Raw genomic sequence first — 72,089 nt, 5'->3', positions numbered from 1 at the left:
GCTACAAGATTACCCGCAGGGACACCCCAACAGAGTCGGAGGCAGAATCACAAGAACCCCATCAGGGTCACGACCTGCACCGAGGACACCCTCAACACCGCCGAACACCTGCACTTCCATATCCACGCCAACCCTAACACCACCCTCAGAGGAACTCTCATCTACAGACCCTCCCAGACCACAGCCTTAGTTCTGCGACTCCATGGCCGACTTCGTCAGCAGGCACGCCCTGGCCTCCTCAGACTACATCCTCCTCGGAGACCTAAACTTTTACCTTAGAACAACTACAACACTAACTCCACCACCCTGATCGACAACCTCCCCACCCTTGGACTCAGACAGCTCATCACAACACCAGTTCACTCTGCCGGCCACACACTGGACCCCGTCTTCTCCGCAAGCTCCCATGTCACCTTCAGCCACTCCACCGAACTCCCCTGGAGCAACCACCTCTGTCTCCACTTCACCTTCAGAAACGCACCTCGCACCACTGCACCCAACAGATCCCCCGCCGCAGCTGGAGCGAAGTCAGCGAAGACCAGCTGAACACGGGCCTTGCTCGATACCCACCCGCTGAACCCACCGACCACAACCTTGCAACCTGCAACCTCAGGCGCTGGATCGACGACTGCGGCAACATCCTCGCCCCCCTCAGGAAACCCTCCAACAGAGGTGCCGGCAAGAGAGCCAGCTGGTTCACCCCGGACCTCCAAGCTTCCCAGCAAACCTGCCAGAAGCTGGAGAAGAAATGGCTTCGTGAACAGACACCGGACAACCATGCAGCAAGGAGCTCTTCAACATCGTGAAGGAACTCTCCAAACCCAGCTCCAACACCAACGAAATCCCACCATCGCAAGACCTGTGTGACTCCCTCGCCACCTTCTTCCACCACAAGATCACTGACATCCATGACACTTCAACAACCAGACCTCCCATACAACCACCGACACCTCAGACTCTCCACCCACCATCGACCACGACCCCCTGGTGGTCTGGGCCAATGTAAACATAGACAACACCATCAAAACCATGAGCATTATCCACTCTGGCTCTCTGTCAGACCCATGCCCACACCACATCTTCAACAAAGCCAGCACCACCATAGCACCCCACCTCCGCAACATCATCAACATCTCCTTTGAGACCGCGACCTTCCCTGAGAGCTGGAAGCACGCCGAGAACAACGCTCTACTCAAGAAACCCAAGGCGGACCCGAGAGACCTCAAGAATTTTCATCCCATCTCCCTGCTCCCTTTCCCGGCTATTGTCATCGAGAAGATCATCAACTGACAACTGACCCACTACCTCGAAGAGAACAACATCCTGGACCCATCCCAGTCAGGGTTCCGCTGCAACAACAGTACCGAAACTGCCCTCATTGCTGCCAACGATGACATCAATGGTGAAACCGCGTCCCTCATCCTCCTGGACCTCTCTGCCGCCTTGAACACCGTCTGCCACCACACCCCACGCGCATGCCTCCACAATGCAGGGATCTGGGATAAAGCTCTGGATTGGACCACCTCCTTCCTCCCCGGCAGAACCCAGAGTGTCCGCCTCTCCCCATTCCGATCCGAAGCCTCCAAGATCATCTGCGGCGTACCCCAAGGACCGCCCCTCACCCAAACCCATTCAATGACTACATCACCCCACTAGCCCAAGTCGCCCGGCTGCACGACCTCAACATCATCTCCTACTCCGACGACACCCAACTGATCCTCTCTCTCACCAAGGACCCCTCACCGCCAAATCCAACCTCCACAAAGGAATGAAGGCCGATGCCGAATGGATGAAGAACAGCAGACTGAAGCTGAACTCAGATAAGATGGAGGTCCTCATCCTCGGTGCCAACCCCTCAGCCTGGGATGACTCCTGGTGGCCGACTGCACTGGGAGCAGCCCCGACACCCACCGACCACACATGAAACCTGGGCATCATCCTCGACTCAACACTCTTCATGACCAAGCAAGTCAACGCCATTTCCTCATCCTGCTTCAACATCCTCTGCTTGCTCAGCAAGATCTACAGGTGAATCCCCACAGAAACAAGAAGAACAGTCATCCAGGCCCTTGTCAGCAGCAGACTTGACTATGGAATCACCCTCCACACAGGAGCCCCGGCCAAACTCCTCAAACAACTGCAACGTATACAAAACACCTCTGCATGCCTGATCCTCGACGTACCCCGGCCACAGCCACATCACTCCCCACCTGAGAGACCTACACTGGCTCCCCGTCAACAAAAGGATAACCTTGAAGCTCCTCACAAACGCACACAAGGCACTCCACAACACCGGCCCAGCCTACCTCAACAGGCTTTCACATCCCAGACCGCCAGCTCTGCTCAGCCGACCTCACCCTCGCCTCCATCCCTCGCATCCGAAGAGAGACCACCGGAGTCAGATTCTTCTCCCACCTTGCCGCCAAGACCTGGAACACACTCCCATTGCGGGACCAAGAAAACATTAACCTGGATTATGTCAGGAGTCTGCAGGAGTGAAGCTGTAACCACAAATCCCTCTAAAGGCTGCCACCATGTACACAGCACAATACACTGTGCACAGGAAGCAGCCCAAAAGGCAAAGGGGGTTAGGAATAGAGAGAGGGAAGAGAGCCATCTGACTTCCTCTTTGAGTCAGGGGGAAGCATTGTCAGATGCCCTTAGTTGCCAATCTCCAAAGTCACACCATCAGGTTAACAGATGGTCCTACCTGCCAGAAAGATTGGATGAAAGGTTATGCCCCCCCCCAACTACTAACACCTAACCCACTGCCTTTCACCTGACCCCTGTGCCCACTTTGTATACCTCATCTCGGTGAGGGGTGAAGTGTTTTTGGGGCTTTAATGATTTCTTCTGTAAGTGGTGTGTCTGTAAGCATCGTGATTGTTAATGTACATGCAGGCCTGTAGTGTTCAGTTCCCTCTTTGTGGGGATTCTCCAAGTAATTTATCAACTGTTCAGAGGTAGCTTTGGGCCATATGTATGAACACATTTTCCCATTGACATAGAATGGGTAAAACCCTTTGATACATCTAGCCCTTTGTCTTTAGGGTCCTCTTAGATTCTCTTCCTGACTTTTTCTCTTTTAATTTGTGTGTTTTTTTTTTTCTTTCAGGAACAGGCTTAGCTGTTGCTAAACCAAATATCTAAAAACTAACCAAGTAACATTGTCTATAAAGTTGTTGCAGCACAGTTTTTTTCTGGCCTTTGCACGAGCGTGCAGTAATGCACCTTATAGAACGTGGAAAAACAGTCTTGTGTTCGCTTTTGTTTTGCAGGTGCTCCACAGGAGGCTGCCAAGAAGCAGAAGCATCAACTCCGGATTTTCTTACGGAAGAAGCATGTTTCCGGTTTTGTAGGAAATCAGGTAAATGGAGTCGAACCTCTTGAAAACAGGCCATGAGATCTGCAACTCTTTTCTTGGGAAGTCTGAAAGCCAAACGGTTGGCAAATACACGGACGCAGCTTTTATGCAAGACTGTGCGCCTTACTATAACCACTTCCCAAGGCCATAAGATTGGGTTGGGTTCCCCAGGAGCAGCAGGAAGGAGGAAAATTTAAAAGAGCGATGGCAATGAAAGGAGTTGGGCCACAGAAGGTTTGTGCAGAAGTATGGGAGGTGGGAGGATTAAGATAATGAGGGAAAAAGTGGATTAGGTGTGGGAGGTGACAGGGAATGTAACCAGGCAGCCCAGAAAGTGCAGGCTGAGTGAGGCATGGCGTTGAGGGCCTGATCCTCAACGGTAAATTTGCAAATTTCTGTCATTTTAGTCTTTTTCCAGTATTCATAAAAGTACAATTCAGTAGTAAGGTTAAAAGTGTGGAGACTCCGCAGTCATTGCAGCGAACTCTCCATAGGTCAGTCTTCACACACGTTTTGTGAATATCGGAAAACAGTAAACCTACACTAATGTGTACGTTTACCTTTGTGAATCAGGCCATGTGTATTTTGCCCAAAATCTTGATTTAGTGTTGGTGTGCTTTGAGGAGCATATGTTGCATTATATTATGAAAATGAAATATGGCCCTCTTTAACATGAATGTACTCATTCGGAAACTTATGGTACAGAACCTGATTATCTCTTCTATTACAAACCAAGGGCCTGATTTATGAAAAGCTTACGGCGACTTTGCCTCATTTCTTTTTGCAAAAGCGGTGCACACACACAAAAAACAATGGTTCATATTTATACTTTTTGACGCACAACTGCGCCAACGCAGTTGTGTGTCAAAAATTTTAACGCCGGCTAACGCCATTCCAAAGCGCCATGCGGGCGCCTTATTTATTGAATGACGTTAGCTGACTGGTGTGCGTAAAAAAAAAATGACTCACACCAGGCAGCGCCGGCGTGGGGGAAAATGGAGCTTGGGCGTCAAAAAATGGGGCAAGTCAGGTCTGAGGCAAAATTTTGGCCTCAACCCGATTTGCGCCATTGTTTTTTGCTCCCAACCCCCATTGAAATGACTCCTGTCTTAGCACAGACAGGAGTCATGCCCCCTTGCCCAATGGCCATGCCCAGGGGACTTATGTCCCCTGGGCATGGTCATTGGGCATAGTGGCATGTAGGGGGGCACAAATCAGGCCCCCCTATGCCACAAAAATAAAATAAAAAATACTTACCTGAACTTACCTTAAGTTCCCTGGGATGGGTCCCTCCATCCTTGGGCATCCTCCTGGGGTGGGCAAGGGTGGCAGGGGGTGTCCCTGGGGGCATGGGACGGCACCTCTGGGCTCCTTCCGAGTCCACAGGTCCCTTAACGCCTGCCCTGACCAGGCGTTAAAAAATTACGCAAAAGCGGCTGGACGTCATTTTTTAAGGCCCGCCCACTCCTGTGCGTCATTTTTGCACGGGAGTTTAAATAAGGCGCACATGCCTTGGAGTCATTTTTTAGAAGGGAACGCCTACCTTGCATATCATTAACGCAAGGTAGGTGTCCACGCTAAAAAATGACGCAAACTCCAAGATCTTTGGCGCTAGACGGGTCTAACGCCAAAGTATAAATATGTAGTTTGCTTCGCGTCGGATTTGCGTAAAAAAAAACGACGCAAATCCGGCGCAAACAGAGTATAAATATGCCCCAATATTACTTGGTATATTTGCGCCGCTTTTGCATCAACAAAGGCGGCACAAACTTTTCATAAATCAGGCCCTAAAAATGCTCTGTCCTTATTGCGGGTACAAACTAAAATCTGCACTGAGCATAGAACAGCCATGGTTTCAAACTGATGCTACATGTTTTTCTGTAGCCTGGATAGCTTTCCAATGTGGGGTGGGACAAGACTATATATAAGTGGGTGTGGTGTACCATTACTCACGATTGGAGAGGTGTTTAGGGATCCATGGGATCACCGTACTCACTCCTAAAATACACCAACAGAGTTGAACAACAACAGTGCTTCACTTCTTAAATGGTCTACAAATTGTCACTGGAAACCGTTTTCCCCTGTTCTTGTGTTAACAACATGGCACTAATCTTTGTGACAACACAGATCCCATTAGCATGTAGCCACATTACATGAAACATAGAGAATGCCTCAACACCACACATACACAACATTTGTATCTGTGTGACAGGTATTTTATAAATAGAGTCTCAAGCATCTGATTTTCTTGCTGCAATATTGAAATGCCCTGGTACACAACAATCAAACTGAATCATAAATCATAACTTCAAATTCAAATTTCTAGTTCATAGTGTAGAATACCAGTGATTGCAGTTAGTCCACGCTAAGGACTTTTGTGAATGTGAAAGTGTCTTCTAAAGACAATTTGGTGCACTTTTGCTTGTCACTATTGATGACGCAGAAAAAGAAGGTCCGACATATATTCATGTATACCGTGTGATTAATACGTGTAATGTAGTGTGATTTTAGTAAAAGAAATAATGTACGAGGGGAATTGTGCCCTCAGGTTAGTTCGCCATCATTATAAACGAGCTTTACTAATCACGAAGTATTAAAATTGTAGTAATCCGTCATAATCGCAAATGTATGCCATGATTTCTTGTTTGAAAAACTGTTTTGCTTAGCTTAAATTTAGTACAGGCTTTGGCCTAGTTGCCTGGCTTCAAATTCTAACTGCGTGATTCTTTTTTCCTTGAACTAATGAAACATATATTCTTGCTTGAAGTTGTATTTTTGCAGTAGAAACTGGCTGGAACACTTATCTCCAAGGTTTCGTGCTAGGCCGGTTACATCCCCTTTGATACAAGGTCAGTCTCTGCAGGTGCGGACAATGAAGGTACAGATACCAAAAATAATTGGCAAACCATGATACAACTTGTGTTCCAAGGCTCCAAGGCTAATGTATGCACAAATAAGTTCTAGTGAAAGACAATTTTCATTGGACAATTTGAAGCCAACCTATGAACCCTCCAATGGAGGACCCTGCAGAATTCGGAATGTTTCTTACTTAAACCCACCGGACAAAGAGAAGTCAGCCATTTTCCTCGATGCCAGTTTGAAGCCTGATGCCAGACTCCATTTTGGGACGACACCCTGACGCCCTTTTCTCTATCCGAGAGAAAGAGACTTTAAGAACTCTCACCCTAGAGACTTTAACTTTGATTTGCCCCCGTCTTGCCCATGCAGTAACTTTGCCCTATTCTCCTTGCCGTTGCAAGGAAGCTTGCCCTTAACTTTGCCCTTTTGAACTTGCCCCATGCTGATCGAACCGGTACCTGAAAGACGAAGACTTTTCTTGAATGCTGATTGTATTTGGTAAATATGAAAGGATAAATGTATTATGCATTGTGTTTTTTTTTCCTTTTAGGTACCAACTGCTATTTTGATAGGGTCCTAGCTAGAACTTTTCCAAATTTGTGTTGACTAAATTCGTTTTGCATGAAGTCCCACATGCCAATGCTAATTAGAGGTTAGTTGAGGTATTCATTCAATGTATCATGAAGAATTGAAATCTTGTTATGCTGACCGAATGTATGCAATTAGTCAAATACAGTTAGTCACATTGGTAATTTGCATTGCTATAACAGAGTGTATCATCATTCAGATTTTGCGTAGATTGCGTTTCTTCCGCCGTTATGGACAGCTAGTAATGTTCATATACATATATCAATTGGTTTTGAGACATATATATATCGTGCTAGCTTTGTTAAAATAGGGAAATAAATTCACTAACTTTTAATAAACTGATGTGGTTATTCATGACTGAAAGGTCATGGTGTGCCGAAATACCAACTGTTATTGATTTCTGATGTGCTATATTGACCTATTAATTGAGTATTGATTACCGATTACAATAGTCATTGATTATTGATCTGAGTGACTCGACTATTGAGGATGAGGAGAGCCCGACTCGGTTAAAAGATTCACCGACCTCCAACGTGTCCAGATACAGGTAATTTTATAAGGGCTGGACGCGTTATCAGTTGATGGTAGCAGAGATTGATGGTTTAGCCCTTTGGGACCCCATCCGAACAATAGACAGAGTCAGGTTAGAATTTTCCTTGAAAAAACAAGTTGGAGAGATGATGATGCCCTAAGTCCCCAATGACTTTCCCGGGATCTCGGAGCTTGCGAATGAGGAATATAGAGGTATGAGAATGGTCTCAGCATTTCTAGTGACGGTATGAGTGAAGTTAGGGTTTCGCGCTTGCACAACTTATCGCCGCAGATTAATTGAGAAGTTTGTGAGGATTTAAGGGGTTAAAAGATATTAGAGGACTGTTCCTCCAAAGGTGTGAGAGTAGGGAAGTCGTCGAACTTCACGTGTGTGTAGCGCTTTGAGCAGGAAAAAATTGTCCACGTGGTTGTTGATGTTGAGACGGGCCCTGCGAGGTTAAGAGATTCCGGAGTATGTTGAAAAGTGTATGTGACACTTGTTTGATGTTGTGATCTGGTCGGTTTAATAGGTTGATCGGGCGTGGTCAACAAATCGGTATAAATGTTGCAGAGTGAAAGAAAATTTCGACTTTGAGATTTGACGAATTCTAAAGTGCACTAGAATAGTTCATTGATCAGTCGAGAGTAAAGTTTGCAGGTCAAATTTTGCTTGCGAAAGTGGGAAACCGAGAAAGATGGAATAACTGCCGAGGCTAGTGAAAAATCCCTAAGGTTTCTGAAGCGATTGTATTACCTTTCCTGTAGTAAACCGACAGATCTGTTTTATTCTTTTGGTTAAGTGCTCGCGTTATATTGCAGAAATTAGTTTATGAGTGAAGCCGAATGAAAAGAGGACAAGCCGCAGGACTTTGTCAGCCGCAGTGTGTGAGTGTGACGTCACTAGGAGCCGCGCTGGGATAGGTCGGTTGGTGAGAAGGGTCGCGCACGGATTGGACGCAGTCCGTGAAGCGCAATTGGAAGGGGAAAGGCAAGCGAAGAGTATTCCGGGAATTAAAGTCACTTATTGATTACATATTTTTTTTGAAAAACAAAAGACGGAAAGATGAAATTTTTCAAAGCATTTAAGAGTGCCATGAGGGGAGATGTTTATATTAAAGCAAATGTAGGAGAAGAAACACCGCCTGAGGGTACACCAGCTTACATCGTCATTGAAGAAAAGGGTGTAGCGCCATGTCTTTGGTTAAAACAATGGTGCAAATTAACAGAGAAACATGGAAGTGTAGCGTTCCCTATCCACGGGTCGTTTAACCTAAGGGTTTTAGAAAATCTGAGGTTTGCGCTATACGACATGAAAGTACCCCCAAGGCCAGCACAGTTTGAGGCATTGGCAATTTGGGAGCTAATAGCTAGAAATCAACAACAAAAGAAATTTGAGACAAGAATAAGAAAAGTAGAAAAGACCCTAGCGGATGCTAGATGGGACAGCACACAAAAGGTTTGGAGATCAGACGTATTGCAGGGAATTAAATTGTTTCCAGCGATTGCTGAGGAAGAGGAGACGGAAGGAAGGAAAGCCACCTGTAAGACAAACAGGAGTCACTCCAGAGAGGGAGAGAGCAATAGAAACTCGAAAAGGGGAGACGAGTCAGATGATGAGGAGTTCATTATACAATTGCTGAATGATCGCCCACCGCCATATGTGGAAAGCGAAAAAGGCTCAAGCATTAGTACTGCCCCTCCAGAACCAATACAGGGTAATGTAACGCCAAATTTGAGAAGATCTCAGAGGCCGAGCAGTTCTGACATGCCTTTCTCACCACGAATACCACGGGTTCAGAGGATGTACCCAGACGTGCCAACATTGAAACCTGCTGATAACTATCAGCCACAGGTTCAAAGGCATTGTTGTGATGAGCATAATGTGGGAATGACTTCCGATTCCATGGCGCAGGGAGGACAAAACTATCAAAGACCGACATTGATTCAAGCAGAATCAACACAGTTCTCGATGCCCCCACAGCAGACACAAGAAGTGCGAGTAGTAGAAAGCCAGTTAGGTATGCCAGCAATGATGAACCACAATGTGGGGATTAACATGCCACAGAATTCGGGGAACAGACAGAATCCAGACGCGATATCTCTACCTATCACTGTAGGTCCACCAGTACCACTGTACATACAGGCAAATTCAAGCACCAGCGATCAAGGGTTAATGATACAGAATGGGACAGGGAGAAGATGCATAGAAACCACTCCAGAGACAACTCCGATAGCGGCACTGCCAAATGGATCTGGGTTCCTGTCGGAATTTAGTCCAATTCCAATTTGTGCTCCGTCAACCGTGGTAAGGTCACATCCACCACTATTAGTACCGTTAACCTCACAGACTGAAACATTACAGAAACCGTCAATGGCAGTTGACGTAACTGCTACATTGATGGGACTGAACGCGCAACAGCTAACACAATGGTTCAACAGCCTGAACTCCCCACAGAGTGTATCTAGCGGGAAGGGAGAAGAATACCTGAATAAAATAAGGTTGGGTATGGAGGCAGATGAACTGGTTGAGGGAACAATGGGTTTGAACAGATTAGAATCATACACGGAGGAAGAACTAAGATACATGTGCCCTAGGATTACAAGAGAAGTGAGCAGCATACATAAGAAATTACAAGAAATTGCAGACAGACACGAGATTGATATAGGTAAGACTAAACACCTGAGTAGAAGTTACAGGTTAGATTTCGACACAAAAGACTTCGAACACATGAGATCCGCAGGGATGAAAACACACCTTAAAGAGATACTGCAGAGTGCACAGGTCTGGAGATGTTTAGACAAGTGGGAAAGCAGGTGGGTCAAGAAAAAGGATAAAAAGAAGGAAAATACTTCAGAACGAAGTGAGAAAAAACAACAGAATGACGATCTGATAACCATGTTACCAATGAGAGAGACAGCAGGGGGAAAACTTGTGCATGTACCATGGCACAGGTGCGATATTCAATCCTTTACGGACGACTTTCCCAAATTGAGAGAAAAACCGATCGAGTGGTATCAACAAACAGATAGATTTGTGAAACTCGCGAAGTGTCTCTGGGAAGACCTGAATACCTTATATGAGATTGTGGTTCCGGCTGATTTGTGGGAAGATTGTAAAAGGGCTGTAGGTTGGCCTACGAGTGAACCAGAGAGAGATAGGGACACAGGTGCGCCATCACCTACGGTAATGAGTTTGTACCACAAGGTGATCGAGCACTTGAAAACCAAGGTTGCGTCGAAAAATGTGGATTGGCAGAGAATTGACAGAACAGCCCAAGAGGTTAAAGAGTCTATACATGCGTACTACGAGAGATTGTTGAAGGCGTTTAAAAATTACAGTGGCACGGAAACGATTGAGCCAAAGGACATGCTTCATTTTGTGTTCAGGTTTGTGGAAGGGCTGAGACCTGAAATTAGCCAGATGATTAAATCGCATTTGATTTGTTGGCAGTCAAAGTCGATCGATGAAGTGTTGAACTATGCAAAATACTGCAGTGATGAGATTGAGACAAAGCAGAAAAGATTGAAGGAAAAGGTGATGGTGATGCAGCTCAGAGCAGCTCAGACAGGTTTACAAGGTTTGCAAGGTTTTCAACAACAGATGCCGCAGCAGCAGCAACAGGGAAATGCTATGTTTCAGCCGCAGATGAGAGGCAGAGGCCGAGGAGGTTTTGTGAATAATGGTCCTGATTTGAATACCGTTATGATTCCAAATGGTATACAGGCAATGAAGAAGGTGATGCCATGTCACACGTGCGGAATTGTCGGGCATTGGAAACGGGAGTGCCCAATGATGGTGCAGGAAGGTGTAGGTCAGCAAAACAATGATGTCAATGCATTTCAAACTATGAGAGGACCGAAACTGAGAGGTCCGAACCCACATTTTCAAAACAATATGAACCAGATGCAGGGTCTACAACCCATGCAACCGCAGCAGGTGCAAATGCCCCGTGTGCAAATGACACAATTGCAGCCAATGCAACAGCAGTTTCCCATGGTACCTAATCAGCAAATGCAAATACCCTTAGCACCAATGAATCAGCAGCAAGCAATGCTTCCTCAACAGGTCACGGGTCAGGGAATGAGTCAAAATGACACAGTACACCAATTCCCACTACACATCGAGAATGGAATAAACGATGTATGGGAGAGTGGAAGTTCAGATGAGGAGGGAAATTGTGTGCTTGCAGCATCTTTGGAAGTTGATCAAAAGGGTCCGTATGTGGAGGGAAGAGTCATGGGTCATCGCGTTTCATTCTTGGTTGACACAGGAGCTACACGTTCAACTGTTAGGAGCATTGAAGTGCCAAATCTGCCACTTTCAGGGAGAACAGTTCAAGTAGTGGGAGTAGCAAACAGGTACCTGACAAACCCAATCACAGATCCAGTACAAGTCAGAATTGGTAACTATCAAGGGTCACATAATTTTGTGGTATGTGACTCAAGCCCGATATCACTGTTAGGGAGAGACCTATTGTGCAAATTGGGATGTTCGATCATGTGTTCGAACAATGGAATTAGAATTCAGACGAGCAGTGATGGGGAAGAAGAGGACAGTGTAGAAGGGGATGAGATGGAGACTGTCGATGAAGAGTATCCTCTGATTACCCTTTTTCCGATGATCACTGAAGTAGATATTCCAGCTGAGTTACAGGAAACGGTCGGAAAAGAAGTGTGGGATATGACAGGAAAAGAGGTGGGACTGGTGAAAGGAGTGGAACCAGTGAAAGTGACTGTAAAACCCAATGTAACCTTTCCTCAGACCCCACAGTACCATATGGCACAAGACACCCTCATGAAAGTCGCCCAACTCATTGATGAGTTTGTAAAGCAGGGAGTACTGAAAGAAGTGTTAAGCAGTCCATGTAATTCACCAATTATGGGACTAATAAAGCCAAGTGGAAAGGTCTGAATTGTGCAGGACTTGAGGAAAATAAATGACATAATAATTAAATGCTGCCCTGTAGTACCAAATCCGGCTGTGATAATGTTTCAAGTCCCTTGCGATGCCGAGTGGTTCTCAGTCATCGACTTGTCACAAGCATTCTTTTCGGTGCCTCTTCATGAGGACAGCCAATTTCTCTTTTGTTTCTAATTCTTAGACAGAGTTTACAGATGGTGTCGAATTCCTCAAGGGTTTTCGGAGTCACCGTCAATTTTCAATCAGATTCTAAAGAAAGATTTGGAAGCGTTGGAATTACCTTTCGAGTCAACCCTAGTACAGTACATCGATGACTTACTGATTGCATCCAAGACAGAAAGTGACTGTACAGCTGACACCATTGCTCTATTGAACCATTTGGGAAGGAATGGACACAAGGTGTCTCCTTCAAAATTACAATTCTGCCAGAAGAAAGTGAAATATTTGGGTCACCAAATAGAGAAAGGGTCACGGAGGATAATGAAGGAAAGAATAACAAGTGTACTTCAAATGAGTCCCCCAAAACGAGGAGGGAAGTGAGGAAGTTTTTGGGAATGGTGAGCTACTGTCGCCAATGGATTCCCAACTTCTCAACTCTAGCAAAACCTTTGCTGAAATTAACCCAGAAAGATGTGTTGGATGAGATTGAGCTGAAAGGAGATGAGATGGATGCTTTTATTGAATTAAAGGAATGCATGTGCAGGGCTCCAGCTTTAGGTATGCCTGACTACATAAAACCTTTCACATTGTTTTGTCATGAACGTGATGCATGTTCCTTGTCTGTCTTGACCCAAGCCCATGGTGGCGTAAACAGACCAGTAGCATATTTTTCAGCTACTTTGGATCCGGTCGCAGCAGCACTGCCAGGGTGCTTGCGCGCCGTAGCCGCAGTTGGTATCAGCCTCACTCAGAGTGAAGGAATAGTGATGGGACACCCTTTAACAGTCATGGTCCCTCACTCAGTCGAGATACTTTTGACACGTTCCCGAACACAGCACATGACTGGTGCTAGACTCACAAGGTACGAAACAATAATTCTGGGATCACCTAATGTGCAGCTGAAAAGGTGCACTACGTTGAATCCAGCAACCTTGTTTCCCAGTGAAAATGCTGAAATTGAGAACGCTGAAGACATCGAGCATGACTGTCTTCAGGTGACTGAATTTTGCACCAAACCAAGGCCTGATATCAAAGATACCAGATTAGAAGAAAATGATCAAATCATTTTTGTTGATGGTTCATGTTTAAGAGATGCACTGGGTGTATTGAAAGCAGGGTACGCTGTATGTACTGTAACAGGTGTTCTGGAAGCCTCTTGGCTTCAAGGGGTTTACTCTGCACAAGTAGCAGAATTGGTAGCCCTTACTAGAGCATGCCAACTTTCTGCACTAATGAAAGTTACCATTTACACTGACAGCCAATACGGGTTTGGAATAGTGCATGATTTTGGACAATTGTGGTCACAGAGAGGCTTCATGACCTCTTCAGGATCACCAGTGAAAAATGGTGAAAGAATAAGAGAATTGTTACATGCCATTCAGTTACCAGGGGAAGTAGCAGTGGTGAAATGCAGTGCACACTCGAAGGGACAAGACTATGGGGGTGATTCTGACCTCGGCGGTCTTTTCGCAAGACCGCCGAGTTACCGCCGCGGTAAAGACCGCCGACCGCGGCGGTATGCCGCGGCGCGTATTCCGACCGCTGGGAGCATTCTGCCGGAAAACCGCCAGCAGCCACACTGGCGGTCGGCGGGAAAGTGGAGACTGGTCAACCTCCACCGCCACGCCAGCAGAACACCGCCCACAGAATTACGACCCACATTTCTGTGTGGCGGTCTTCTGTTGGCGGTCTTCTGTTGGCGGTCACGTCCCTATGGCTCCCGTCGCCTCCCGGAGGACCAACGCAGGGTAAGTTGATCGTCCGTGAGGGGAGGGGGTGGGGGGGGTGTTGTGTGATGTGTGCGTGCATGGGGGTGTGTAGAGGGGGTGTGTGAGTGCGTGCATGCGGGCGGGGGGTGCTGCTGTGCCTATGGGCAATGTGTGTAGTTCGGCGGGTGCGCATGTTGGCATGTATGTGTGCGGGTATGTGCCCCCGTTGTGTATGTGTGTGTGTAGGGGGTGTGCATATGTGTATGTTGGGGGTGCGTGCATGTCGGGGTGCGTGTATGTGCATGTCGGGGTGGGGGGGGCAGGGGGTTTGTAACATCTCTGGGGGGTGGCAGGGGGTGGAGGGTGTGGGGGGGGGACTCGTGGGGGGTAGTGGGGGGTTGGGGGAGACCCCTATCAGTGCCAGGGATGGAATTCCCTGGCCCCGATAGTGCCTACCGCCATGGTTCGCATGGCGGTTCCCGACCGCCAAAAACCTGTGGCGGTAAGCAGGGTCATGATGCGGTTGGCGGTCTTGGGTCGCCGCGGTCAGAATGCCATTTTTTGGACCGCCGGTCTGTTCGCAGTCCGACCGCCGCCTCTCCGCCGACCGCCGGGGTTAGAATCACCCCCTATGTTTCCCTAGGAAATGGATATGCGGATCAAGTCGCAAGGTTTTGCGCATTGAACTGTATATTGCTCAGGGATGAATGGAGTTTGATAAGTGAACCAGAACTTGAACAAAGCGAAATATTTGCTCTAAAAGTTATAGATACAATGGACGAATTGAAATCCCTACATAATGATGTCAGTGAGGATGAAAAACTCTCGTGGACTAAATCACAATGTGTAAAGAGACTAGATGAATTATGGGTCTCAAGTGAAGGGAAATTAGTTCTTCCAAATAGGCTTTTGACACAGATAGCCAGATTTTACCATGGACAAGCTCATCTTGGGAGGGATGCCATGATTAGGTTATTTAAAACTGATTGGTTTAACCCCAAATTCCGTCAAGTTGCTGAAGCAGTTTGCCACCGTTGCGTCATTTGCCAACAGATGAACGCAGGGAAGGGAACCGTAGTAAACTTGAGCCACATTGGAAGAGCAGGGGGTCCATTCAGCAGGATGCAAATGGATTTCATTGAGATGCCTGTGCATGGAGGCTTGAAGTATGTGTTGGTGATTGTGTGCATTTTTAGTCACTGGATTGAAGCATACCCTACACGCAGAAATGACAGTCTCACAGTTGCAAAACTACTCTTGAGAGAGTTAATACCACGTTTCGGATTCCCGATCTCTTTAGAATCAGATAGGGGAAGTCACTTCAATAATGAAGTAATAAAATTGCTTTGTGCAGCACTGAACATTGAGCAAAAGCTGCATTGTAGCTACCGCCCTGAAGCATCAGGTTTAGTGGAGCAAATGAATGGCACATTGAAATCAAGAATGGCGAAAATATGCGCATCAACAAACTTGAAATGGCCCGACGCATTGCCTTTGGTGTTGATGTCAATGAGAAACACCCCTGACCGAAAGACTGGACTGTCTCCACACGAGATTCTCATGGGCAGAGCTATGAGACTTCCAGCAGTTCCTGCAAATGCACTTTTGAATATTACAGATGATATGGTGTTAGACTACTGCAAAGGTCTAGCTGATGTGGTTCGCTCTTTCTCTCACCAGGTGGAGGCAACCACCTTGCCACCGATCCAAGGTCCAGGACACACCCCGAAAGCAGGTGACTGGGTCGTGATAAAGAAGCACGTGAGGAAGTCGTGTTTGGAACCCCGTTGGAAAGGACCTTTCCAAGTGATTCTGACGACTTCCACTGCTGTGAAGTGTGCGGGAGTTCCCAATTGGATTCACGCCAGTCACACAAAGAGGGTATTGTGTCCCACAGACGAGGAAGTTGAAGCGCTGAAATTACCAGTACCTGATAACAAAGTGCCAAGCGCTGAGACAGAGCGAAAAAGGACTAGAAGCGAACAGGCAGAAATAGAGGAGGGAGAAATATTCTCTGAGGACGAAGCAACTGATTCACTTGGGGAAGACCAAGGAGAAGCCTCAGACAGCGACGAAGCAGCTGAAGGTAACAAAGAGCCTGAAGCAGCTGAGAGTGACAAAGAGCCTGAAGAAAGTAACGGTGACAAAGGGCTCGAAACAGGTGAAGAAGCAGGAAAGTCTGATCAGAGGAGGGCTTTCCCAGAAGCAGACGATACAGGAAGGGAACAGAAGAACCTGATTGATTTCCCAGAGGGAGAAGACGAAACCAGACAGAGTGAAACTGTTCAAACTCCTTCGGAAGAGGTTGCAGGTCCGTCAAGTGGACCCAGTGCAAAACGTAGACAAAGCATATCACCAGTAAAACTAAGAACTAGAGAAACGTTGAATGACAGTGAAGGGCCAAGAGTGAAAGAGAAAAGAAAGGAAGTGTCTGTCGTAGTACCAACACCAAGTGAAGAAAAAGACTAGGCCAAAGAGGAAAGTACGAGTGAGAAAGAATCAAAGAGAGATGCAAAATTGAAAAGAAAAAGGATACCGAGCAGAAGGTATTCCGGTCCGGAGTGGGCATACATAGCCAATAACGACTGGTCAGATGAATTTGTATCCCTCAGTCTCGAGAACGAAGAAGCAGAGCTACACTTTGGAAACAAAAGTTCTATGGACTCTGTTGATTGAAAACATTGATAACCTGATTGACTTTTCAACCGGCTAAGACATTGCTAACTTGATTGACTTTGAAACCGATTTTGAGACAACGCTGCTAACCGATAAGAGACTAAGCTACTAAAGAAAACTGTGTGAACATTGAACTCGTTCAGCTTTGTAAATATCTGCAAAACCGCTTTGATAGAGTGCCTTCAACTTTCTGATTCTATACAGATCATGACTAGTTTCACTACACAGGGGCGTAAAATGAAGTATTGTAAATACATGTGTATAGGCTTGATAACCGCATGCGTACTAATAATTGTAGCAATAATTCTTTGAATGCATGGTAAAAGTGAGAGTGAGACGAATGATGCTTCTACTTCTAAACCTATTATCGTTACTGAACTAATAGCTCTCAAGAGACTCGAGCAAGACGAGAGACACTTGCATGATAAGAAGGAACTTTCATCTAACGTTTTCTATCGCTTACTGAGTGAGTATGTTGAGACCATGGATGCGAAAGATTGTTATGTGTATACACAAATACCTACCTCAGTAGTGGAAGGGGTAACGTATCACAGCATGCCTCTTACGTATGGAATCACATGTAGTATAGTAGCTTCCAGATTTTATGCTCAAAAGGACATTCATTATTTCTATACTAATTACGATGTTACATTTGCATATGTCCCCATAATAGGGCATTTAAATAAGATAGCTTGAGATTATTATGCCAAATTAATGAGGGAATTCTTCGAACCAATGTCACCTTTTCACACAGCTCACGCACATAGGGAGAACCTTACATGCTTGCTTTCACCAGTAGAAATAGAATTTTTAGATCGCACTGATGATAGGAAGAATGAAATTAAGGAAAAATTAGAGAGGGAATTACATGAAAGGACGTCTGTGGATAATTATGCTTTTGCTGCAATAAAGACACAAGGGAAAATAGCTTTAGATACATTGCATGTAGGCAGATTTTGTATACATAGGTTTCCATCATATTATGACACAGTTTTTGTGGGAACGAGTGAGTGTAAACATACATATGCATTTCAATCTAAGTGGACGTTCATGCTGAATGGACAAGATCCAGTTATTCCAGGAGTATATTATATTTGTGGACTCAACGCCTATTATCGTCTTCCCAAAGGACGGTATGGGAGGTGTTATTTGGGAATAGTGTTCCCAAAGGTTTACCAACTAGATGACTTAAAGAAATTTCCAAAGCTGTCTGAATCACATCGTGTTCAGAAAAGGGAGACAGCTTCTGGTGTGGTAGGAGACATATTTGGAGCATTGATTCCTTCAGTAGGAGTCATATTGAATTCAATCAAAATACGAAAGTTGTCTACTATTGTGGATAACATGCTGACAAAGTTTTCAGGAGCTATAATCCTGATGGATGCTGAACTTGCTGCAGAAAGAGCTATGACTCTTCAAAATCGGCTTGCCTTAGACATTCTTTTAGCAAAGGATGGCGGCGTTTGCAAAATGCTTGGTACACGTCACTGCTGTACCTATATACCAGATAATAGTGGAAAGATTAGAACAATGCTTACGAATCTAACAAAAGAAAGCGTAGATTTGAAGGAATTGAAAGAGCCCGGAGTTTGGGAGAAGGTTGGAAAGGGATTTGCTTCCGTGGGAAATTGGCTCAGCAACGTTTGGAACGGATTGTTATTAAAGATAATAAAGGGAATATTAATAGTGTTAATTTGTTTATTAGGTCCTTGGGGAATATGGAAAACTATTAAAATAATAAAAGCAAGGAACAAAAGAAAGAGAGAGGAGAAAATAGAAAACAAAATGGTGGAAATATATAGAGAAAAATCAAAAGGGACTAAAAGAAAAAGGGAATTGACTGAAGTGCCAAATTACTATACAGAATTTTAATGGAATAAAATTTGTGGGTGGATTTGATGTGATGACATAATTAGTCATCAGAGGAGGGATTGATGACGCAGAAAAAGAAGGTCCGACATATATTCATGTATACCGTGTGATTAATACGTGTAATGTAGTGTGATTTTAGTAAAAGAAATAATGTACGAGGGGAATTGTGCCCTCAGGTTAGTTCGCCATCATTATAAACGAGCTTTATTAATCACAAAGTATTCAAATTGTAGTAATCCGTCATAATCGCAAATGTATGCCATGATTTCTTGTTTGAAAAACTGTTTTGCTTAGCTTACATTTAGTACAGGCTTTGGCCTAGTTGCCTGGCTTCAAATTCTAACTGCGTGATTCTTTTTTCCTTGAACTAATGAAACATATATTCTTGCTTGAAGTTGTATTTTTCCAGTAGAAACTGGCTGGTACACTTATCTCCAAGGTTTCGTGCTAGGCCGGTTACATCCCCTTTGATACAAGGTCAGTCTCTGCAGGTGCGGACAATGAAGGTACAGATACCAAAAATAATTGGCAAACCATGATACAACTTGTGTTCCAAGGCTCCAAGGCTAATGTATGCACAAATAAGTTCTAGTGAAAGACAATTTTCATTGGACAATTTGAAGCCAACCTATGAACCCTCCAATGGAGGACCCGGCAGAATTCGGAATGTTTCTTACTTAAACCCACCGGACAAAGAGAAGTCAGCCATTTTCCTCGATGCCAGTTTGAAGCCTGATGCCAGACTCCATTTTGGGACGACACCCTGACGCCCTTTTCTCTATCCGAGAGAAAGAGACTTTAAGAACTCTCACCCTAGAGACTTTAACTTTGATTTGCCCCCGTCTTGCCCATGCAGTAACTTTGCCCTATTCTCCTTGCCGTTGCAAGGAAGCTTGCCCTTAACTTTACCCCTTTGAACTTGCCCCATGCTGATCGAACCGGTACCTGAAGGACGAAGACTTTTCTTGAATGCTGATTGTATTTGGTAAATATGAAAGGATAAATGTATTATGCATTGTGTTTTTTTTCCTTTTAGGTACCAACTGCTATTTTGATAGGGTCCTAGCTAGAACTTTTCCAAATTTGAGTTGACTAAATTAGTTTTGCATGAAGTCCCACATGCCAATGCTAATTAGAGGTTAGTTGAGGTATTCATTCAATGTATCATGAAGAATTGAAATCTTGTTATGCTGACCGAATGTATGCAATTAGTCAAATACAGTTAGTCACATTGGTAATTTGCATTGCTATAACAGAGTGTATCATCATTCAGATTTTGCGTTGATTGCGTTTCTTCCGCCGTTATGGACAGCTAGTAATGTTCATATACATATATCAATTGGTTTTGAGACATATATATATCGTGCTAGCTTTGTTAATATAGGGAAATAAATTCACTAACTTTTAATAAACTGGTGTGGTTATTCATGACTGAAAGGTCATGGTGCGCCGAAATACCAACTGTTATTGATTTCTGATGTGCTATATTGACCTATTAATTGAGTATTGATTACCGATTACAATAGTCATTGATTATTGATCTGAGTGACTCGACTATTGAGGATGAGGAGAGCCCAACTCGGTTAAAAGATTCACCGACCTCCAACGTGTCCAGATACAGGTAATTTTATAAGGGCTGGACGCGTTATCACTATGCGACTTTCCTGTCAATTCCATTTGCTACTTCTTATTTAGTTCATCATATTGTGGAAGTAGACTTTTTTTTTGTTTCGTTGTTTTTTTTTGCTTATGGTCTTTGTTATCGCAAAAACTCTTGTTTTTTCTTTTAGTTATGCGGTAGGTACAGCATCAAAAACGAGCAAGATAAAAACAAAAGATCATCTAATACGAATTTGCAAACTTGCGTATAACAGTATAAGTCTCCATAAAAACCATACTGCTGGACATTGACTTTGACTTTTTGTGGATAAAAATGTGACACTCAAACGTATATTACTTAGATGTCGGCATATATAGTTCTAATGGAACAACAAAACTCACTACTTTTAAAATAGTTGCACATAGCTACAGCTTCAATTTTTGAGAACTAACACCCTCAGATTAAAATATGTTTTAAATGTCTAACCACTAAACTAAACCCCAGAAACTGCTTTTCTTTAAGAACTGTGAGTCCTAGCCTCCTTGAGATGGTGAAATAAGGTATTTACAGAATCAAGACAATATTTACTTAATCTTCACACAATTGGAATGCTCTATGCTTGCTGGGGGGACTCTGCCTGCAGCCCCCAGTGTGACCAGGACCTGTTGACATCACTGCCTTGCCTAGAGGTGCTATTAAGGGACGCTCTTCCTCCTGTAGCGCAGGATGCTCTATGCATGTTAGGGGAACTCTAGCTACATCCCCCAGAGTGACTGGCACCTTCTGACATCACCGCTGCACCCGGAGGCACTAAGAGAGAAACTGCATACCCTGACCACAATCTGTGTTAATCTTATCAGAGTTTACATTATAAGGTGGCTGGAGAAGCTGGATAGAGGAGACCTCTGTTACATTATTAAACTAGTATAAGCCTGAGCTGCTGTTGACCCTGAACGTCAATCGATATCTGTGAGCTCAGACAGGACCTCAAAACAATTGGGATGGACAGGAAAGTCTGGGGGCAAAGGCCTTTATGTGGGCCCATAGATCCTGTCATGCGAATCGTTAAAAGCTTGGACCAATTGGGGGGGGGTACAAAAAAAAGCCAATGGGCATGCCTTTATTTTGCCAAGATTAATAGTCTCAATACTCATACGGGATAATAAAAAATGAACACAGTCTGGATCTTTAAAATTTAGAACACCACAGTCCCCCTCCACGGAGTTTGCTGTGGGTCCAACCCAGTTTACTCTGCATGCCATGATGCGTTTATAATTACTGCTGAGGGCCATTCAGAATTCCTCCTACACCATTCTTTATTTTTGAGGCTCTGGCAGCTCTCATGTGCACCTTCTGCCAAAGGGCAGAACACCAACGAGGACCATTGTGTATGGGGTACTGTGAGAGGGTAAATGCAAATGTTCAGAAGTCAGTTTTAGTTGGGCAGTTGGAGTAAACTGTGACTGATTAGATAAGTTCTTCTTCTCAGGTGGATGGTTTTGTTGAAGACCTTGACATTGTGCCAAGAGGTCAGTGCCACCACCTCCTGGTTTAGTTGTGGGGGGATATGATCAGTTTGAGCTAGGACGGGTTGTACGGGGTCATTTAGTGGAGGGCCTGTAACACTACCCTAATTTACTGGGAGTTGATCACAATCTTGAATTGTAGGTCCCACCTAAAGAGGGCTTATTTATTGGCCCTTTTTAAAGACATTTGCCAGGGACTCTAGCTGAACCCATTTCTCTGTAACCTCTGTTACATTATTAAACTAGTATAAGCCTGAGCTGCTGTTGACCCTGAACGTCAATCGATATCTGTGAGCTCAGACAGGACCTCAAAACAATTGGGATGGACAGGAAAGTCTGGGGGCAAAGGCCTTTATGTGGGTCCATAGATCCTGTCATGCGAATCGTTAAAAGCTTGGACCAATTGGGGGGGGGGGACAAAAAAAAGCCAATGGGCATGCCTTTATTTTCCCAAGATTAATAGTCTCAATACTCATACGGGATAATAAAAAATGAACACAGTCTGGATCGTTAAAATTTAGAACACCACAGTCCCCCTCCACGGAGTTTGCTGTGGGTCCAACCCAGTTTACTCTGCATGCCATGATGCGTTTACAATTACTGCTGAGGGCCATTCAGAATTCCTCCTACACCATTCTTTATTTTTGAGGCTCTGGCAGCTCTCGTGCACCTTCTGCCAAAGGGCAGAACACCAACAAGGACCATTGTGTATGGGGTACTGTGAGAGGGTAAATGCAAATGTTCAGAAGTCAGTTTTAGTTGGGCAGTTGGAGTAAACTGTGACTGATTAGATAAGTTCTTCTTCTCAGGTGGATGGTTTTGTTGAAGACCTTGACATTGTGCCAAGAGGTCAGTGCCACCACCTCCTGGTTTAGTTGTGGGGGGATATGATCAGTTTGAGCTAGGACGGGTTGTACGGGGTCATTTAGTGGAGGGCCTGTAACACTACCCTAATTTACTGGGAGTTGATCACAATCTTGAATTGTGGCTCCCACCTAAAGAGGTCTTATTTATTGGCCCTTTTTAAAGACATTTGCCAGGGACTCTAGCTGAACCCATTTCTATAGCTTGAAATGGGTTTAAAGTCTATTGCGTACCTGCAACCCCATCATCTGTCGGGAGAGTAAAGGGGTGTCTGGCTGGTTTTTTATCATGCGCCACTGGAGGTTTGATAGTTGAGACTGTTGCATCTACCTCATGCTATCAAATGTTATATTTGCAACTAATAAATGCAACAAATGTGATTTTAATACATTTTTGTTTTAGTTTTTCTTTCTACACATCCCATTGAGAGAGCTGAAGAATTAGGGAGGACTCTTTTGGCCTTTGTTGATAGATAGGGGAAAAATAATGTTTCAGTTATATGGGCAAGCAATTTTAATATAAGAAAATGTATCTATTGTTGGGAGCACATCTGATGTACATGGGGTTGCCATTAATCACTTTACACATTCAGGATATAGTGAAGCTCTAAACCAGGTGATTTTGACGTATAACTTGACTTATGCATAGGAAGCTTATGGACAGGGTAATTTTAATCCCCCCACTTTTACAGTTAGGGGCAAGGGTATCACAATAGATTATGTGCTCCTGTCAACTGACCTTTAGTGTATTTCAGTACACTATGAAGTGTGTCCACTCACTTTTAACGATCATAATCCTATCTGCCTACATTTAACTATTAACATACACCATGAGTCATCAGATATAGCAAAGTTGCCCGTTTCTTATTCTGTAAATAGAGGGGTACGATAGAAGTGGAACAATATAGAACCAGATAAGTTCTCTAACGATCTGATTAGTATAACTTCTAATTATATTATTTTCTGCCTTTCACTAGACAGAGGCCTCTCAATTATATTTTAGAGAGTTTTATTAAAATTGGTAGTACTATGGCCCATCATTTATCCAAAAACATTTTAATAAGAAAGCACCCTGTCAAACCATCAGTCCAGATTGTAAACCATCACTCAAAGCGTTAAAAAAGGCTACTTATAAAATGCCACATTATATAAAGGACATGAGAGGAGCCAGAAAAAGAGTATAAGCACGCTCTTGAAAGAAGCAGACAGGAAGTCAAAAGCAGGTCTTGGGAGAACTTAGAAAAAGCTGCCCATTTAAAAGACAGTAGACTTTTCTGGGGAACTGTAATCAGCCTTCTTTCTGATAACCCAGCCACTGGCATTCAATGTCATATTAGTGAGCAGGACAGGATAGATCATTTCACTAACATCTTTAACCTGAACTGTTCTGCGGGTGGATGGGGAAAGGGCCCCAGGCCAGCTTCCACATTAGTAAATTTGAGCTGATTTGATTGACCATGTAGCTGTTGCTAAAGCTATCCAGTGCTAGTGGTAATGCTCCAGGTCCTGATGGGGTCCCAGTAGTCTTATTCAAACATAGTGTAGACCTTTGGGCCCCCCTTCTGACTAACATCTTAAGGGCAGCAGTTAGGGGTAGTTTAATGGACTCACAGAGAGGGTCCATTATAGTGCCCATATTAAAAAAAGCGATTGGAATTCGCCTACATGCTACCACCCAAATTAATTCATAGACTCTAAAGTCAAGATCCTTGGGCAAGTCCCCTTAAGTAAATTGAAGGAGTGGGCAGAGACCACCTCCTTTTTCTCACCATTTCAATATGGTTTTAGAACTTGCCTAGAGAAGATAGAGCAGGCTCTCAAATTAACCCTTACCTGGGGAATGTATGTCAAGGCCAGGAGAGGTGCCCTTCACATGGCATTCATGGACCTCCTATGTGCTTTTGACTTAGTGGATAGGAAAATATTGTGGGTACTAATGGGCCAGGCGGGTATTGACCAACCTTTGCTGGACTTAGTAAAGAGCTTGCATCAGGACACAACTACAAAAGTTTGTTATACTCAATCCGAGAACTGCACAAAACCAATTATTCTTGCTAGAGGAGTGAGGCAAGGTTGCATTTTAACCACTTTTTGATTTTATTGTATATAACGGGGCATCTTTAGAAGCCCCTAGGGATGCCTTAGCATCATTTGTTTTTTATGCTAAGGCAGAGCTAACCAGTCCCCAAAGCTGTGCCATATTTATAAAGTGTTGCAATGATACACATTGCGCCACTTTGTAACCCCTTGCACCACATTATATCTGTGCCAGGTATAATGTACACAAGGGGGGACATTCCCCCGCAGGGAGGCTAAAACAATGGCACAGAGAACTTTACAAGATTTCACTGCACCATTGTAGCAACATTTTTTAATGCTGCTCAGGGCAGGCTTTAAAGTGATGCTAGAGCATTAGCCTATGGGCCTTCCTGTGCTTTGCTGAACTAGCACCAAAATTTTGGGCGCTAGTCCAGCAAATCGCCACAGTAGTATCCAAAATGCTGCCACTTTTGTCCTAACATGTGCCATGGTGCTCTACATTGTAAATGCAGTGCTACCACAGTGTTGTTAGGGGGCGAATGGCAAGGCAAGGAAACTGATGCATCGAAGCCAATGTGCCAGTGTCCTGTAAATATGCCCCTAAATCTCTAGGGTTCTTTTTGAAGTTGTACAGTAAAGTTGTCCCCCAAATTAGCTCGCATGCAGTTCCAGATTTTTTATAGGTGGATGATGCCGTCTTTTTAGCATTAACAGAAAATGGCTTGCAGTGTCTTTAAATGGTTGTAATAATTTTATGCTAAAATAAAATCTTAAGGTCAATCACAAAAGACATTTTTAATGACTTGTGGGCCAAAAGCACCAAATCTAAATGTTTTAGTATCAGGGGTCCCCTATTGAGAAAGTACCCATTTAAACTACCAAGGCATCTTGCTTGATGCGAATGGGTCATGGGAGAGGCTAATTAACAAGAGAGCACAAAAAATGGGGGCAGCTAGTGACATAGGGGGTGATTCTAACCCTGGCGGTCGGTGATAAAGCGGCAGCCAACCCGCCTACAGGCTGGCGGTCCAAAAAATGGAATTCTGACCCTGGTGGGAACCGCCAACAGAGACCGCCACTTTAACACTCCGACCGCCACGGCGATACAGACAAACAGCGCAGCGGTCACTGCCAACAGACAGGCGGCAGACAATGTACCGCCCACAGTATCATAACTCACCAATCCGCCACCTTTTCCGGGGCGGGAGCCCCGCCGATAAAAACACGGCGGAAACAGACTACGAACGGGAAAACGCTCACCTCTACGCACTCCACGAGGAAGGAGGACAGCATGGAACCCGAATTAAACATCCTACCTGCTCTCATCTACCACGAGTACGAACGCCGGCGCGACGACAACGGTGAGTACTGCACCTACGACACACGGGAGGGGGGAGGAGGAAAGCTTACGGCACACACATATGCGACCCCCACCCCCCCCAAACTATGTACACACCAATGCAGAGCAACAAGTCACAGTGACACCACCCAAACCCCCCTGAAAAATGCAAAGACATAATTAAATTGTGAATAAAAATTTATGTACAAAATAGGCTCTGAAAAGTATTGGTCAACTAGCCAAAAAATCAATATCAAAATAATTCTATATACATTGCAATGGAATAACCAAGGCAATTAGTCCTTCACATCAAAAGAAAATCGAAGTGTCTGTGGGCCAAAGTGTAACAACACAAGGGCAAAGCCCACACAGAAGACCTGAGTCCTTTGGAGAGAACACTGCAGGGGCATCTGATGAAAAAACTACAGGCACCTCAGGGGGAAGGGAAGGGGGGGCACCACAGCCACATGAGTCCACGACGCCAGATCCACGAAGGGGCCACCATGCCTACTGCACCATCCTGGGGAGTGCAAAGCCACAGTCTCTCAAGTCTCTACAGTAGGTGGGTTGCCCACTGTTCCATCCTGGGGAGTGCAAAGCCACAGTCTCTCAAGTCTCTACAGTAGGTGGGTTGCCCACTGTGCCATCCTGGGGAGTGCAAAGCCACAGTCTCTCAAGTCTCTACAGTTGGAGGGTTGCCCACTGTGCCATCCTGGGGAGTGCAAAGCCACAGTCTCTCAAGTCTATACAGTAGGTGGGTTGCCCACTGTTCCATCCTGGGGAGTGCAAAGCCACAGTCCATCAGGTGGATTACAGTCTCCACTGGTCAAGGAGGAGGCATGGTGGGCACAGTGAACCGTCAACAGTGAATGCAGGAAGGGCCCAGCGGAGCGGTGCTTGAGACGGCGGGGCCCAGCGGAGCGGTGCTTGAAAGGAAGGGCCCAGCGGAGCGGTGCTTGAGACGGCGGTGCCCAGCGGAGCGGTGCTTGACAGGAAGGGCCCAGCAGAGCGGTGCTTGACAGGAAGGGCCCAGCGGATCGGTGCTAAGACGGCGGTGCCCAGCGGAGCGGTGCTTGAGACGGCGGGGCCCAGCGGAGCGGTGCTTGACAGGAAGGGCCCAGCGGAGCGGTGCTTGATACGGCGGTGCCCAGCGGAGCGGTGCTTGAGACGGCGGTGCCCAGCGGAGCGGTGCTTGACAGGAAGGGCCCAGCGGAGCGGTGCTTGAGACGGCGGGGCCCAGCGGAGCGGTGCTTGACAGGAAGGGCCCAGCGGAGCGGTGCTTGAGACAGCGGGGCCCAGCGGAGCGGTGCTTGACAGGAAGGGCCCAGCGGAGCGGTGCTTGACAGGAAGGGCCCAGCGGAGCAGTGCTTGAGACGGCGGTGCCCAGCGGAGCGGTGCTTGAGACGGCGGTGCCCAGCGGAGCGGTGCTTGACAGGAAGGGCCCAGCGGAGCGGTGCTTGAGACGGCGGTGCCCAGCGGAGCGGTGCTTGACAGGAAGGGCCCAGCGGAGCGGTGCTTGAGACGGCTGGGCCCAGCGGAGCGGTGCTTGACAGGAAGGGCCCAGCGGAGCGGTGCTTGACAGGAAGGGCCCAGCGGAGCGGTGCTTGAGACGGCGGGGCCCGGCGGGGCCCAGCGGAGCGGTGCTTGACAGGAAGGGCCCAGCGGAGCGGTGCTTGAGACGGCGGTGCCCAGCGGAGCGGTGCTTGACAGGAAGGGCCCAGCAGAGCGGTGCTTGAGACGGCGGTGCCCAGCGGAGCGGTGCTTGACAGGAAGGGCCCAGCGGAGCGGTGCTTGAGACGGCAGGGCCCAGCGGAGCGGTGCTTGACAGGAAGGGCCCAGCAGAGCAGTGCTTGACGGGAAGGGCCCAGCGGAGCAGTGCTTGAGACGGCGGGGCCCTGCGGAGCGGTGCTTGAGACGGCGGTGCCCAGCGGAGCGGTGCTTGACAGGAAGGGCCCAGCGGAGCGGTGCTTGAGACGGCGGTGCCCAGCGGGGCGGTGCTTGACAGGAAGGGCCCAGCGGAGCGGTGCTTGAGACGGCAGGGCCCAGCGGAGCGGTGCTTGACAGGAAGGGCCCAGCGGAGCGGTGCTTGACAGGAAGGGCCCAGCGGAGCGGTGCTTGAGACGGCGGGGCCCGGCGGGGCCCAGCGGAGCGGTGCTTGACAGGAAGGACCCAGCGGAGCGGTGCTTGACAGGAAGGGCCCAGCGGAGCGGTGCTTGAGACGGCGGGGCCCAGCGGAGCGGTGCTTGACAGGAAGGGCCCAGCGGAGCGGTGCTTGACAGGAAGGGCCCAGCGGAGCGGTGCTTGAGACGGCGGTGCCCAGCGGAGCGGTGCTTGACAGGAAGGGCCCAGCGGAGCGGTGCTTGAGACGGCGGGGCCCAGCGGAGTGGTGCTTGACAGGAAGGGCCCAGCGGAGCGGTGCTTGACAGGAAGGGCCCAGCGGAGCGGTGCTTGAGACGGCGGGGCCCAGCGGAGCGGTGCTTGACAGGAAGGGCCCAGCGGAGCGGTGCTTGAGACGGCGGGGCCCAGCAGAGCGGTGCTTGACAGGAAGGGCCCAGCGGAGCGGTGCTTGAGAAGGCGGTGCCCAGCGGAGCGGTGCTTGACAGGAAGGGCCCTGTTCAGCGGTGCTCTTCTGCACGGCGGGGCCCTGTTCAGTGGTGCTCTTCTGCACGGCGGGGCCCTCTTCAGCGGTGCTCTTCTGCACGGCGGGGCCCTGTTCAGCTGTGCTCTTCTGCACGGCGGGGACCTGTTCAGCGGTGCTCTTCTGCACGGCGGGGCCCTGTTCAGCGGTGCTCATCCAGTAAGTCAAGGGAGCCAGACCTGGCCTGGACTCCCTGCTCAGTCGCCCTCCGACCGTGCTGTTGCTGGACCCTTCGGTGACGGAGTCCTGGGCCCTTTGGTGTCCTCCCTAACACCCGGGATGGGGCTTGTGGGGCCCTCCTGCTACGCGCTCCTGCTGGCTGACTTCTCCGCTCTGCTGCCCTTTCGCTCCTTAGATGGGGCTCTCAGGCCCTTGCCTCCCCTAGATGTTGTGGCTGGTGAAGTGGGCGAACTTTGCTCCTTGGGGGCAGCTGTGTCAGTCCTCTCACGGCGGCCCTTTGGTTTCCTGGTCCTCTTGCCTGGGGGGGGGGGGCTGGCTGTTCCCTTGCTGCTGATTGAAGTGTCACTGCTGGCAAAGGGTGGACTCCAGAACCCATGCACCACAGTGACACTCGAAGCTGGGCTGGTGGTGGCTGAGGTGCTCTTGGGACTCTTTGCAGATGGAGGGGATGGGTCAGGGGAGGGAAAGAGGTTAAGATTAGCGAGGAAAAGTTTTTTAGGACCAAGTTAAAGGGTAGGAGTAGTGGTGATGGGAGTGGAGGAAGAGCATGTGGTTGTAGGAGAGTCAGGTGTGCTGTCTTTGGGTGCAGGTGCTTGTGCTGGAGGCTGTCGTGAGGTGGATGGCTTTTGGGTGGGTGTCTGCCTGTGTTTGTGTGTCTTGGAAGAAGGGGTGACAGACACAGTGGGAGAGGACACAGGGGACGTGTAAATGGTAGTGGGGGTGGTGACTGCACGTGTGCGGACTGTTCTGGAGGGTGTGCTGGTGATGGAAGCACTGGCTGATGGTGGTGTGCATGCAGGTGTGAGTGTAGACGTCACAGGGAGGGAGGGAGGAGGGAGACGAGGAGGAGGGGGACACAGAGGTGGTAGTGACTGTTGGAATGTCTGCATCTGGGTGTTGCTTGGGTGAATGCTTGTGGGTTCTGTGGTGCTTGTGTCTGGATGAGCTGCCCTTGGGTGTTGAGGTATGTGCTGGCTGGTCTGATGGTGTGGATGGGATAGGCTGAGGAACAGGAGACAGAGACAGGGTGGAGGCAATCAGAAGAGGGAGGCTGGAAACAGGGACAATGGCTGCCGTCAGTGCTGAGGCCAGAGCATTGAACGATCGTTGATGGGCAGCCTGACCCGAATGAATGCCCTCCAGGTAGGCATTGCTCCGATGCACCTCCCTTTCTACCCCCTGGATGGCATTCAAAAGGGTAGTCTGCCCAACAATGATGGTCTGAAGGAGGTCAATGACCTCCTCACTGAGGGCAGCAGGGGTGACAGGGGCGAAGGAGACGCCCGCCTTCCTGGGCGAGCGGGCATGGAGCGTAGGCTGAGGGGCTGCTGGGAGGGCGGGGCTGGTGCGCTGGGTGGCGGCTGTACCTGTAGAGGCGGGGGGCCCGGATGTTGCCGCCACCGCTAAGGAGCTCCCATCCGAGGACGTGTCGGTGTCGCTGGTGTCACCACCGGTCCCCGTTGTGGTGCTCCCCTCGCCCTCCGGATCATTGGTGCCCTCGGTGTCTGTTCCTGGGCCCACCAGGGCCTTGTGACTTGCAGCTCCCTCGTGCTCCGATGCCAATTCTCCTCCGCCTGATGATGCTAATGCACACATGCACAAGAAGATGAAGAAGAAGGGTGGGGGGAGAAAAACGAAGACCAGGTTGAGTGCATGCAATGTCAACACCGTTGGCGGAGAGGACAGACACAGGAGCCTCATGCACTAAGCCGCGCATTCGGGGTACACTACTCAGTACTTCTGACTAGGACAACAGGTCTAGAGACGACAAACGCGCACATGTGTGATGCTGGACCATCGATAGCTGTACTTGTCACCCTACAGAGGTGGGGGCCGGGAGCACAGGGCCATGCCTAAAGGAGAGGACTACACTACAGAAAGCGCCCTGGCCTAATGTCACCCACAACCCTCCTGCCCCACCCAGACGCCTCCACTGCGCAGAAAGATAGCAGAATGTGCTGATTCTCACCCCCTTGTGTCTGCTGTGATGTCCTCAAGCGCCCATCCAAATCAGGGTAGGCCACCACCAGGATCCGGGACATCAGGGGGGTCAGGGTACGACTGGCACCCCTCCTAGGTTGGGAGGCCATCCCCAGCAGTGACTCGGCGGTCTTCCTGGTCCCGCGGCAGATGTCCTCCCACCTCTTGCGGCAGTGGGTGCCCCGTCTGACGTGGACCCCCAGGGCCCGGACTTCCTTGGCGGTGGCACGCCAAATGTCCACTTTCTGATGGGCGCTGGCCTATTTGACATGTACAGGGTGGGAAGGAAAAATTCATCAATTTTCTGCATGTTAGATGTGATTGGCCCCCCCTCCCCAACCTTGCCATATGGCACTCCTCATTCGCCCCCCACCCCACCAACTTACATCCACCCCACTCCACACAGGCATAGCCCATTCAATGTGCACCCAGTGTACTTACCTGTTGGTCTGGAGGACCGTAGAGTAACGCATACTGGGGGAGGACCCCATCCACAAGTTTCTCCAACTCCTCAGATGTGAAGGCAGGGGCCCTTTCCCCAGTCGCAGCAGTCATTGTCACTTCCAGACCGAGGTCACAGCAGCACTTGCAGTATAGGTCCTCTCCTGTGGATGATCAGGTCTCGAGTGATTAAGCAGATAGAAAATGGCGGTCACCCCCGCGACGGTGCGTACCGCGGCGGTGCGTACCGCGACCGCCGGCGCACCTCGTCATTGGCTCCTGAAACCCATAGGCTTCAATGTTAACCAATGCGGCTTCGTATAGCGGTCTTCGACCGCCTACCGCCACGGTGTGCCACGCCAGCGCATTGACCTCACATCCCATTGTCCCAATTCACAGGTCAGGCAGCCGCCATTTCAAGGGCCCACATGGCATAATTTGTACTGCGTCACACAGGCCTAGGCCTTGCATTGCCACACATACACGCCTTTCAATACATAGATAATCGTGTGCTAGGCATGCTGTGGTGAACGTACCTGTGATTTGCTTGACTCAGTGCTCCATGTTGTCCTTCCTAGGCACCGTCCGCTGGGACTTGCGAGGAGAAGGATGAATCCTCGCGTGTACCGACCGCTGGTGGACCTGTCAACAATGGAAGAACGCCATATCATACTACGATACCGCCTTGACCGAGCCACTATACATGAACTGTGTGCCCAGCTGGAGCCAGCCCTGATGTCCCCCATCCGCCAACCCACAGGAATTCCCCCTCTAGTGCAGGTTCTGTCAGTCGTCCATTTTTTGGCAAGTGGCTCATTCCAGACAACAGTGGCCATGTTATCTGGAATGTCTCAGCCTATGTTTTCCAAAATTTTCTCTAGAGTGTTGTCTGCCCTGACGAAACACATGCGGAGCTAAATTGTATTCCCTGAGGAGGTTGATTTGGCCACTGTGAAGGGTGATTTTTATGCCCTTGGACATATCCCCAACATAATTGGTGCCATTGATGGGACCCATGTGGCTTTAGTACCCCCAAAAGACGATTAGCAGGTGTACAGAAACAGGAAAAGTTACCATTCTATGAACGTCCAGGTGGTCTGTTTGGCTGACCAGTACATCTCCCATGTGAATGCCAAGTTCCCTGGGTCAGTGCATGACGCGTATGTGATGCGCAATAGCAGCATCCCTTATGTGATGGAACAGCTACAGAGACAACGTGTGTGGCTAATTGGTGACTCTGGTTACCCCAACCTGCCTTGGCTATTGACCCCAGTGAGGAATCCCCGGACCAGGGCAGAGGAACGGTACAATGAGGCCCATGGGCAAACTAGGAGGATCATAGAAAGAACCTTTGGCCTCCTGAAGGCCAGGTTTAGGTGCCTGCATATGACAGGGGGATCCCTGATGTACTCACCAAAGAAGGTGTGCCAGATCATCGTGGCCTGCTGCATGCTTCACAACCTGGCATTGCGACGTCAGGTGCCTTTCCTGCAGGAGGATGGTCCAGATGGTGGTGTTGAAGCAGCTGTGGAGCCTGCGGAGAGTGAAGAGGAGGAAGACGAAGAGGACGACACAGACAACAGGGACAGTATTTTCAGTAGCACACAGGTAAGAATCACCCACGCCATTTAACATTTACTGAAAGCCCCCTGCATCTTAACTTTGTGTATTTCCCCCCAGTTCTTTTAAACTGATGTTTGATTTTCCCTTCCCTTTTCAGTGCTGTATGACCCACTGCGTGACTTCTGCTTGGTTAGCCCATGGACTAATGCTTATTGACATCGGTATGTTGTCATCACAAAAATAACAGAACATTATTGATCAGTAATGTGTTATACATTTGTAAATAATACAGGCTGACTCCTGAATGATTTCAGTGCAATGAGTGATTTATTTTTAGTGCTAGATATTGGTACATGATATTAAAACGGTGATGGGTGAGGGTGGAGTTATGTCCATGGCAGAGCCCAGTTCTCAGTTTCACAGGTGCATTTTCCATATGCCTGTGGAAGGATGGAGCAGGGGCAGTTCAAGGTTGGACAGGGTGACACGTTGGGACAGTGGGATGACATCAGGGGGTATCTTATGCTGGCGGGGGTCTTGGCATCCTACTCTGTCTTCCTGTGAGATCTCAGGTTCCTCTTGCGGGGTGGTTGTTCTTCAGCAGGAGGTGGGGTTCTGGTGGCCCGTCGTTGTGTGGGGGCCTCCTGACCACTAGCGCCGGCGGAGGTGGTAGGCTGTTCCTGGCTAGTGACAGGGGCCCTTTGTGGTACCACATGGTCCCGCAATGTGGTTTCTATCCGGTTGAGGGCCTGGACTATGGTCCCCATAGCGGTAGCGATGTTCCTGAGTTAATTGCTGAACCCCATGTACCGTTCCTCCTGCTGTGCCTGGATCTCGGTGAACCTGGCCAGTACCGTCGCCATCGTCTCCTGGGAGTGATGGTATGCTCCCATGATGGTGGTGAGGGCCTCTTGGAGAGTCGGTTCCCTGGGCCTGTCCTCCCCCCCCTGTCGCACAGCAGCCCTCCCAGTTGCCCTGTTTCCCCGGGCCTCTGTCCCCTGGACGGTGTGCCCACTACCACTGCCCCCAGGTCCCTGTTGTTGTTGGGGTGTTGGGTCAGCCTGGGTGCCCTGTAGTGGCAGACACACCGCTGCTTGACGCGTCCTGGAGACAGAGGCATGGGCCCGCTGGGTGGGAGCTGTGCTGGTGTTCCCAGAGGGGGTTGGGTCTGCTGTGGCCTGTGTCTGTGTGTGGGGAACCGACTGTCCAGAGGTCCCCGATGGTCCGGGCTGGTCATCAGGTTCTAGGTCGACAGAGCTGCTGTCCTCGCTGGGGGCCTGTTCTGGGGGTGGGATGGACAAATCTGGACCCTCCGTGGCGGTGTGTTGGCGTTCGGGCCCTGCAGGGGTAAAAGAGTATGGTTATTGTTTCTGTGTGTGCCATGGCGTGAATTTTGAGTGCCCTTGTCCCCCAGTGCTGGCATTCCCTTGTGGGAGGTGTTGTGAGGGTGGTGGGGTGGGGGGGTGTATGGGTATGTGCAATGGTCATGCTTTGGTGGTGGCTGTCTATGGTTTGTGTTGGCATTCAGGGGTTGGTGTTGTTTAGGGTGGGTTGTGCTGGTGAGACATTGGCAGGGAGGTTGTGTGCTGGGGGGTTGAGATTAGGGGTGAGGGGGGGGTTGGCATGCTGGTGGTTTGGGGGGGGTGAAGTAGTTGAGATCGACTTACCAGAGTCCATTCTTCCGTGTACTCCAGCGAGGCCATCAGGATGCAGGATGTTTACTACCTCTTGCTCCCATGCTGTGAATTGGGGTGGAGTGGGTGGGGGTCCGCCGCCAGTCTTCTGCACAGCGATGTTGTGTCGCGACACCATCGAGCGCACCTTCCCCCGTAGGTCGTTCCATCGACGAGATCACCTTGGACGAGATCACCTCGTCCTGCACCCGGGAACCCGGGGGAGCGCTAGCGCTACCCCCGTGGGCCCCCCACCCACACACCCCGGTCGTGGATAAAAGGGGAGCGACCCCTTAGGCAAGGGTCGTTCCCCAGGGCGGCAAATTTATTTTAGGCCATTTCTGCCCCCCTGGGGGGCAGATCAGCCTATTTTAAATAGGCCGATCAGCCCCCTAGGGGTTCAGAAACCACTAGGCACCGGGGATTTTTGTTGTTGTTGTTTTACAGATGGGGAGCGACCCTTTAGGCAAAGGTCGCTCCCCTGGAGGGGCAAATTGTATTTAGGCCATTTCTGCCGCCTTTGGGGGCAGATCGGCCGATTTTAGGTCAATCTGCCCCCGAAACCACTAGGCACCGGGGATCTTTTTTTTTGTGCCAAAGTCACGCAAAGGGAGCGACCCCGTAGGCAAGGGTCACTCTCCAGGGGGGTGGGGGGCAAATTTATTTTAGGCCATTTCTGCCCCCCTGGCGGCAGATCGGCCTATTGTTATTAGACTGATCTGCCCCTGGCGGGGCAGAAACCTGTAGGCGCCAGGGCTAATTTTCTTTTTGTGTTTTTTTTCCTGTTTGTTTGTTTTTTTAGAGATGGGGAGTGACCCATTAGGCAGGGGTCGCTCCCCTGGGGGGAAAATTGTATTTAGACCATTTCTGCCCCCCTTGGGGGCAGATTGGCCGATTTTAGGTCAATCTGCCCACAAGGGGGGAAGAAACAAGTAGGCACCGGGGATTTTTTTTGCAGCAATGTCACGCAAGGGGAGCGACCCCGTAGGCAAGGGTCGCTCCCCGGGGGGTGGGGGGTGGACATTTATTTTAGGCCATTTTTGCCCCCCGGGGGCAGAAACCTCTAGGCGCCAGGGCAAATTTTTTTGGGTGTTTTTTTTGTTGTTGTTTGTTTTTTTAGAGATGGGAAGCGAACCATTAGGCAAGGGTCGCTCCCCTGGGGGGCAAATTGTATTTAGACCATTTCTGCCCCCCTTGATGGCAGATCGGCCGATTTTAGGTCAATTTGCCCCCAAGGGAGGCAGAAACAACTAGGCACCGGAGATTTCTTTTTGCGCCAATGTCACGCAAGGGGAGCAACCCCGTAGGCAAAGGTCGCCCCTTGGGGGGGTTGGGGGCAAATTTATTTATGGCCATGGCAGATCAGCCTAATAACAATAGGCCGATCTGCCCCCGGGGGGGCAGAAACCTTTAGGCTCCAGGGCAATTTTTTTTTTTTCACATTTTTTTTTAGAGCTGGGGAGCGGCCCATTAGGCAAGGGTCGCTACCCAAATTGTATTTCGACCATTTCTGCCCCCCTTGGGAGCAGATTGGCCAATTTAGGTCAATCTGCCCCCAAGGGGGCAGAAACAACTAGGCACCGGGGATTGGTGTGTGTGTATGCGTGTTTTTTCTTTAGGGAGGCAGCCCCTTGGGTAAGTGTCGCACCCCATGGGAGCACATTACTGTTGGCCATATCTGTCCCCCATTGGGGGCAGATGGGCCTATTTTTGGAAGGCCCATCTGCCCCAAGGGGGGCAGAAAGCCCACCAGAGGCCAGGGAAGTTTTTTTTTCCAAAAATAAGAGGGTGGGTGTATGGCCATACCCCCACCCCAAATAAATGGGGCCAAAGTTGTTCTGCCCACTAGTGGGCAGATGGGGCAATTACCCCTGATCCACACCCGGGGGGGGCAGAAAGTCTACTAGATATCAGGGAATTAAAAAAATATACATATATTGGGGTGGTGGCTACCAACCAGTATGGGCCTGGTTACGCCCCCACCTCAACTGAAGGGGGTAACAGTCTTTCAGCTCTAACCGTACTCTAAAACATCTTATCCCACAGCAAGCAAGAAGGCATTTGATTATTTTGGGTTTTAGTTTTACATTTGGGCCATGAGAACTTGGCTTACTCTCAAAATCGTCCCACTTGGAACAGTGAGGGCTGCACTTTATGGACTTTGGGACGCTGCCATGTAGAAAAATCCACAAGACCTAGACACATTTGAAAACTAAACATCTGGGTGATTCCAGACTGGTGTGTTTCACATGCACCCGCACCATTTTTGTACCCACAATCCCCTGCAAACCTCCAACTTTGTTGGAAATCACACATTTTTCCCACGTTTTTGTGATGGAACCTTCCGGAATCTGCAGAAATCCACAAAATTCCTACCAGACAGCATTGTCTCATCTATTCCGATAAAAATTATCCTGCACTTGTCAGTCCAAACATTTTTTTTTGCAAACTGCCCTTTTAGACCTCCTTTATTCTCCCTCAATATCAACATGTTTTTGGCTCTTCCCTTTCACAAGCACTTGGCCCACCTACACAAAAGAGGTATCATTTTTACCGGGAGACTGAGGGGAACATTGGGTGGTATGAAATGTGTCCAAGTGTGGTGATCCCACACAGAAATGTTGGAAAAATGTGATTTTTTAGCTAAATTTGAGGTTTGCTGAGGATTCTGGGTAAGAATACATTGGGGGATCCACGCAAGTCACACCTCACTGGACTCCCTCGGGTGTCTAGTTTTCAGAAATGTCTGGGTTTGGTAGGTTTCCCTAGAAGGCTGCTGAGCCCAGGACTACAAACGCAGGTCGTTTTGTATTTGATAATTTTAATCTGTCCACTTTGTGTTTTGAGCCATTTCCTTTCGTGGGCGCTATGCCTACCCACACAAGTGACGTACCATTTTTATCGGGAGACTTGGGGGAACGCTGGGTGGAAGGACATTTATGGCTCCTCTCAGATTCCAGGACTTTCTATCACCGAAATGAGAGGAAAATATTTTTTGGGGTCAAATTTTGAGGTTTCAAAGGATTCTGGGTAACAGAACCTGGTCAGAGCCCCACTAGTCACCCCATCTTGGATTCCCCTAGGTGTCTAGTTTTCAAAAATGTGTTGGTTTGCTAGGTTTCCCCAGGTGCCGGCCGAGCTAGAAGCCAAAATCCACAGGTAGGCACTTTGTAAAAAACACGTCTGTTTTCAGTGAAAAAATGTGGGCCCGTATTTATACTCCGTTTGCGCCGAATTAGCGTCGTTTTTTTCGACGCAAATTCGGCGCAAAACTAACGCCATATTTATACTTTGGCGTTAGACGCGTCTAGCGCCAAAGTATGGGCAAAGAGCGTCATTTTTTAGCGTGAACGCCTTCCTTGCGTTAATGAGATGCAAGGAAGGCGTTCCCGCCTAAAAAAATGACGGCGACGCAAATGCGTCGTATTTATACTCCCGGGCAAAAATCACGCCCGGGAGGTGGCGGGTCAAAAAACCCTGCATTTGCGCCACTTTTTAACGCCTGGGTCAGGGTAGGCGTTAAGGGGCCTGTGGGCTCAAAATGAGCCCACAGGTGCCCTCCCCTGCCCCCAGGGACCCCCCCTGCCACCCCTGCCCACCCCAGGAGGACACCCAAGGATGGAGGGACCCACACCAGGGACATTCAGGTAAGTTCACGTAAGTATAATTTTTTATATTTTTCAATTTTTTTGGGGTGGCATAGGGGGGCCTTATTTGTGCCCCCCTACATGCCACTATGCCCAATGACCATGCCCAGGGGACATAAGTCTTTACTAAGACAGGAGTCATTTAAATGGCGTCTGGGTGTCGAAAAAATGGCACAAATCGGGTTAAGACGATTTTTTTGCGTCAACCCGACTTGCGCCATTTTAAGACGCCCTAGCGCCATTTTCCCCCTACGCCGGCGTTGCCTGGTCTACGTGGTTTTTTTCCACGCACACCAGGCAGCGCCGGTCTGCTTGCGCCGGCTAACGCCATTCCATAAATACGGCGCCCGCATGGCGCTTCGGAATGGCGTTAGACGGCGCTAAATTTTTTGACGCTAAACTGCGTTAGCGCAGTTTAGCGTCAAAAAGTATAAATATGGGCCGTGATGTGTCCACGTTGTGTTTTGAGCCATATCTTTCGTATGCACTAGGCCTACCCACACAAGTGAGGTACCATTTTTATCGGGAGACTTGAGGGAACACAGAATAGCAAAACAAGTGTTATTGCCCCTTGTCTTTCTCTACATTTTTTCCTTCCAAATGTAAGGCAGTGTGTAAAAAAGACGTCTATTTGAGAAATGCCCTGTAATTCACATGCTAGTATGGGCACCCCGGAATTCAGAGATGTGCAAATAACCACTGCTTCTCAACACTTTATCTTGTGGCCATTTTGGAAATACGAAGGTTTTCTTGATACCTATTTTTCACTTTTTATATTTCAGCAAATTAATTGCTGTATACCCGGTATAGAATAAAAATCCATTGCAAGGTGCAGCTCATTTATTGGCTCTGGGTACCTAGAGTTCTTGATGAACCTACAAGCCCTATATATCCCCGCAACCAGAAGAGTCCAGCTGATGTAATGGTATATTGCTTTGAAAAATCTGACATCGCAGGAAAAAGTTACAGAGTAACACGTGGAGAAAAATGGCTGTTTTTTTCACCTCAATTTCAATATTTTTTTATTTCAGCTGTTATTTTCTGTAGGAAACACTTGTAGGATCTACACAAATGACCCCTTGATGAATTCAGAATTTTGTCTACTTTTCAGAAATGTTTAGCTGTCTGGGATCCAGTATTGGTTTCTCACCCATTTTGATCACTAACTGGAAGGAGGCTCAAAGCAGAAGAAATAGTAAAAATGGGGTACGTCCCAGTAAAATGTCAAAATTGTATTGAAAAATGGGGTTTTACAATTCAAGTCTGCCTGTTCCGTTCCTGAAAGCTGGGAAGCTGGTGATTTTAGCACCGCAAACCCTTTGTTGATGGCATTTTCAGGGGAAAAAAACCAAGCCTTCTTCTGCAGCCCCTTTTTCCCATAAAAAAAAACAAAAAAAACATTTTCACTGTATTTTGGCTAATTTCTTGCCCTCCTTCAGGGGAACCCACTAAGTCTGGGTACCTCTAGAATCCCTAGGATGTTGCAAAAAAAGGACGCAAATTTGGCGTGGGTAGCTTATGTGGACAAAAAGTTATGAGGGCCTAAGCGAGACCTATTCCAAATAGGCAAAAAAAGGCCTGGCACAGGATGGGGAAAAGGCCTGGCAGCGAAGGGGTTAAACTTGGATAACATGCATTCTATCCCGTGGCTGGCTTACATTAAGAATAGTTACCACAGCCTAGGCCTGAGTACCGTTTTTGACTCTCCCGAAGTCATAGGCCATGACACAAAGAACAGAGTGAAAAAGTCCTTTGTTTCATTATAGGGAAGAGAGAGAAATTGTAAAGTCTCTTAGCATACATTCCTTTATTAGCTATATCCAATTGTATAACCCTTCAGGCATGAATAACTAACCCCCAGGATAGATTATATGTGACAAGGCTAAGGCTAAACTTGGTCCATCATTTAGTTATCTTCCCTTTAGCTGGTTCCATGGTAGCCTTTTTTTCATGCTGCCCCTGTGACGCTGTCTCCTCACAATCAACAGAACACTTTGTGTTATTTAGTAAATTGTATTGCTCTCCTAGAGCTCACTTCTTACATAACAACCTGCTACACAAGCATTTTACATTTTACAAAGACACCCTTAGTTATTTGCAATCCTCAGCCACACCGGAAATTAGTTTTTCTGTACTCAGCTATATTAGTGCTGGGATAAAACTAAGGAAATGTTATGCTTTTTAAACTGCTAAATTTCAGTGTTTTTAATGGGCTGTTTTTTTGCTGATGAGTATTGTGAAGAATGTATTTATTTCTGTGCTTTTAAGGTCAATAATTACAGTGTTTTTTCTTATTTTAATTTTTCGGGATATTAACCCCTTGTATGCCAAGGTGAGGTAATGCTTACGTCCGTGGCGGCGCCTCTCAGGCACAACGGAAGTAACCATTACGTCCGTGTACTGGCCCTTGGGGGAAGCACTCCCACCCGAGGGCCGCCCCCTAACCCCCCAGGTCAGAGGTCAGGGGTGGAAGGGAAAGCGATTCCTCTCCCACCCCCGACCCCACCCCCCAATGACGGCAGTGCTGACATCATCAAAGGGTGCAAAGACGCGCTGGAAGCCATTTGCTTCCAGCGCATCCAGAAGAAAGGAGGTGAGTTTTTTTTCCTCCGGGCTGGGGGGATTCCTGTAAAAGAGGCATTGGGGGAAAGGAAAGGGTTTTCCTTTCCCTCGATGTCTCTTTGAGCATTCCTGATGCCCGATCGCAATGCGATCGGGCAGCAGGAATGCCCACTCAACACCAGGGAATTAGTGTCTCTGTGCGTGTGTTTACAGTGTGGGGGAGAGACCCCTTGGGCAAGGGTTGCTTTCCTTGGGGGAGCATTATATTTGTTGCCATTTCTGCAACCCTTGGGGGCTGATCGGCCTTAATTTTCTAGGCCCATCTGCCCCCAAGGGGGGCTGAAAGCCACTAGAACCACGGATTGTTTTTGTGGCAGATTTTTTGGGGTTGGGGCGGCCCGTTGGGCAAGGGTCGCCCCCAAGGGGCAAAAAGCACTATTGGACAGTTCTTCCCCCCTTGGGGGCAGATCAACCTCATTTTTTAGGCCCATCTGCCCCAAAGGGGCCATAATAAACTTAGCGGCAGGGATCATTTGTGTGTGTGTGTGTGTGTTCTTTGTGTGCGAGGGTGGCCCCTTGGGCGAGGGTCACCCCCCAGAGGGGCCAATATAATCTAGGCCATTTCTGCCCCTCTTTTGGGGCAGATTGGCCTATTTGTTTTAGGGCAGAAACCATTAAGACGCCAGAGATTTCTTTCTTTTTTTCTTTTTTTTTGTGTTGGGGGATGCCCCTCTGGGCAAGGGTTGCCTCCAAGGGGCAAAACGCACTATTGGGCAGTTCTGCCCCCCTTGGGGGTAGATCTGCCTATTTTCCTAAGGCCCATCTGCCCCAAGGGGGGCAAAACCCACTTAATGCCAGGGCTCATTTGTGTGAGTGTGTGTGCTTTGTGTGGAGGGGATGGCCCCTCAGGCAAGGGTCGCCCCCCAAAGGGGGCAATATAAGCTATGCCATTTCTGCCCCCTTTGGGGGCAGATTGGCCTACTTTTTTTAGGTCCTTAAACCATGAAGACGCCAGGGATTTTTTCCTTTTTCTTTCTTTTTTTTTTGTTTGTGTTGGGGCACCCCCTTGGGCAAGGGTCGCCCCCAAGGGGCAAAAAGCACTATTGGGCAGTTCTGCCCCCCTTGGGGGCAGATCGGTTTACTTTTTTAGGCCCATCTTCCCCCAAGGAGGGCAGAATCCACTTAGCGCCAGGGATCATGTGGGTGTGTGTGTGTCTGTGTGTGCTTTGTGTGGGGGGGGTGGCCCCTTGGGCAAGGGTCGCCCCTCAAAGGGGGCAATATAACCTATGCCAGTGGCCTATTTGTTTTGGCCCTTTTGCCCCCAGGGGGACAGAAACCATAAAGACGCCAGGGAATTTTGTTTGTTTTCTTTCTTTTGTTTTTTTCTATGTTGGGGGGGGCGCCCCCTTGGGCAAAGGTCGCCTCCAAGGGCAAAAAGCACTATTGGGCAGTTCTACGCCCCTTGGGGGCAGATCGGCCTATATTTTTTTTTAGGCCTATCTGCCCACAAGGGGGGGGCAGAATCTACTTAACCCCAAGGATCATGTGTGTGCTTTGTTTGGGGTTGCCACTTCGGCAAGGGTCGCCCCCCCCAAAGGGGGCAATATATTCTATAGCATTGGCCTATTTTTGTTTTGTTTAGGCCCATCTGCCCCCAAGCAGAGAACACTAGACTCCAGGGAAAATTTAAAAATGGTTGGTGTTTGTCAACTGGCGAAGTATTTGCATTTAGGATAATAACAGTTTATTTCTCCTTTTTGTTCTATTTCAAAACTTTTGCTTCCTTTGCTGTGGCTTGATGCACTTTTGGCAGTGCTTGTCCTGCAGTTTGCGTATTTGCATGTTCTAGGTAAGTAAATAAATTTACTCCAAAGGAGTATTGTTGCCATGCATGAATTACATGTTTGTAGATGCTGTACTAAATTCAGGATTGTGTGTGAAATTGTCCTTAGATTTATGCACAATGATTATTGTGTTGTCTTATGTCTAATTTGCATTTTTTCTTCTTTTTAGTGGGATATCATTGGTGATTACTGTGGCTGTGCAGAGTAGTTGCTGGTGAGTTAAGCTTTTTCAGGCAAGTGAGCGGTATAGTTTTTGAGTTTATAACTATTAGTGATAAAGCTACACTTTGTTACTTATCTTACACATGCTGGTTGTTGGTGGTGCATTTGTCCAGTTACATTTTGTAGGAAGGATCATGGCTAACTGTAGGATGACCGCTCAGCAGGTTTTTGGTGTGCTTTTTGAGTCATCTTCTGACCATGATTATGAGACTGACTCTGCATCTTAGGCAAAGGAGGAAGTGCAAGATTCTGGAAGTGAATTTTCTGTCAGAGAGGAATCATCTGATGATGAAGCCACTCTCACAGCTGATGAAGGGCCTGATTTAGAGGATGACACTGACGTGCCAATGGCGGACCAGCCAGCGGCTGAAAGGCTTCCCATTAGAAAACCTGACACATGGGTTGCACCAAACATGGAGCAGCAACAGTTGCCTGTGCTTACTGATTTCCCAGGATGTTGAGTTAATACAGAAAACATTTTGCCTGTCAACTTATTTGAGTTGCTTATGGATGATATATTTTTGGAAGAGATTGTTGAGCAGACTAATTTGTATGCAGAGCAGTATTTGCGGGACAACGCTGCCAGACTTAGGACACACTCTAGAGCTAGCCGGTGGATTCCTACAAATCTGGAAGAGTTGAATACGTTTTTGGGTTTCACTTTTTTGATGGGGCTGATAAGGAAGCCATCACTGTCTTCATATTGGTCTACTAGTCCCTTGATAACAACTGCTATATTTCCTGCAATCATGATTCGTAACCGGTATGAGCTTCTTCTTCGGATGCTGCATTTTGTAGATAATGCTTTAGCCTTGCCACGAGATCACCCTGATTCTGACTGTCTTTTTAAGATTAGACCTTTCCTTGATCATTTGGTAAATAGGTTTTCAGAGATCTATGTTCCAGGCAAAGAAATATCTGTGAATGTCTTTGGTCCTGTTCAAGGGTCGTTTGGTTTTAAGGCAGTACATTCCTAGTGTTGGAAAATGGGTTATTGGCAAGGGCAGGTAAGTACCTACACTTAGCAATAGGCCACTAACCTCCACTTAGATCCAATCAGGTCTCAGTAAATTAAACCTAGCTCAACCCTTGGTAGCTGGGCAACGAGTGACAAGGCTTAACTTAGGAGACAAAGTGTAAAGCATTCAAATATCACAAAACAGTAATTAAATAAAACACAGGAAAACAGTTTAAAAATCCAAAATCAATTTGGGAAAATAGATTATATTTTTATCTTTAAAATGACACAAAAACTAATAAAATCGGATAAGGGGAACCGGAGATATGAATTTTTAAAGAATTATTGTTTTCTAGCGCATGGAAACAAAAATTGCCAATCTGGTCATCTGGTTGCACCTCGACCGGGGCAAAGTCAAAGTTTAAGGCTGACCACGATGGAGCCCGGCTCGGCTACAGCCTGCGGGAGGCCTCGGTCAAATGTTTACCTTATGACTTAGTCGTTTTTCTGAAGATTTTCTTCAACGGGACGAACCTGCCAGTCCAATCCGACCTCCTGGAACTCTTCCTCGTATAAGCGTCGCAAGAGCCCTCGGTGGAAATTTTTACCTTCAGACGTAGTCGTTTTTTCAAGGTGAAAATCCTTCGACCTGGGCAAACCTGGATCTTGATCCAACGTCCTTGGAGCCCTCCTCGGATACGCTGGCTGGGAGGTCCCGGTCAACTTCCTACGTTCGAACTAAGTCTCTTTTTTAAAGATTTTCTTCACTGGGACGAACCTGAAAGACAGACCGGGTCGCGGTTGAGGCAAGCCGGGTAGAGTTGCCACGGCGGGTCGGTCCCTCTATGGAGCTTTTTTTCAAAAGTTCTCCAAACTTCTACAAACTTCTGGATCTTCTTCAAGATGTTCCTTTAAGGTTATTTTGGGGTCCACAGCTCACCCCAAGGTTCCAGAAGCTCTGAGATGATCCTTGGGGGTGTGGACTACAACTCCCAGAATGCACCTGGCACAAACTCCTTTTTGGCTACTAGACAGTGGTCAGCTGGTTGGTTTCTTCAGGAGCTGGTGCAGCAGACTCTGGTTAGCAATGTTTCACCTGTAGCAAACAGGGAGTCCCTCCTTGAACCAGTTGAAGCCAGGCAAAGTCCTTCTTGTGGTGAAGCCTAAGTGTGCAGCTGGTGCAGTCCTTCAGAGTGCAGGGTCCAGGTGCAGGCCAGGGGTCCAGCAGGGCAATCCTTCTGCTTCTGTAGTTCTTCCCGGTAGGGATCTGGTAGGGAATTGATGTGTGGGTGCAGGTCTGCCAGTTTTATCCTTGCTCCTGGGTGAAAAGCAAGGGGGTCCTGGTTCTCCAATCAGGTGCAGGGTCCTTCCACCTTTCCCTTCCTGGAAAGTGTGGCAAAAATCAATCCCAGGGAGCAACATTCCTCAAAAATCCATCATGCCTGAAAGTGATTTTTGGAGGTTACATCTGGCTGAGCCCTCCCACTGGTGTGGCTAAAAATCCTAAACACACCCCTCTCCTAATCTAATCAAGGGGGCACCTAATTGTCTGGGTTTGTAGGATGTGGGGGTGTTGCTGGGTTGCTCCAAATGTCCTTCTCTGCCTTTGAAGACCAGTTTGGCAGCCCTCCCCTTTCCTGCCTCACCATCTGCTGAGGATAGATCTCCTCCCACAGGCACATCTCTTTGTGTGAAGACAGGAGGGATGTGTACATGCTAGCTACCATCCATGATGAGAGTACTTCACCTGTGGCTGTATGGGGTCAAGTTGCTGAATTGCGCAAACCTGTGTTAATTTTAGACTACAATAAGCACATGGGTGGTGTTGATAGAGTAGATCAGAGGTTGGAACCTTACACTGCTGCTTGTACGTCTTATGTCTAAGAAATTAGCGGTTCACCTGTTCCACTTGGTAACTTTTAATGCTCTTGTTGTGTTCAAGGATAGTTATCCAGGTGAGGATGTCATTTGTGAAATTTCAGGAGTCTATCATAGCGGGCCTTGTTGTGCTGGAACAGGTAGAGTTCCTAGAGAAGCAGTGGTGGAGGATGTGGCTAGATTGAAAGATCGTCCCTTTGCTGAGCACATTCCTCCCATGGCCAAAATTGGGAAATACCGTGAGCGTAAACTGCTGTTTTATATTTTCATATGTTCAGTTTCATGGTTGGCATTACTGTCATGTATTCAGTTAGTGCTTTTGTGTTTGTAGTTTTGTTATTTTGCTTGGCTGGCGGTGTGCCTGGGGTGGCGCTTGGCTGGTGGTGTGCGTGGGGTGGCGCTTGGCTGGCAGTGTGCATAGGCTGGCGGGGTGAGTGGGGTGGCGCTTGGCTGCTGGTGAAAGTGGGGGTGGCGCTTGGCTGGAGGTATGCGTGGTGTGGCACTTGGCTGGTGGTGTCAATATTGACTTGCTGTTGGCTACTGCAACCCACTGCCAGGCAAATGCCAGTACACACACTCCCAGCAGCTGGTGTGATTGCTGTATCAGGCATGAGGGCATATGTAAGCAAGGGGCCCTTGAGTGGCACTGTCTGTCAATGCGAGCGTTGTAAAGTGCTGGGCCCGTGGCTGGCGGCCTGAATGGTCTTGTGCATGTTATGTATAAAAGGTTTGTGAATGGACTGTAAAGCGGTTGGTGTCTTGTCGTGGCTTTACAGCTCACAAGATGTGAGTTATTGGTTCAGTTTTTTGGCCTTTCAGCTATTAACAGTGCATTTCCTTTTTGTGAAATCTCTTGTTAATAAAATTTGATCTACTGAACCATCACTCACCCTCGTGCCAAATCCAACCAGTATGTGTGGTAAAAATAACAAAACCTGCTCCGCTGTAATCAGGTGTTGCAGCACACCATTGACACGCTAGGTGTCTCGGGTGGGACCCCAATGATGAAGCATGCCACCAACTTGGTTGGTGGGTGAGGGGTCTTTTTAACATAACCTATGTGCATTTATTTTCACATTTTTAGAGTTTGGAACATCACATAAGTACGTGGGCACATCAAAATGATCTATTGCAAAACTACCTGTGTTTGGGGGGCACCTATTTTTTTGGACCCAGGTGCAGCCTTCTCCAGGGAAACCTACCAAACCCAGACATGTTTTAAAACTAGACACCCCAAGGAGTCCAGAGAGTTGTGGCCTGCCTGGATCCCCCAACATGTTCTTTCCCAGACTCCTCTGCAAACCTCAAAATTTGCTTAAAAAAGCATTTTTTCCTCACTTTTCATTGTAGGATCACCGCTCTGGGACAAATTTCCTACCACCCAGCATTCCCCTCAGTCACACAAGTAAAATGATTCCTCACTTGTGTGGGTCCCCAAAGCAGAGTCAGCCTAAAAGATGTATAAAAGAAAAATATGTGCTTATCAACTCACTGTGCTAACCCCTCAATCTCTACAGGTTATTGGCATTTTTCTGTTGCAGGCACCTTGGCCACCAACACAAGTGAGGTATAATTTTTATCTAGAAACATGGGGAAATGCTGGGGGAAAGGTGAAAGGAAAGTTGTGGCTCCTCTCAGTTTCCAGTACTCTCTGTCACCTAATTGTGAGGAAAAAGTGTTTTTTTAGCCAAATTTTGAGGTTTGCAAAGGATTCTGGGTTAGAAAACATTGGGGATCCATGCAAGGTACACCTCCCTGGACTCCCACGGGTATCTATTTTTCAGAAATGTTTAGGTTTGGTAGGTTTCACTATATGGCTGCTGAGCCCAGGACCAAAAGCACAGGTGCCCCTGCAAAAACAGTTAGTTTTGTATTTGATCATTTTGATGTGTCCACATAGTGTTTTGGGGCATTTCCTGTTGCGGGCACTAGGCCTACCCACACAAGTGAGGTAACATTTTTATCGGGACACTTGGGGAAATGCTGGCTGGAAAGACATTTGTGGCTCCTCTCAGATTCCAGAACTTTCTGTCACCAAAATGTGAGGAAAAAGTGTTTTTTTAGCCAAATTTGGAGGTTTGCAAAGGATTCTGGGTTAGAAAACATTGGGGATCCATGCAAGGTACACCTCCCTGGACTCCCACGGGTGTCTATTTTTCACAAATGTTTAGTTTTGGTAGGTTTCCCTATATGGCTGCTGAGCCCAGGACCAAAAGTACAGGTGCCCCCGCAAAAACAGTTAGTTTTGTATTTGATCATTTTGATGTGTCCACATAGTGTTTTGGGGCATTTCCTGTTGCAGGCACTAGGCCTACCCACACAAGTGAGGCACCATTTTTATCGGGACACTAGGGGAAATGCTGGCTGGAAGGGCATTTGTGGCTCCTCTCAGATTCCAGAACTTTCTGTCACCGAAATGTGAGGAAAAAGTGTTTTTTTAGCCAACTTTTGAGGTTTGCAAAGGATTCTGGGTAACAGAATCTGGTGAGAGTCCCACAAGTCACCCCATCTTTGATTCACCTAGGTGTCTAGTTTTTAAAAATACACAGGTTTGGTAAGTTTCCCTAGGTGCCGGCTGAGCTAGAGGCCAAAATACACAGCTGGGCACTTTGCAAAAAACAGCTCTGTTTCCTTATGGAAAATGTGATGTATCCATGTGCTGTTTTAGGGCCTTTCCTGTTGGGGTCACTAGGCCTACCCACACAAGTGAAGTACCATTTTTATCGGGAGACTTGGGGGAACGCTGGGTGGAAGGAAATGTGTGGCTCCTCTCAGATTCCCGAACATTATGGCCCTCATTCCGACTCTGGCGGGCGGCGGTAGCCGCCCGCCAGGCGGGAACCGGCATTTGGCCGCCATGCGGCCAAAATACCGCTTCCCGCATTCGGACATTCCCGCTGGGCCGGCGGGCGCTAACCAAGTTAGTGCCGGCCGGCCCAGCGGGAATGGGGGCCGCAACACAGGAGCCGGCTCCGAATGGAGCCGGCGGTGTTGCGGCTGTGCGACGGGTGCAGCGGCACCCATCGCGCTTTTCACTGTCTGCTAGGCAGACAGTGAAAAGCTTCATGGGGCCCTGTTAGGGGGCCCCTGCACTGCCCATGCCAGTGGCATGGGCAGTGCAGGGGCCCCCAGGGTCCCCAAGACACCCATTCCCGCCAGCCTCTTCCTGGCGGTGACAACTGCCAGAAACAGGCTGGCGGGAAGGGGGTCAGAATCCCCATGGCAGCGCTGCTTGCAGCGCTGCCCTGGCGGATTCGCCCAGCCGGGTGAAAACCGGCGGGAAACCGCTGGTCCCGGTTTTCTGACCGCGGCTTTACCGCCGCGGTCAGAATGGGCATGGAAGCACCGCCAGCCTGTTGGCGGTGCTTCCGTCATTCGCGACCCTGGCGGTCAAAGACCGCCAGGGTCAGAATTACCCCCTATGTCATTGAAATGTGAGGAAAAATATTTTTTTTTTGCCAAATTGTAAGGTTTGCAAAGGATTCTGGGTAACAGAACCTGGTCAGAGCCCCACAAGTCACCCCATCTTGGATTCCCCTAGGTGTCTGGTTTTTGAAAATGCACAGGTTTGGTAGGTTTCCCTAGGTGCTGACTGAGCTGTAGGTCAAAATCTACATCTAGGTACTTTGCAAATAACAGCTCTATTTTCTTTGGGAAAATGTGATGCGTCCACGTTGTGTTTTGGAGCATTTCCTGTCGCGGGCACTAGGCCTAGCCACACAAGCAAGGTACCATTTTTATTGGGACACTAGGGGAAATGCTGGCTGGAAGGGCATTTGTGGCTCCTCTCAGATTCCAGAACTTTCTGTCACCGAAATGTGAGGAAAAGGTGTTTTTTTAGGCAAATTTTGAAGTTTGCAAAGGATTCTGGGTAACAGAACCTGGTGAGAGTCCCACAAGTCACCCCATCTTTGATTCACCTAGGTGTCTAGTTTTTACAAATACACAGGTTTGGTAAGTTTCCCTAGGTGCCGGCTGAGCTAGAGGCCAAAATACACAGCTGGGCACTTTGCAAAAAACAGCTCTGTTTCCTTATGGAAAATGTGATGTGTCCATGTGGTGTTTTAGGGCCTTTCCTGTCGGGGTCACTAGGCCTACCCACACAAGTGAAGTACCATTTTTATCGGGAGACTTGGGGGAACGCTGGGTGGAAGGAAATGTGTGGCTCCTCTCAGATTCCCGAACATTATGGCCCTCATTCCGACTCTGGCGGGCGGCAGTAGCCGCCCACCAGGCGGGAACCGGCATTTGGCCGCCATGCGGCCAAAATACCGCTTCCCGCATTCGGACATTCCCGCTGGGCCGGCGGGCGCTAACCAAGTTAGCGCCGGCCGGCCCAGCGGGAATGGGGGCCGCAACACAGGAGCCGGCTCCGAATGGAGCCGGCGGTGTTGCGGCGGTGCGACGGGTACAGCTGCACCCATCGCACTTTTCACTGTCTGCTAGGCAGACAGTGAAAAGCTTCATGGGGCCCTGTTAGGGGGCCCCTGCACTGCCCATGCCAGTGGCATGGGCAGTGCAGGGGCCCCCAGGGTCCCCAAAACACCCGTTCCCGCCAGCCTCTTCCTGGCGGTGACAACCGCCAGAAACATGCTGGCGGGAAGGGGGTCAGAATCCCCATGGCAGCGCTGCTTGCAGCGCTGCCCTGGCGGATTCGCCCAGCCGGGGGAAAAACAGCGGGAAACCGCCGGTCCCGGTTTTCTGACCGCGGCTTTACCGCCGCGGTCAGAATGGGCATGGAAGCACCGCCAGCCTGTTGGCGGTGCTTCCGTCATTCGCAACCCTGGCGGTCAAAGACCGCCAGGGTCAGAATTACCCCCTATGTCATTGAAATGTGAGGAAAAATAGTTTTTCTTTGCCAAATTGTAAGGTTTGCAAAGGATTCTGGGTAACAGAACCTGGTCAGAGCCCCACAAGTCACCCCATCTTGGATTCCCCTAAGAGTCTGGTTTTTGAAAATGCACAGGTTTAGTAGGTTTCCCTAGGTGCTGGCTGAGCTGTAGGTCAAAATCTACATCTAGGTACTTTGCAAATAACAGCTTTATTTTCTTTGGGAAAATGTGATGTGTCCACGTTGTGTTTTGGAGCATTTCCTGTCGCGGGCACTAGGCCTAGCCACACAAGCAAGGTACCATTTTTATTGGGAGACTTGTGGGAATGCTGGGTGGAAGGAAATTTGTGGCTCCTCTCAGATTCCAGAATTTTCTGCCACCGAAATATCAGGTAAAAGTGTTTTTTGTGCCAAATTCTGAGGTTTGCAAAGGATTCAGGGTAACAGAACCTAGTGAGAGCCCCACAAGTCATCCCATCTTGGATTACCCTAGCAATCTAGTTTTCGAAAATGCGAAGGTTTGGTAGGTTTCCCCAGGTGCCTGATGAGCTAGAGGTCAAAATCTACAGCTAGGCACTTTGCAAATAACAGCTCTGGTTTTTTGGGGAAAATGTGATGTGTCCATGTTGTGTTTTGGGGCATTTCCTGTTGAGGGCAGTAGGCCTATCCACACAAGTGAGGTACCATTTTTATCAGGAGATATGGGTAAATGCTGGGTGGAAGGAAATTTGTGGCTCCACTCAGATTTCAGAACATACTGTCATTGAAATGTGAGGAAAAAGTGTTTTTTTTAGCCAAATTTTAAGGTTTGCCAAGGATTCTGGGTAACAGAACCTGGTGAGAGCCCTACATGTCATCCCATCTTGGATAGCCCTAGGAGTCTAGGTTTTGAAAATGCGAAGGTTTGGTAGATTTCCTTAGGTGCCGGCTGAGCTAGAGGTCAAAATCTACAGCTGGGCACTTTGCAAAAAACAGCTCTGTTTCCTTATGGAAAATGTGATGTGTGCATGTGGTGTTTTAGGGCTTTTCCTGTCGGGGTCACTAGGCCTACCCACACAAGTGAAGTACCATTTTTATTGGGAGTCTTGGGGGAACGCTGGTTGGAAGGAAATGAGTGGCTCCTCTCAGATTCCCAAACATTATGTCATTGAAATGTGAGGAAAATTTGTTTTTTTTAGCCACATCGTAAGGTTTGCAAAGGATTCTGGGTAACAGAACCTGGTCAGAGCCCCACAAGTCACCCCATCTTGGATTCCCCTAGGAGTCTAGTTTTTGAAAATGCACAGGTTTGGTAGGTTTCCCTAGGTGCCGGCTGAGCTATAGGTCAAAATCTACATCTAGGTACTTTGCAAATAACATCTCTATTTTCTTTGGGAAAATGTGATGTGTCCACGTTGTGTTTTGGAGCATTTCCTGTCGCAGGCACTAGGCCTAGCCACACAAGCAAGGTACCATTTTTATTGGGAGACTTGTGGGAATGCTGGGTGGAAGGAAATTTGTGGCTCCTCTCAGATTCCAGAATTTTCTGCAACCAAAATATCAGGTAAAAGTGTTTTTTTGTTCCAAATTCTGAGGTTTGCAAAGGATTCTGGGTAACAGAACCTAGTGAGAGCCCCACAAGTCATCCCATCTTGGGTTACCCTAGCAATCTAGTTTTCGAAAATGCGAAGGTTTGGTAGGTTTCCCCAGGTGCCTGCTGAGCTACAGGTCAAAATCTACAGCTAGGCACTTTGCAAATAACATCTCTGTTTTTTGGGGGAAAATGTGATGAGTCCATGTTGTGTTTTGGGGCATTTCCTGTTGAGGGCAGTAGGCCTACCCACACAAGTGAGGTACCATTTTTATCAGGAGATATGGGTAAATGCTGGGTGGAAGGAAATTTGTGGCTCCACTCAGATTTCAGAACATTCTGTCATTGAAATGTGAGGAAAAAGTGTTTTTTTAGCCAAATTTTAAGGTTTGCCAAGGATCCTGGGTAACAGAACCTGGTGAGAGCCCTACATGTCATCCCATCTTGGATAACCCTAGGAGTCTAGTTTTTGAAAATGCGAAGGTTTGGTAGATTTCCCTAGGTGCCGGCTGAGCTAGAGGTCAAAATCTACAGCTAGGCACTTTTCAAATAATAGCTCTGTTTTCTTTGGGAAAATGTGATGTGTCCATGTTGTGTTTTGGGGCATTTCCTGTTGCGGGTGCTAGGCCTACCCACACAATTGTGGTACCATTTTTATCGGGAAACTTGTGGGAACGATGGGTGGAAGGAAATTTGTGGCTCCTCTCAGATTCCAGAATTTTCTGTCACCGAAATATGAGGTAAAAGTGTTTTTTTCCAAATTTTGAGATTTGCAAAGGATTCTGCGTAACAAAACCTAGTGAGAGCGCTACAAGTCACCCCATCTTGGATTCCCCTAGGTGTCTAGTTTTAAAAAATGCGCAGGTTTGGTACGTTTCCCTAGATGGCGGCTGACCTAGAGTTCAAAATCTACAGCTAGGCACTTTGCAAAAAACACATCAGATTTCAATATAAAAATGTAATGTGTCCATGTTGCATTTCCTGTAGCGAGCATTAGACCTACCCACACAAGTGAGGTACCATTTTTATTGGGAGACTTGGGGGAACACAGAATAGCAAAACAAGTGTTATTGCCCCTTGTCTTTCTCTACATTTTTTCCTTCCAAATGTAAGACAGTGTGTAAAAAAGATGTCTATTTAAGAAATGCCCTTTAATTCACATGCTAGTCTGGGCACACCGGATATCAGAGATGTGCAAATAACCACTGCTTCTACACACATTTCTCTTGTGCCCATTTTGAAAATACAAAGGTTTTCTTGATACCTATTTTTCACTCTTTATATTTCAGCAAATGAACTACTGTATACCCGGTATAGAATGAAAACCCATTGCAAGGTGCAGCTCATTTATTGGCTCTGGGTACCTAGAGTTCTTGATGAACCTACAAGCCCTATATATCCCCACAACCAGAAGAGTCCAGCTGACATAACGGTATATTGCTTTAAAAAATCTGACATTGCAGGAAAAAGTTATAGAGTAAAATGTGGAGAGAAATGGCTGTTTTTTTCACCTCCATTTCAATATTTTGTCATTTCAGCAGTTATTTTCTGGAGGAAACCCTTGTAGGATCTACACAAATTACACCTTGCTGAATTCAGAATTTTTTATACTTTTCAGAATTGTTTCGTTTTCCGGGATCCAGCATTAGTTTCACACCCATATCTGTCACTAACTGGAAGGAAGAGAAAGCACCAAAAACATTTTAAAATGGGGTATGTCCCAGTAAAATGCCAAAATTGTGTTGTAAAATGTGATTTTCTGATTCAAGTCTGCCTGTTCCTGAAAGCTGGAAAGATGATGATTTCAGCACAGCAAACCGTTTGTTGATGCAATTTTCAGGGAAAATAAACGCAAGCCTTCTTCTGCAGCCCTTTTTTCCGATTTTTCTGAAAAAAATGCAATTTATGCTGTATTTAGGCTAATTTCTTCGTCTCCTTCTGGGGAACCCACAAAGTCTGGGTATCTCTAGAATCCCTAGGATGTTGGAAAAAAAGGACGCAAATTTGGCATGGGTAGCTTATGTGAACAAAAGGTTTTGAGGGCCTAAGTGTGAACTGTCCCAAACAGCCAAAAAAAGGCTTGACACCTGAGGGGGAAAAGGCCTGGCAGCGAAGGTGTTAAAGTGAATATTGTATTTATTATTGTGCTTTTATGGTCAATATTTTGACTGAATAAAGATTGAAAATTGAAATTGAACGATGTGCATTTATGGACTCCTCTGCTCGATTAACTGAAGAAATACAACATAATCTAAACTGTGAAGAAAGGAGAAAGCAATCGTTTGTTCAGGAACAAGTGCTCAAACTGCCTTGAAACACACTGAGCTCAGCTTTACTCTACATTAATCCTGAGAATGCAGACCAAAATATCAATTTACTATCCTGCGTATCCAACACCCCTTCCTTCACCCTCATCCTAAATCTCTAAAAGCTATGTGGACCTGTCATGCAATCTGCACCCCATAACCTGAGCTGTCTACACACTTCGATATCAGGAATTGGATATGCTGACTCAAGCTCTTCCCCCTAACATGCAGCTGCCACACAGATACCGTTACCTTCTAGACTCTGTCACAACCCCAAATTGGTTCCCTCATCCTCCATTTCCACAGGTTCGTGTTGACCAACACCCTCTCCTCTCTTAAGTCGTTGAAGTTAGACACTGTACCACTTGTCGAAACCTAATAACAATTATTTAAACTAAACAATGCTGAGTCCTTTCCCTCAAATGTAGAAGTTTGTTTTAATACACTAGATAAAAGTAGTTTGAAAGAATGAGGTACTGTTGGTATGCAAGGATGAAGGCATTAACTTTTAGAGGTAACTGCGAGGCTTGACATTTTTAAAAGATTAAGGGCCAGATCTAAGAAAAGTGGCGCTGCATCCAGTTCAGAACCACTTTTCTTGTGCCCTTAGAGCCCTCCTAATGCCACTGTGTGTGAACCGTGTCTAAGATATGGCACACCATGGCGGTAGTTTGGGAACTAGAGTCAGAATTTATGACCCTATTTGGAGCTTTGCAGCATTAGCGTAAAAAATTACACTAATCCAGCAAAGCCCATTGAAGCCCATTTTAAACAATGGTGTGCCTCCTTTTAACTCCTGCTCTGAGCAAGCGTTAAGAAGTGCTGAAAGAAATTATGCAAAGAAATCTCTTTGATTTCTTTGCAGAATTCCCCCCACCCCCAAATGGGGGAACACGGCCTTTGCATACATTATGCCTGGTGCAGGCATAATGTAGCAGAAAGGGATGCACTTTGTAAATTTGCTGCTGCAATTTTGTCCTAGTTGGGCAACATTAGCTTAAAAACAATTACACTAATGTTGTTCAAGGAGGCACTAGAGGCTCTTAAATCTGTCCCTCTGTGTCATATGTAGGAACACATTTTCCTCACAGACACAGAATGGGTAAAACAGTTTGATATTTCAGGCCCTAGACGACATACAAATTTACATATTTTAAAACTTGATGCCTGAAGAAATTAAAAGAAATTAAAACCTACATGTTAAGGATTGTATTTCCGGAATTATTTTCTTGGTTCTTATAGCAGTTACAGGAAACCTAGGAAATGAAGCACTTCAGAAATATTCTCTGAAAGGCAAAGCATATTGATTTTTAAGCTGAAACCTTAATTTTCTATTATGAAGATAGTTGGTGCTCTCTTCTTCAATCAGATAATTATAAATATTGTTTTTGTTATCAGACCAAACTTTCATTAGAAATAAAAGGAAGGCTATTTTTGGAATAAGATGCATTCACATCTCATAAAAAGTGAGTCCTTTCTTTGCAAATGGTAACGACATATAATTATGTCAGTTTCAGTAGATCAATGGTAAGACTTTTATGTAATAATCATATGCTCCTAAAATTATAATTGAAATGTAATTGAAATATGTGAGATTGCCATTGAAGCTAAAGTCGAGCTGCATAATGTTGATAATTCAGATTGACCTCATAAACAGTACAATCGTGCTCTTCAATTGTAAGCATCAGTTTCTGTTCACTTTTTAAAACTGACGCACAATTTGCCATTTTGTTTGTTTGTGGTGATGGGGAAGTCCAATGTATATGTATGCTTTTATGAAACAATTGCAGGTACCTTTGTGGAATTAGCATGATGTAAATGTTGTCCAAAAGAGAATAATTAATTCAGTGCCCTAGCCTTTGCCTAGTGAGATGTTCCAACCCTAGGGTCTGAAAGACAGTCAAGGGGCATGAGGTCCATTGTATAGATTTTGTGGTAAAGTACCAATTAAGGGCACAATGAGAAATTCCTTTTTAACCTAGTTGCATTCCTGTGGGTGTGCTTTTGCTTTTCAGATGGGATCCATGTGCAAACACACTCTCAGTGATATATTGGGGTATATTTACTACAAACTCACACAATGTTCATGAGAGAGAGAGAGGGGGACCTACTATACGTAATGCAATATAACACAGTCTTCCTCTCTCCTAACATTGTAATTCCACACTGATAAAAATGATGCTCCTCTAGTGTACTAGCCCTGTCACCTATAATAGGAAAGGCCCCAAAATTACCTGTAACAAGAAAGGCCCAATGTTTCGACATCAACATTTTCACCATGAAAATTGTCTCATTTTGTCATAGTGGGTATCAGTGGAATTTTGTCACAGACCACCAAAACAAACCTACTAATCCCAGACATTTCTGGAAACCAGGGTTGCGAGTTATTAAGGTTTTACGCCATGCTTGCACAAGCAAGGGTACACAGGGTGATGCAAAACCTCGAATGAGATTTATCAACCCATTGCGTAAGTTGGTAAATCTGGAGTAATGCAAGGCCTTGCTAGCCTCTGTTTTGCATTACTCTGAGTGGTGGGGGTTTAAATGGGTGGAGCATGGACGTTCCCACCTATCTACCCATGCACACATTTCATTCTGAAACATTCCCAGATTTACCAACATTGGTAGACCACCTATGCATCAGAATTGTATGCCTTTCCACAAGAGGTGCACTACCTGTTTTCATTCTGCAGCACATGTAGAAATTTGAAAATAACTGAAAGGATTGTTTTTGTTCAGGAAGGTGTCACTTTCTGCACAAAAACATTCCTGGCAGTAACACAGGCACACTTGCATCATGGCACAGGGATGACTCAGTTGGCTCTGGCCTGTAGATTGTGCAGCAGCACAGGATGAGGAAAGGAATACTCCATATGGTACATTTCTGCCCTTTCCCTTTAGCGCATCACAACACAGCATGTTGTCTTGCTGTGTTGAGTGGAAAAGAGGAGTCAAGGTTGGTGTGATTTTTGTGGATCCCGCTAAGTTTTCTTGCCCAAAATGCCCTGCATACATTAAATAGTGGCCAGAATCACACATTTGTTAGCATTTATATGACAGAAAATTTGGGCAGCAACAAACGTCCTCCTACCAAGCATTTGCACTCTTCTACCACTAGAAATGGTGTTTCAGTTGTTGATGGGCCTGCCACTCGTTCACCAGGCCCTAAAATGCATCATAAAGACATATAGTTTTTGGTGTGAAAATTGCCCTTTTTAGTATTGTGAATATAAGCAGTATTTAGACCTCAGCTCAGCCAGCACCCAGGAAAATCTACTAAGCTTAGACATTTCTGAAAACCGGGTAGTCAAGGGAGTGCAGGTTTGTGTGACTTGAATGGATTTATGTTTTCATACCCAGAATTTGCCGCAATCCTCACATAATGTAAAAACATGCATTTTCCTTCTGGGGGGTGGGGGGGTTCTAGACTCTGCAGGATCTACAAATTTCTACCACCCAATGTTCCCTCACTTCTCAGAATAGAAAAAGTGCTCCTCTTCTGTAGTTAGGTAAAACGCCTACAACAAGACCACATGAAACTGTAAATATATTAAGTGAATGTGATCTTTGCATGGTCCCTGGTTTGTTCTGTTGTCTCAGGTAATCACTCCAGCTGCACAATACTAAACCTGGTGTGCCACACATAATATTCTTTGTATCCTGTAAATTTTATACTCTGGAAGAAAGTATAGAAACTTGGGTCATGTGGTATAATTATCCTACACAGCTGTAAATCTTACTTAACTGTGAAAAATGAAAATAAGATGTTCAAAGCTCTTTCCTGGGTTCAACAACTGTTGATTTACAAAGGCTTGCAACCACAAAAGGTGTTTTTACGGTGTACAAAGGCACTTTTGTGAGTCAGAAAAGATTTACTTACATAAAAAAGGCTTTTGCAACTCTTTCATAATTGCCAATTGGAGAGGCTGTTAAAAGCGGGTCTACAAAGTTGATTCCTCCTCGCTATTTTCTGTGTGATGGTTTTGAGCAAACTATAAACAAATGGTGGACAAAATGGCACATTTGGCACCCTTACAGACAAATAATGCCAAGCTGTTGAGTAGTTTTATTAAGACTTGTGTGAAAATATCGTATTATCCGGCAGACCTGAAAGGGTTCATTTGAACTATGCTTGATCATTAGGATCATAAACCATTCTTTCAGTCTAAATTGAAATTCAGATTTACTCTGCAGTAGATATTTTCACTTGAATCAATTTGTTGTGAGCAAACCTAAAAACAGTTTGGAAAAGTTCTGATTCTGATTTTTCTTCTAGTCTCCTTGTTTTTATGCAATGTTGATAGGTGCTGAATCTCCTGAAAACACCATTTTGAGAAGATAAATTATAGTCTGATTACCAATCGAGGAAAACACACTTAAATGACAAGGGACCTAAGTGACAGGTGGGGAATGCCCTACCACAATAAAAACCTGAACATCTAGACTTGTTTTACTGACCTTAAATTAACATGCACTGACAATAAGGCCACATATTGAGCTTCTTTGAAGGCCTTAAGATACATTACATGTAGAAGAACTCTCCTAACTGTTGGGAAACCTTTACTTTTGGGATCGTTAAGCTTTGTAAAGACTTTCAAAAAGAAGTAATTGAAGGCTGTCCCATTTTTACATATTTTAGCAAGGACACACTACAACAAACAAAAACAACAAAAACTGTCACTGAAAAATAATATGCTGTAAATAAACCTACAAATTCCCTAAAACACTTCAATAGAGGGGACATAATTTCCTAACATCGTTCTACAGAGAATATGTACCATGTGGTAGTAATGACCTTCATTTTACAACAATGAGCATGATATAGAGGTCTTTACTTTGTACATAGCATAAACATGAAAATACATGTAAAGAATTACAAGCAAAATTCATTAGGGATAAGAGAGAGGGTGTCTCCTGATTGGGCTAATGGTTATATGGGCATTTTTACATTTGTAATGAAGTGTGTGGGTCATAATGAAGTTAGATTGTTAGGGATTATGACAGTTGTTTCTGTAAAAGTCAAAGACTCCCCTTCCACTTCCTCACTATAGAAAGCTCACTTAGAGTTTGTTTAAAATGTTCATGATAAGATGAGAGTTGTAATGTGTGAGGAACAGGACTATGAGAGCAGCTGGAGTAAAACAGCAAAGGACCTCATACTTCATGTGCAGCATGGGGAGTTGTTTATTTACAACACTGATGATGAGATGGGGAATGCTGTGAGGGGGACAGCAAAGTGATCTCACCCTCTTTGTCTTCTGCTTTAGTATGTTCTGACTAAAGAGCCAAGCTGTGAGTAACCCTTAATGCATTGACTCTCTCCTTATATTCCACATGAGGAGATTTTTCATTTGAACATGCTGTGGAGGAAGGGCTAAATTTTACCTAAGTTTCCTAATTCATCAGATTTGCTGGTCAGTGCATTTCAAGATAGCATATTGGAGGCGACAGGCCAGGCTCCTGTTTATCAGTTTCTTAAACATGTGGTACATTAATTAAGGTTGTTGCATCCCACACTCTGAAATAATGGGTGTTTGAGGTGTTGTCAGGCTTCTGTGAAGTGACAGCACTAGTGAGCTTGGACTAAATGTTTGCCAGTTACCAGTAATGAACCACAGGAAAGCTCAGGGCTGATTCCCACACCAGCCAAGATAGTGCAATAAAACTGTTTCTTGTAGTTTGTGTTCCTCTTGCAACACTATCCCCAAGTATTCAAAAACATATTGTCATTTCAGTATTGAGTGAGGGTTCTTGAGACTGGATCGAGAGTGCACTAGCTCAGCACCTAATCAAATATGATGATAAGTCATATCAAATAGTAATAATTCACCTGATTAGCTCAAACGTATCTCTTTAGAAACAATCAGTGAACATTATCACTTGTGTTGTTTTTTATCTGCTGGGTCACATGTCCCAGCACACGATCTACAGGAGATTAGAAGTGAAATAGAAAGAGGCCTGTCTATATTTGTGTGAATACTACATGTATTGAGGTTTTCATACTTGGCAAACCCTACACATATTCTCTCATTGATCCTTGTATTTACTTATCATTATAAATCGTAGGACATTTTGTTGTAATCCCTTTTAGGGCATTGTTTTGCATATTTGACATCCCTACAATGGCAGCAGCCAGCATGTCTCCACCCCTTCTTTGATAAATGGAGTGGGAGAACCAACTATTCCTTTGAAGTATTGGGCAAGTATGTTTGAATCATATTTCACAGCCATGGTAGAAGAAAAGTTTACCTTATTAAGAAAACAACACATTTTATTGCATAATCTTGGTATACAAGGCAGAAAGGTATTTAAATGATACCATTAAATAGATGATGAAAGATGATGATGACTACCAAACTGATGTGTACCAGAGTACATTTAGAAACGTAGAAGAGCATTTTGAAGAAAAAACATTGTGTTATATAGACATAGGTTGTTCAATTGTACGCAAAGTAAAAATTAAAGAGAGACAAGCTGTATTGGAGTTCTGAGAAGTTCATTTCTGACATGTGATTTTAGTCCTATTGGAGATTCCCTCATGAGAGCTCAATTGGTCAGATGTACCATTAACCATACAATCCTAGAAAAGCTTCTTTCTGTAAATCCTGAGTTAAATTAAATTATTGAAATTGCTAAACATACAGCTTTATGTGTAAACTTAATGAAAATATACAATGAATTGTTACAACATTCATCATCATAATATTAAAAGGTTGAAGAGGTAGATGAAATATGTAAAATCAAAAATAATTAAATCAAAAGAAATAAAATAGAGACAAAAAAAAGCTAAGGTCCAAAATTGCTAATTCAACTGCTTTTGCTGTGGTAATAGCAACACTTAGCCAATAACTCCAATTGCCCTGCAAAAGGGGTTGTTTGCCAAAAATGTAACAGAAGTAGGCATTATGCTTGTGTTTATAAAGATTGTGAAAATATAAAAATACATGCAGTAAATGCTGAAATTTGGTGAAGGTAGCAAAATGGTGTTCCAATTAGAAACATAGACAACGAGAAATTAATGTACCCAGCCTGTAAAAAACGTTTGGATGGTTTTTCATTCCAGGTATATGCAGATTTGTGTTCTCCCTACACCACGTTTATAACACAGAAAAGCCTGATATTAAACATGTTGAATTCAATGAAGATCCTATACCTCTGAAGGGGATGGTGAATGTACATATTTCCTTCAAAGGACGTATGTTGTAGGCAAGGTGTGCTTGGATAAACAAAGTTCCAGTTTCCTAGGCTGGAAATATCAGAAAAATCTAGGAATCAAATTGCACCCCAAAAAATAAGAATACATTTTATTTGTGCACAGATCTATAATTGAAACAAGGGTGTGTAAAGAATCTATTGTGAACTAGGCCTACTAAACTATTTTTTTGCATAAAATCAAGCTTAAGGCTAATCCAACACCTTGTGGTATAAAGTTTGTTCCGTTCCCCACTTAATGCATGAGCCATTGTTTAAGGATGTTAACAGACTTGTAGAACAAGGAATTGGTTAAAAGAATGAACGTTCAAAGTGGTTAGTTCCCATAGTTGTCACTACAAAGGTCGAGGAATTTGGCTCTGTGTTGACCTTTGAGACTGTAATGCACAAAACTTGATAGTTAGACCCCACTACCCAGGGTTAATGAAGTTTTAGTGTCATAAATTGGCCAAGCTGCTTTAGCATTTTAGATTTCTTCTCTGTTTACAACCAGGTAGCTTCACATTCTGATTCGAAATCCCTCAAATCTTTCATTACAGCATTTGGAGCTTAAATATGTTGTCAATTACTTAGCTGCAGCTACGTTCCAAAGAATATTGTAGCACTTTCTTAGTGATCTGAAAAATGTTATTTGTTTCCGGAATGACCCTCTTATATTTGGCACATCTTAGGAGGAACATGATAAATCAGTAAGAATGGTGTCAACCAAATTGAAGGAAGCAGACCTCACTATAAAGAAATGTTTGTCATTAGTGTGGGATCAGTGGACATCTTAGGATACACTATATCATGAGAGGAAATTGGGCACCAACCCAGTTTCGTAGTTACAGTTATATTGACACCAACACTCACTGAAAAAGAAAAACTCAAGTCCCCTCTAGGACAGTGAAATATATGGCAAAATATGTCAGGAACTATGTAGAACAGTGGCTCCCAACCTTTTGACTTTGTGAACCCCCCACTTTATCATCACTGGAACCTGGGGACCACAGTGAATCATTATTGGAATCCATGATCCCCCCACCAAGTAATTATTGAAAGCTGGGGACCCAATCTGTGAATATTATTTAATTTTCTAAGCAGTTACAGACCCCTTGAGGAGGCTTTGTGGACCCCCAAGGGTTACCAGACCACAGATTGGGAACCACTGATGTAGAACATACCCAGCCCCTCAGGTCTCTATTAAAAAAGACTAAAGTTTAACCGAGATTCAGGATGTCATTATGCAGAGCAGGCCATAAAAGAAGCCATTATTAATGCTCCCACTACAGGGCAATTTGACTTCAATCGCAAGACTTAAACTCATGCCAGAAACAAAGGTCTGGGTGCTACGTTATTAAAGAATGTAGGAGGTAAGACAAGAATTGGGTTTTTTGCATCAAGGTCCACTAATAACTCCAGGCCAGATTTATCAAAGAGTGTGCATTACTCTTGTGTCATGCAAGGTGAAGCATGTTGATACAAACATAGAATAAGAATTACCAAGCCATTCAAGGCCACCTTGCCTGGCTCTGCATAACTTGGCAAATATGGAGCAATGCAAGACGGTGCAAGTCATTGCTTTGAGTTACTCTACTCCAGTGAGGCATTCAATTGGTGGAACATGGGTGTTTCTGTGCGTCCACCCATGGATTTTGGTGCATTCTCAGATTTAGCATGAGTGGTAGATCTCAGAATGTGTCAAATTTCAATGCCTACACAGGGGAGGCATAATGAGGAGAAATATCCTTATTTCCCCTTGTTTTTTCCTCTTTCTATGTTTGTGGCAATCTGCAGCACACATAGAAGGAGTAAAGAGCCTCAAAGAAGTGTTGTTGTGGAGAACGATGACCCTTTCTGCACAAAATCACTACTGTTTGAATTTCAGGCTCCCTTGCATTATGATGCAAGGGTACCTGCAGTGGGGCTAGAAAGCCAAAAGTGTGCCAGCACAAGTCGATAGCAGGAATGTGCCAAATCTTGATATATATGGCTCATTCACTAGTCTCCCTTTCGTGTAGCACAGCATTGCAAGGTGTCCTTCTTTGTTGTGTGAACAAACGACAAATATGTCCCTCCGAGCGTAACTACTTCACTATCAGCAGGGTAGCTCTTGCCTATTTCTGGGCGATAAATAATTTTTAATTTTGTTTATGAGGTGCATTTTTTATTATGAGAACCATCATACACCTCTCATATATGCACTCTTCACTTTAGGCCCTATAAACACTACTCCTACTATTGCACAATGAAGATTCAGTCTAGAGGGATTACATTTGTTTGGCCCAATACATGCCAGGAGGGCATCCTTGACCAGTGTTCCTGTTGAATGCAACAACAAAGCAGAACTTTTACCCAGGTATTCATTTTTTGATTACCATTCCTGCCTTGCTCCGGAATGAAAGGAGCGTGGGCATATTTACAAGGAGCTTGCGCTGCCATTGTGTCATTTTTGTTGATGCATCAGTAGTGCATTCTCTGCTCCATGTTGCCACAAATTTACAAAACAATGCATTGGGCCCAATAGGTCAGTTTTAGATGGATTGCGTCAATAAATACAAGTGCTGGAACAGGCTGTGCCATGTAGTTTATAATGTATGCAGAATAGGCATTCCTTTGTAAATATTCACTTGGAACTGACACAGTGATATTTATATGTTTTCCAATGTGTGACACATCTTTGAGATGTGCCACTTTTAGCATGGAGTTCATTGAAATTCCTATGCCTCAACCCAGGCATAGGAAATAACACAATAGCTTTTCAATAGGAATCTGACCAGCTGAAGTTACTTTACACACTGGAATATGTCTTTATTTCACATCCCCTCCATTAGTAGTGGGTCCACACATGTGACACTCATGTTTTAGGACCCTTTTTTCAAGCTGGGACCATGTTCACCTATGATTTCATCATCCACTGTGGCAAGGCAATGTGACGTTGTGTACATTTTGTAAGGGCAGGCCAGGACCGTCACTTCTCCATAGAGGAAGGTGTCCCCAGGGCCCCACCTGCATACTGCAAAGGATAACAGATAAGTGCACACATAAGGTATGTAAAACATATATTGCTGCTTCCCATTCCATCATATACTTGTAGTCACTTAAATTACACTGTTACTCACTATGTCACACATACTCAGGTCTCTACATCCACATTTGTGGACTATGCCCTCTGTAATGTGACACATAGTTGTACTGAATACATTACCTCTTATATCCAGGACCAATCTAAAAGTGTAGAAGGTGCTATTCCACCATTTTACAGTCTTCTTCATTGGTCTCCTTGCGTCAATCTGTACTGAAGCATCACTTCAGATTTCTGAAACATTGCCAAAGTTGCATCACTTCTGACACCAACCTCAGCAATGCATCACTTTTTGAGTGTATGCCTTGTGGCATACTTCCCTCGGATGCGTCAGTATTTCTGACGCATCCTAGGACCCTATGCCATGGTGCACCGTATTGTAAATACAATGCATCCATGGAGTCATAAGCTTCCTTGTCACATCACAAGTATTTTTGACGCATCGCATCAACAACTCAGTGATGCGTCAGTTCTTGTAGTTCTAAATGTATAGAAAAGGTATAGAAAAGGACCATACTATATACCTTTTGAAGAATTTCATTGTGCAAGGTTGGCCAGAGAAGTGTAGGAGCCTTACAAAACGTAAAGTCAGAGCAGCGTAATGGTTTCCTAATATGGATACAATGATTGAACATGTGGTTAGAGACTGTCTGGGCAATCAAAGTCTCTGAATAGAGCCCTGTTATGCCCTGTAGCTGTACCATCAAATCCTTGTGATAATTTAGGTATAAAAGTACCTATCAATCAATGCTATGTCAAGAAGAATTTCATTTTTGTTTTATTGAGTTACCATTCTAACTGGGCTTGCATAAAGCTTGTGAACAGTATCACTACCACAGAACTCTTCAATTGCATGTCTCTCATTTTCTCTGTCAAGGGAATTTTAACTATTCTTATAATAGACAATGGCGACTGAGTCAATTGAATTCAGTTCAATCATTGTTCAGTTTCAACAAAACCATAAAATGCATGCACCATTACAATACTTAAATCCATATCATGCAATCACTCATACAACATATAATATTATGTGACCTGAATATAAAAGGTGGAGGTCTATTATAAATCCTCACCCCCACCTTGTGACTCAGTGAAACAGTACTGATGATTGGGGTAAATGAAAAATAATCTGGCAGAGGATTTTCCTGAGCTAGCTACAGAATTACATATAACACTTGTATGAAGTTGCTGAAGATAAACAAGTGTTATCCTGCAAATCACATTATATAAATGCTTGATTACAAGGATGATGAGGTCCCTCTTGATTTAATGTAAAAACTTCAAAAAAACATAAACGTAAAGTGCTTTGTTCTTCTGCAAAAACAAGGAAGGAGAGACCATCTCATTCCCTCTAGTTCTGCAAAAGCAAAGAGACAATGTACATTATTCAATTAAAATATGGTTATTGAGAACCTTTGATCTACATTTGTGACCATTGTAATATAGGGCTGACTACATGACTGAATAAGTGAAAGACTGGGGAAGTACACTTTAAAAAAATAAATAAATCAGTCTCCCTCTCCATCCTGACCAGGTCAAGAAAATGTGTTTTAAAATTCCTCTTGCTGACACCAGTAATTACTTCTGGATCTAAGAAACAGTTGCCCTTGATGTTTTTTCCAGATTTATGTTAGCCAGTGAAATGTATCCACCTTATCTAAAGCCAAACAGTATTGGATAGTTAACCTGTTCAGAAAGGCGTCAGGTTTACTCCATACTGCTCACCACAGAAGTAGAGGTGCAAGATGAATCCTATCCTCGAGAAATGGGATTCCTAGTTCTTTGTCGCTTTTTTAATAAGCCTCATTGGGTAGGATTTCCAGCATCCATATCAAGTATTTATTTTCTATGTGCTAGGGACTTTTCATGTCTGCCCATGCTCATAGACCCACCCCATAAGTTGCACTCACTAACTTTAGAAGCTGTGTGTAGAGACCATGACATTTAATGGTGTGGATCCTATCTTTGTTGCAAATCTAAAAACTACTTCAATATTTCTTTCTAATGACATACTACTCACCATCAGCAATGAATTCCAATTATTGTAACAATTAAATAAAATACCCAAATAAAGAAGGCATCAGTTTTAGCCATCTTCTTTCCTTTAAGAAATGTGAACCTTTCTTTTTTATAGCTGCCATACATTCTGATGGATTTACCTTGATTCACACTGAGCCCTCCATAAGCATCACAAAGTGATGCAGCAGCGACTGCTAGGCATTACCCGTGCAGGTCATCAAGTCTTTCATCCGCATGTAACAACATGATGATATGGTTTTACCACCAGATATTCACCTTTTTCAATAATATATGAAAAGAATAAAAAAGAGGCCAGGATACAGCCCAGACTCACCCCGTTTTCCACATTAAAAAAATCAGTGCACTCCCCCTTACTTCCATATCGTGCACATGCTGTGCTCCCTGTGTTCAGTTGCCTTAGGAATGAAATAAATTTCATCTCTAAACCCATACTTAAATTATTAAGGTTCAATCTTTTGAAGGTGTATGAAATGACCATGAATGCCAAGTGTAATGAAACCGTTTTTGCCACGGTGTACTTGCTGATTAATCAGTACATGTTAAGCTTTACTCAATAGTGCCTATTTACATTCCGAAACCGTACTGTGCATCACAAATGATATTCCTTCCTTCAGCCCACCCCTCTAGCCTGGTCAGTAAGATCCAACTCACCACCTTGCAGGTGGAATATAGCAGAGGGATAGATCTGTAACAACTTAGGTCCATTTTATTACACTATTTAAAGATGGGCAGGATCTCTGACTGGCACCAAGTGGGTGGAGGACCATGTTTTACCACAGCTTCAAAAACATTTGTGATTAATGGAGCCCAGAAGTCAATATTTTCCATAAACATGTCTGGCCCTGACACTTTCCCTTTGCTTCCGCCTACAATAGATCTTCTCAGCTCAGCTCCAATTGGGCAAAATCTATACATCAGGAACTTTTCTGTGGCATTTTTACATTAGAACACCTCCCCTCAATCTTCTCAGTGTAAATAGCTGAACAGTGCTTTACCCACTCTCCTAGGGGGTGACTGTTTCCACTGACAGGGTCTCTATATCCCTAAAGTATGGTGTCTTAACCACCCCCCAGAAGTCATTGAGTCAGATTTCTTGCATGCTTTCTGCAGCAGCATTCATGCCTCCTCTATTATGATGTCCTTGAGAGCATCTTTATAATGATCATATTTTCTGTTACTTTGCCTGTATCCCTTGGCTTAGCCTTTAATGCCTCCTTTAACATCTTGTGAACTTTTGTACAATGTGAGTCAAGTCACCCATGCCCTCTTCCTGGGCCATTTCTAGGTTGTTGCAATAAGGCCTCCTTTATAGGATTTTTAACTCCATGAAAGCCCTAACAATGGAGCTTCCCTGAGAAGTCTTATCAAGGCAGATGTCCACCTGTTCCTGTTTTCTCTTAATTAAGTCATGTAGGAGCTTCCCTGAATTAATTTTGTCCCACTTGAGTGTAAGACCGTTCCTCCTTCCTACCTCTAGTTCTTGTCCTGGCAGACTCAAATTAGCCCCCGGGAAGACACAATTAGTGGTCAGTGCTAGTAGGTTGGGAACACGGTATGGCACTATTTGAAATCATTCAACAAAATGTATACTGTTCTCTGAAAAAAGCACAAAATCAATTGTACTTGAGCAGCTCCTCCTTACAAAGGTTGGCACGTGATCCTGGAATAGACTGTAGATATCATTATAAAAACACAAGTTAAATTAAAAATGCTCAAAACATTTTCATAATCATTATGAATGAAGTGTGTCACCCCTTCCCCTGAGTTATTTTCAATCCGCAGACTACTTTTGCATCATGAGGACATGTGTTAATGTTAAAATCCTCAAGCCACATAATGAGACGGTCTCCTCCATCTTTATCTAAAACTGTTTTCAGGTCATCTTCTAAAGCATTTAACACATTGGTCCTAGATTTTCAAAAATGTTGTTATAATAATTAATTAACACAAATGTCCCTTGTGCCCTTGAGACTGATCCTAATGATTTGATACCGTGGAGAGAGTGCAATATTCTTGATCATGATACCTTTCATGATTAAAGATAGCAGGTTGGATAAGCCACATTTCGTCGTGCCATGACTTAATCTGATGGCTGGTGACTAGAAGGAGCAGAACCCTCCCAGGTAAAAAAGATTGGTTGCACAAGTTTCTTTGAAACATAAAATTGTGTATTTGCAAATAAAACTTAACCAGTACAGTTTTTCTTACTTAGACCCAACGCCCTCAATATTCCAGTAAAGAAGCTTGATTCCTTCTATGGACACAACTCAGTGTTTACTACACAATCTAGAAGGATGCCCCCCACGTCACCCACATTGGCACTCAGCTCATTGATCAGAGTATCTGTGGCTTCAGTGTTGACTAGAGACGATGCCTCCCTGACTTCCACCACCTGTCATCCCTGCAAAGGGGGGCATCAATGCATAGAATATAAAAATGGTATGTACTCACTCCAAATTATGATCCAATGGGACAGGAAGAAAGATTGGTTAGTGGTCCCACTAGCTCACCCCTAGGTCTCCTGTTTGCAGTGTCCTTATCATGAATATTAAATGATCAACAGAAGTAACCTAGTGAGTTCACTGAGATTTCATATACTGGTAATGAGAGGACACGCGCTCTTTCTGCAAAATATGCTAAATTAAAATTCAGCACTGTGCAGTCCTCCTTACATATTTTTGTGCCGGGACCAATCCATGGTGCATGGTGTATTATTTTTATTTCATCCAATAACTGGTGCTCTCTTGCTACTTTATTGCCCACACAGTACCTACCTGGGCACTAACTCGAGGATAAACACATACGGTGTTGCCTCTGGCAGGAGTTGCAAGAAAAGGCATAGGTACGGTTTAGTGGTTTCCTTCCTCAGTTCAGAGGACCTAGGGACCCAAACCTTGTAATTAACAAGGCCCCACTCTTCTGTGGCACTGACTCTGGGCCTTGACCTCATCTTACATATGTTCCCATCTATATTTCATCTTGCCTTCCCGTCAGCTTCTCTCACATGAATGATGTGCAGATCATGGGTTATCTTCCCACTATCCTTTCTCCCTTCTTCAGTCGCAGGTAAAATAGATGATTTTAAAATTCAGTTACCTTCACTTCTAAGGTGTCAAACCTAATGAAAACCTGCTTACAAGAATCACTCAAAAAAGTTTCTAATGTGTATAAAATAGTGCCCACAATGTCTATCAATGATTGTTTGAGAGATGCTATGTCTGTAATCTTGGGCTCTATTTTGCCATTATACTCTCTCCTCCATGACAACTTCTCCTCTGGTGTGGCATCAGTTGTTTCACGGTTGCAAGCCTTGATTTATGTGCCCCTTTAGTCTCTTTTCCAGGGGGATGCTGGGTCAATTGACGGTGGGTCAAACTGTACAAGTTATTTGGCACTGTTGGATTATCTAGGCTTAGACCTGTATGACTTTCCTTAGAAGAGGGCAGGAGAATGGTCTTGTTGTTCTCTCCTCTCATGGCCCAATGCATGTTTACCTGTCCCTCTTCAATGTTATAGATCGTCTCTTTAATTTCCCCATAACATTAGTCAGAAACAAAAATTATACTTGGAGTAACTGAAGATTCTTAACCTGGGCGGGAAGCATCGGATTTCCTTTTCCCAATCTTACTAGCAGCTGGGACCTTAAGAGGCTAGAAGAAGAATCACAAAAGAGGGGTACCCTGACCCAATCTCTGTCAGCCGCTGACAGGCACAGATTTGTCCGCTTTGGCCCAGTCTTCACCAGGGCACGCACATCCTGTGCTGCAGGAATCAAACAAACGCTATGTAGTCAGGTGTTAATGTGGTCCCTCCTCCTTCTACTGCAGTCTCAGTCAGGTCTCCTGGGACTTGTAGTCCCTCACAGCCACAGAAAAGCAACCAAGTCACTTCAATTCCATGAAAACATTCCAAGCAAATCTGTCCATATGCCGACAGAAAACAGCTTTCTACTTTCCTAAGGTTAATGCTTTGTTGAGAGAGTCAACAGAATGATAAAATATTGCATTCAATTAATCTTGTATTTTTGGTCTTGATGATGAAGAATTTGAAATAATGTGGTATATCACACTGCACCTCACTCCATTACGAGTGTGTCCCTTTTTGTTTCTCTAAAAGGAAGACAACCATGTGCCAAACCAACTTCATCTCATTTTGTGATGGAAACCCCATGTGGGTTCAAACAGATGTTACAAATGAAAAGATAAAGAAACATCAATCCAAATACAAATCCAGATAAAATGCCTAGTTTGGGGTTAAGGAATCTAACTTGCAACTAGGTGACTGTGTACTAGTCAATATATCTGAAGAGAAAGGGTCAGATTTAATAGAAACTGATTATGCGCTGCGCCAAATTTGGCAGGGTTGTGCCCTATTTACTAGCATACATAGCACCCCTGTGTTTCCTGCTGCACCAGTGCTAAATTTGATGCTGTGTGCCAACGCAGCAACCCTTGCCCCACAGTGCAAGGATGGCTGCATTGAGGGGGAGATTGTTTTGTTAAGAAAGCAACATCTTCTTGCACAAAACAATCTTAAATGGCGATTTGCTCTTTATATGTGTAGAGACAGCAAAAAACGAGGAGATATGAAAGCATTTATCCTCGTTGCCCCATGCTAATGCCACCCCTGGTGTTAGATTTTGGCGCTGCCTCAGGTTTATGAAAACTTGTAAATCTGAGGCATCGTCAAAATGCAATGGGCGTTGCTGTGGCATGCCCACAGCAACACCCAATGCACGCCCCTTCCACGCAAAGTGCTGTGTGTGAACGGGCCATATTTACAAGGTGGCCATAAGCCACAAAAAGTGGCTTAACACCACCTTGTAAATACGGCGCAGGGTATTGCGCCCCTGGAGCGTCGCAAAAAGTGACACTCCAGTGGGGCAAGGGGCTCCTAAATATGCCCCTAAATGTTTAGTTTACCCAAAAGAATTGAAAAAGTAAGGACAAAAATGTTGGTTTTGAAGATGGCAGCCCTTGGAACATGGAAAGACTGGCTAAACGTTCCACTGCATGCAGAAGAGATCATAATGTACTAAATAATTCACTTGACAAGGAGTGTAAAGAATCAAAATAGAGCAGGAGTAAACACCAACAGACTAAACTTACCTCACATGAGCATTTTGAATTCTACTGACTTTCATTCCAAGTTGTCTTAAAGCATGTTATTCAATCCGCTGTGCTGTTTGATCTTAAATCATTACTATATATCTCACTGAGTAACATTCTCCCCTTATGAAGGAAAGATGTGTTGTAATTGCTTTCTCCTATCCAAATCCTCCCTTTCTACTTCCCCCTATTAAGTGTTCCATTAGAGTTTATTTAGAATGTTCATGACAGGATGACAGATGTAATGTGTGAGGAACTGCGCTGTAAAACCGGCTGGAGGACAGCATTAAAGAACCTCATACGTCACGTGCAGAACATGAAGTTT

The sequence above is a fragment of the Pleurodeles waltl genome, chromosome 9 (assembly GCF_031143425.1).
Source record: "Pleurodeles waltl isolate 20211129_DDA chromosome 9, aPleWal1.hap1.20221129, whole genome shotgun sequence".
Taxonomy (NCBI): domain Eukaryota; kingdom Metazoa; phylum Chordata; class Amphibia; order Caudata; family Salamandridae; genus Pleurodeles; species Pleurodeles waltl.
The sequence above is the reverse complement of the archived record's forward strand: the minus strand, read 5'-3'. Positions refer to the sequence as shown.